The sequence below is a fragment of the Magnolia sinica genome, chromosome 15 (genome assembly GCF_029962835.1).
Source record: "Magnolia sinica isolate HGM2019 chromosome 15, MsV1, whole genome shotgun sequence".
Taxonomy (NCBI): Eukaryota; Viridiplantae; Streptophyta; class Magnoliopsida; order Magnoliales; family Magnoliaceae; genus Magnolia; species Magnolia sinica.
This window is the reverse complement of record NC_080587.1, coordinates 62,753,089-62,825,177: the sequence shown is the minus strand read 5'-3', so window position 1 is coordinate 62,825,177 and position 72,089 is coordinate 62,753,089. Positions and strand designations below refer to the sequence as shown.

Genomic DNA, 72,089 nt, shown 5'->3' with positions numbered 1-72,089 from the left:
GCTTGCGCGCTTGGATGCGCTTGACCCTAGGATGGCCAGGATCGAAGAGAACCAGGCGAAGCAAGAGAAATGGAACAAAAAAATGTATCGAGCCATAAAGGCTTTGATCTGTTGCAGCAAGGGTGAAGAAGCGCCGCCACTTTCGCCTGATTCAGACGAGTAGCAACACGGCGCTACTGACGATTAGTAGTTAGGTTAAGTTGTTTGAAATCTAATCTTATGTACTGATGGATGCTTAGAAGTTTGTTTCAACTAGCTTGTACTTTCTTTCTATTTAGCATGACTAGTAATCTGTGTGATCCATGCTGCAACATGTATTGGGCCATACTCATGGCATTTTGGAATCAATATGAAATTATGGATTGCCTCGAAAAATTTCTTATTGCCATGTAAATGCTTATATGAATCACGCCTACACACACCAGGATTGTATGTGAATCTTGCATTTCTGCGCGTAAACTAGGCATGGGCGATGTTTTAGCATCTAACCCATCCAAGGATATTTTACAGGAATGCCTCCTCGACCTAAGGGCCGGTTCGTCCGCCTACCTCATGGCGGCCTAGTTGAGAGGGACTTCCTTCCTGACGATCCGCAAGGTCCCCTTAGCGGAAATGGATCTCAAAATACGGGTAGCACTACCCAAGAGGCGGCCCCGAGTGCACCGCCACAGTCGGCCGCGGCATCTGAACCTCCTCCACCGCCGGCTATGGACCGAGTAGACCAGATGTTGCTCCTCATGCAACAACAACAACAAATGATGGTCACTAATATGCAGCAACAGCAGCAGATGATGGCCACTATGATGGGGGCCATGGCTCAGAATATGGGAGTGTCGCAGCAGGCGCCACCTGGTCAACCCGCACCCGCAAGCAACATGGGTAACTTGTTTGAGCGATTCCAGCGGTATAGGCCGCCTACGTTCGCTGGCACCCACCGCCCTGAGGAAGCGGAGTATTGGCTTAATCAGGTCACCAAACTACTTAGGCCTCTCCACTTTACTGAAGCAGAGAGTGTGGAGCTTCTTTCCTACCTCTTCGAAAAAGAGGCAGACTTGTGGTGGGAAAGCGTTCTCCGCTCCATCCCTGAGGGCCACATATGGACGTGGGAGGAGTTTGAGGCCCGTTTCAATGTAAAGTATCTCCCTCAAACTTACCAGCATGAGAGGGAGAATGAGTTTCTCCGCCTTCAGCAAGGGGGGATGAGCGTGGCCCAATACGAGAACCGTTTCACGGAACTCTCCCGCTATGCTTCCGAAATGATTGCGAGCGAAGCAATCAAGATGAGGCGGTTCACGACAGGACTGAGGAGCGGTATTCGCTCCAAGATATGCTGTATCTGTAAGACCCGTGTCCTAATCCGTACTGTTCCGTTAGCTTCCGCGATCCTTCCGGTCAAATTCCGGCAACCTTCGCACCGTATTCGGTATTTACGCACGATCCTAAGCTAGGTCCCGCGCATCGACGTCGGCTTGGTCTGAAAGTTATATCATAGCGACCGCGTCGTCGCCGCGGTTCCAACGCCGTGACTTGCGCACCGAACTGATACCCAGGCAAGAAGATGCCGATCAGCGTTTATTCCGAAGAAACACCGCGCGTTGCGGATTTCGAGGGAATCTCTACAATTAGTCCCATCAATCAACCATTAAAGCATCCCATACCTCAAGTACAACAACCCATCACCACCTTTTACAAAAGTCCACCATTCTTTCCACCTCACCACTCCTCTTTTCCAAATTTCAACAACAACCATACACCTTTTCACAATTTTCAACCCAAACCATCCCCCATCACTCCATCACCCATCTCTTTCTCTCTCTCTCCCTCCCTTTACAACTATCTCTCTTATTCTTTTTTTTCAAAAAAAAATCCAAATCCAAGAGAGAGCACCATGAGTCCCCCATGGTGAGAAAACTTCATTTGTGAGGTCCACCTTTCCCACCCCTTCATCTCTCATCTCAACCATCCATTTCCCATCTTCCTCCATCAAAGAGGAGCTCAAGGATCTAAGGAAGCCAAGGGAGCAAGAAGATCAAGTGGTGGGTGCCTTGATAGGGTAGATTTTCATATTTTTAAGATGGGCCAAGTGAGGCCAACCGATCAATGGTTTGGATCTCACTTTGGACCCTAAGATGTGGCCGATGGCCCACTTGGATCATCATGATCATTTCATGATGGGGCCATTCTCCATGGACCCCATCATGATGTTTATTTTCTTGTATGTTTAGGGTCATCTAGACCGTTTAATTTGGTGGAGAAGGGATCTCCACCGTTGGATTTAATTTTTAATGGGCCACATAAAATGGGACCCACTTGATGTATGATTTAGTGCAAGGGAGGGCCCATAGTGCCGGGGTCCCTCCATCACACGGTCTCACTCTCTATCTCTCTCCCTTTTTATTTTTAATTGTTTTATTTTTATTTTTATTTTTATTTTTATGAGGTTATGTGTGGCCCACTTGAATGGACCCCACCATAGGGTATGTATTCCATCCAACTCACCTACGAGTGGGGCCCACCTTGTGTGTAGTATACACACCATCCTCCATGAGGTGGCCCACATAAGCAAGGCCCACCTCTAGTATATTTGGAGAGAGTCCAGCGTCCAGGGACGCTGGACGTTTCATGGAAAAGGTAAAAGAAAAAAAATATAATTGCTTGGTTTGGGGATGGCCCACTGGTGTAGGCTCCACCTTGATGTATGTATTAAATCCATGCCGTCCATTCCTTTCCCAAATCTGTTTTAGGCGTTGAGCCAAAAGATAGGGTTAATCAGACCTTCGGGCGGGCCATACCATACCAAATGGCGGTTTTCACCATTGAAACCTTCCCTAATTTCCTGTACGCCAAAACATGTCCGATATTGGACTTGAACTGCTCGTGGTGAGCCATGGGAGAGCACTGGACGGAGTGGATTATTGCATCACGGTAGCCAGTAGGTAATGCTATTTTCAATAAATAAATAAATAACAGCTATTATGTTCTCCTGGGCCCAACCCATCCCATTTTTTCCATTTTCTGTTTATTTCCCTTCCATGAGAACAATGTCAATCAACTGTCATAAGGTCGTACCATCATTTCATATGGTGGGCCCCTACCTGACATGGGCTCACCCCAAAAATCAGCTCGATCCAAGGCTCAGGTGGCCCACACCGTTTGAAACAGCGGGATTTAACCCCTACCTTTGAAACCCTTTTGGGGCCCACAGAAGTCTAGGATCAAAATGAAATTTGTTTCTACCCTTCATCTAAGGCCCACTGGCCTTATCAAGGGGTTGGATGACATATAAACATTATGGTGGGCCCCACATGGAGCCCACATTGATGTATGTGCTTCATTCCCACCGTCCGCCTGGACGGTGGACGTGGACCCACTGTGACGTGTGTGGGCCCACTGTGATGAGTGTGTGGGCCCACTGTGATGTGTGTGCGTGTGTGTATATATATATATATATAATATTATATTTCATATAATATTATATACATGTATTATGTATATATATTATATACTATATACATATTATATACTATATTATATGTATATATTTTTTTACTAATGTGGAGGCCCGTGATTGAGGCCCACCTCAGTACTTGTGACCCATGGTTGAGGCCCACTTTGATGTATATAAAAGGCCCATGGGTCGAGGCCCATTCAATGTATTAGAGGCCCATGGGTCGAGGCCATTTAATGTATTAGGGGCCCATGGGTCGAGGCCCATTTGATGTAATGGGGCCAATGAGTTGAGGCCCATTTGATGTGCACATGGGGCCCAATTGGTGAGGCCCATTTGATACATATAAGGCCCAGGTGAGTAGACCCATTTGATGTACATATGGAGCCCAACTGTCGAGGCCCATTTGACACGTGTAAGGCCCATAAGCTTAGGCCTATTTGATATGTTCTAACCCCGGGTTATAACCCATTGCAATGTACATAAGGCCCATTGGTGTGGCCCACTTAATGAATATAAGGCCCATATGACTTGGCTAATTTGATGTATTTAAGGGCCCAATGGATGTACCTAAGGTCCATTGCAATGTGTGATCCCAAAATAACTTATGAAATGATATTTGTGGCAGTCGTGCCTTAGGAGCAATGTTGGTTTGACGTCCACATTGTAAGTGTAGTGTGGTTAAATGTCCGCATTATGACTTTCCCTTGAGCCATTGATAGGCCCATATGTGTAATATGTAGGCCGTCTAGGCCCGTCTTCATTATGAGCATCATCCACCCCATATGACATATTTAATTCCATGATTCATGATCATATGCATCATACGTATGCTTGATATGAGAAATGACTGATCATAGCATAGCCTTCGGGCAGATTGTTTAGGGGCTCCCGTACAGGGGATGTTGCCCTACATGAGCGCACGATACGCGCAGGAATTGCTGCATGACTGAATAGTGTGATTCATGCATTCGCATTGTGTGGTATAGTTACTGTACGCCCTAGCGACATCAGGGCCGTAGCCTCCACAGACGTATCGTGGTTGGCAGGATTGGATACCGGAAATACTGTTCTACATGGGGTGCGATAGATATCCCTGGGTGAAAGTCCCTAAACCCTTATGGTACCAGGAGGTTGCTCCAACGTCTAGACCGAGTGGATGCATGAGCGCTGATTGCCGATTACCAGACGGTTGCGTTTTCCACTGTGTCGTGGTCGGTTGGAAGGGGGTGCGGCCTTACCCGCCCGAGAGTAGGGGGCAATGCTAGGCTGAGTTTGACCAGCTCGAGGAATGAGTCCGCTATTGACGAGCCGAGCCCGATATTGGCAGGCGGATAGTGAGGTCTTTTCCACTCACCTTATTGCGCGCGATGGGGCGGCAATCTGGCTTGGAGTGTACTAGACCCCGGTGATATTCCAGATTTGAGCCGTATTGACATGTGGACTTAGATGAGGATTTGTATGCTTGACTTGCATTTCGCATTGCATGGCCTTGGTATGGCCGACATCATTCTTTGCACCGCATGGCCTTGGTACGGCTAATGAGATTCTTAGCATACATTAGCATTTTCCGCATTACTCTGATACTGCATGACTACATTATCACCTTGGGCATACACTTTCACCACCCTCTAAGCTTTCTATAAGCTTATGCACGACCGTTGCGTGCAGGTGACGTTGGATCGCAGCAGCGCTGAGGCTTGGACGCGTGGCTGATCTTCTTTTGGAGTTTTGGTCTATCTTCATTGTATTTCCCTTATGCTCATTGTACTTGGAAAGTTTTTGATTATAGTGGAAATGTGATGGAGTTTTTGGTTGTTGTTTGTGGGTTATGCCTTTGGTTATGCTTATTACGAATCAAACTGATGTACAAAATCCTCCTTGTAGCATCCCAGGATCGGAACCTGGCGAATGGGCGCTGGGAGCCGAGAATGGGGTTCTACGGAGGCTGTCGGCGCCGGATTCGGCGATCGGGAATTTTGTGAGCCCGGTCTCCGAGTTTGGGGCGTGACAGTATCAACATCAGGACGTACGCCGAGCTCGTCGAAATGTCTATTAGGGCGGAGCAGGATGAGGAGCGGGTTGCCCGAAGCCGCTCACAGTTAGGGCCGCGAAACAGGGTGGACGGACCGTCCTCCTCTTTTACAGGAAAAAGGACTCGTCCTAGCTCACCACCCCGACTGGCCGCCGCACCGGCCCCTTCAACGCGACCGGCCGAGACATGTACTTATTGCAGAAGGGCGGGACATTTCGAGCCCTACTGTTTTATGAGGATGAGAGACCTCGGGTTTACTCCGCCGCAACGCAACATTAGGCCTCCACAGTCGGCCTTACAGATTTCGCCCCTGCGAGCAATGGGGCCAAGTCAACAATTTCGGCGTCCACCACCGCCTCAAGTTAGACAGCCACCGCGGCCCATGCAACGGCCAAATTTTCCACAACAGGCTCGGGTGCATGCCCTAGCAGTTGAGGGCCAAGACGCTGCTATCCCCACTCCTACGGCCTTTGAGGTGACAGCCCACATCCAAGGTACTCCCATATTCCTTTTAGTGGACACCGGGTCCACCGCTTCCCTCATATCGCATGCGACTGTTAAGCACTTGGGGCTACGCCCTAGCCCCTTCGTGGGAGTAAAGATCATTGCGGCTGCCGGCACTTTTGCAGAGGCAACAAGGATATGTCATAGTTGTCCCATCGACTTGGGATGCAAGGTAGCCCACGTGGATTTGATAGTGACCAAAATCTTCCACTACGACGTCATCCTGGGCATGGATTGGTTGACAATGATGAAAGCAGAAATCGATTGCGATGGCAAAACAGTGAAGATATTTGAGGATGACGGCTCTTCCCTCACGTTCCCGGTACAGGTCAGCTACGAACGCAGGATTTCGTGTTATGCATCACTGGAGGATGGATATTCTGGGCCCTCGATAACGGACACACCCGTGGTCCAGGATTTTTGGGACGTATTCAAAAACATACCTGGACTACCACCTCGATGTGAGATAGACTTCACGATCGAGCTAGTCCCTGGAGCCAAGCCCGTCTCCTTGCCTACCTACCGCATGCCTCCATGTGAGATGGAAGAATTACGGACTTAAATTGACGACTTGCTAGAGTCGGGTTTCATCAGACCCAGCGTGTCGCCATGGGGAGCCCCAGTCCTATTCGTAAAGAAGAAGGATGGCTCTTTGCGGCTATGCGTGGATTACAGAAAGCTGAACCAAATGACTGTTCGAAACAAATATCCGTTGCCTAGAATCGACGATTTGTTCGACCAGTTGAGGGGTGCTCAATACTTCTCCAAGATCGATCTAAAGTCTGGGTACCATCAGTTGCGAGTTAGGGATGAGGATATTCAGAAAACGGCCTTCAGGACCTGCTTTGGCCATTATGAGTTCCTAGTTATGCCATTTGGACTCACCAACGCTCCAGCGGTCTTCATGGACCTCATGAACAGAATCCTTAGGCCCTTTTTATACCGATTTGTTATCGTGTTTATCGATGACATATTAATCTATTCAAAGAGCCGTGAAAAGCATGGAGAGCATTTAAGAGCAGTCTTCGAAACCCTGGAGAAAAATCAACTGTTTGTGCAGTTTAGAAAATGCGCCTTCTGGAAGGAGGAGATCAAGTTTCTGGGACATGTTGTGTCTAAGGAAGGGATATCGGTGGATCTCGCCAAGGTGGCGGCGGTACAGGGTTGGAAGCAACCGAAATCGGTTACAGAAGTGCGAAGCTTCCTTGGTCTTGCAGGCTATTACCGCAGATTCATTAAGGACTTCTCGAATATAGCTCGGCCACTATCCCAGTTAACCCGGAAGGATCTCAAATTTGCCTGGAATGAAAAGGCGGAGGTGGCGTTCCAAGAGTTGAAGGACAGGTTGACATCAGCTCCTGTACTTGTGCTACCCGAGCAAGGGGTCAAGTACACCGTTTATACCGACGCCTCTCATGTGGGTTTAGGTTGCGTACTCATGCAAAAAGACAGGGCGATTGCTTATGCGTCTCGACAGTTAAGGAAGCATGAGGAGAACTACCCTACTCATGACCTTGAGCTTGCGGCGGTGGTTTTCGCATTGAAGATATGGAGACACTATCTCTATGGTGAGGAATTTGAGCTCTTCTCTGATCACAAGAGCCTCAAATACATCTTCACCCAGAAAGACCTGAACATGAGACAGCGTCGCTGGATGGAGACGTTGAAAGACTTCAAGTTTGAAGTCTCATATCATCCTGGCAAAGCCAACTTGGTGGCAGATGCCTTAAGTCACAAGAAGACAATTGAATTTGCGGCCCCGTTAATGGTGAGAGAGTGGGACATGGTGGAGTTCGTTCGGGACTTCGACATGAAGCTAACGGTGGAAGAACCATATGAATTCATAGCTCATGTTCAAGCCCAGCCAATGATTGACAGTAAAATCATTGAAGCCCAAAGGAGCGACGAGCTATTGAGGAAGATGAGGGAAGGGACAAAGAATGATGAGAAGTCCGAATGGAGGGTCGGTATCGACGGGGGATTGCGGTACCGAGGCCGCCTTTGTGTTCCAAACCTCCAGGGATTGCGAGAAGAAGTTCTAAATGCCGCCCACAATTCCAAGTTAGCGATGCATCCTGGTAGTACAAAGATGTACCGGGACCTAAAGCGAACCTATTGGTGGGACAACATGAAAAAGGAAATAGCAGAATATGTATCCCGATGCCTCACCTGTCAACAAGTTAAGGCCGAACACCGCCGACCACCGGGCCTATTGCAGCCCATGCCTATAGCGGAATGGAAGTGGGACTTCATATCCATGGACTTCATTGCCGGTTTACCCAAGACTAGAAAGGGGCACGACTCGATATGGGTGATTGTGGACAGGCTAACCAAATCAGCCCACTTCCTGCCAATCAAGACTTCTAGCTCCGCCGATGACTTAGCTAAACTGTATATCAAGGAGATAGTGCGGCTCCATGGCGTCCCATTGGAGATTGTGTCGGACCGGGATGCTCGTTTCACGTCGATCTTTTGGACCCGCATTCAAGAAGCTATGGGAGCAAAACTGAAGTTTAGTACCGCCTTCCACCCACAAACAGATGGGCAAACCGAGCGGGTAAACCAGATTTTGGAAGACATGTTGCGCGCTTGTGTTCTGGACTTCCAGGAGAGTTGGGACAATTGCCTCCCATATGCCGAGTTCGCCTACAACAATAGCTTCCAAGCTAGCATCGGAATGGCACCATACGAGGCCTTGTATGGGCGTCCATGCCGAGCTCCGCATTGTTGGGAGGAAATTGGCGAGAAGGGTTTGCTCGGGCCGGACCTGGTACGGATCACGACTGAAAAGATTGGAATTATCCGGCGCCGCCTCTTGACGGCTCAAAGCAGACAGAAAAGCTATGCCGACACAAGGCGAAGGGACTTGGAATTTGAAGCTGGGGACCATGTATTTCTCAAGATCTCCCCAATGAAGGGCGTTTTGCGCTTTGGCAAGAAAGGGAAGCTTGCGCCACGGTTCATCGGGCCATTCCAGATTTTGGACCGTGTGGGTGCGGTCGCCTATCGCTTGGCCCTACCCACACCTCTAGCCGGAGTGCATAACGTCTTCCACGTATCAATGTTGAAGAAGTACGTCCCCGATCCTTTGCATATCATCAAGTGGGAGTAGGTGGAACTTAAGGAAAACGCCACTTACATTCTTCGGCCCACTCGAATACTTGATAGGAAGGAGCAAGTCTTACGCAACAAGGTTATTCCGTTGGTCAAGGTACTATGGACACATCACGATGAAGAAGAGGCCACTTGGGAGACGGAAGTGGAAGTCCGCAAGCATTACCCATCCCTGCTTCAGCAATATGATCAGGTACAAATTTCGAGGACGAAATTTATTTGTAAGGGGGGTAGATTGTAACATCCCGTCCAATCGGTACAGTGTCCTGAGGCGTCCACGTAGGACTTTTCCACAGGACTAAACATCTGAAACGTTCGCGGCAGGGATGCCATGAGCTAATTAATCTAGGATTAGCCCCTTGGCCTGTACCGGACAGGCCATGGCAAGACCAAGTGCGGGCCGCCAAGCCGGATGACCATTTACAATGAGCTACAGTCCGTCCGGGCTGTACCGCGACGCCGGAAGGTCAGAAAAATCTAGAAACTTAGGGGGTCATAGGGCTCACTGGGCTTGTGGTCCATTGCGACCGCAGACCCGGCAGACACTCAGAAGTGGGATCTGGCACTGACTTAATGCACCGCAACTATGCCAGGACCAATCTGGCGCTGGCAAATGGAACTAAGATTCCAGGTTATCCGACCATTGGATCTCTTCCGTATTTACCGTGGAGGCCTAATGGATTTTCCTGTGCCTGTCCACCAACTCTGGGACCCGATCGTGGGCCGGTCACCGTCGATCACAAATCGGACCAGTGCGGTCAAACCCCTGGTCCGATCGTCCCCAAATTTTACGTGGCCCTTCATCAGGCCATGAAACACCAATCCTAGAAATCTCATAGCCTGAGGACCACCAGAATTACTCAAATCACTAGAATGGACCCCATAGGGCCGTTTCAAGATCAAAGCCTTTGACTCAAACCCCGCTTTCGTCTATCCGTTTATTCCCAAATTTTACACGGGCCCTAGACGGGCCATAAGGCACCTACCCACCGAATTTGGTGGCCAAAGGAGCATTAGGGTCACGCCAACCCCGAAAATGTCCCTTGTAGGCTATTTTGGGAATATGAGGGAACTTAAGGTCAAAGGGGCCAAGTCTAGGAAATAAACCCAATCTCTCATAACTCCCTCTCCCATTTGCTACAACCACCAAGAGAGTAAAGGGGAGTAAAGAGGAGAAGAGAGAGAGAAGGAGGAGATCAAGGTGGACCCTAGATCAAGGTGGGCCCCAAGAAAGCCAACCCTTCCAACACTTTGCCACTCTTGCAAGGAGAAAATCCTTTTTCTTAACCTCAACAACTATCCGTGGGTTGCCTAGGTGAGTTTATCATCCATCCTTCTTGAAGTTCATGTAGTAATGTGGATTTGAGTTGGAAATCTAACATGCAATAGCTTGATTTAGGGATTCCGGCCGTTCCACCCGAAAGCCCTCTTTCCTAGGGCGTTTCTCGAGTCTCCATCGAGCCATAGGTGCGGACTATTACTCCTAGGTGACCTAGCACCAATTACAATATGAGTTTAATGATTATGATTGTTGGTTGATGCATTTAGAGAGTGTAGAGAAAACCTAGGGATGTATGCCTATTGTAATGGTATGAAATTGTGTATTTTTGTTCGATTTCCTCACATGATGTTATTCGTGTTTCTCACATGACTTGTTGAAATTTGATGACTGCTTGTTGATGGCTTGATGGATTGCTCATAAGATTGATGCCCTATAATATGCATGCCCTATGTGCTACGTGTAATTTGTCTTCATGAGTTGTAGGAAGTGAGCAACTTCCCCACCAACACATCCAACACACATGCCCCATTGCTCATAAAATGTTAGCTTGCTTATTTGGTGAATCTGGACTATGCGATTGATGTATGAGAACATGATAATCTTGCCTGCTGATACTCCTGTCCGTTGACATGTTGTGGACCACCATTCAAACCTTACGGTTGTCCAAGGAAACAAGGAAAGCTAAGGAGGGCTCGTTGGTAGGACCGCCTTGAGGCTAAACCCTCAGATTTGGGCGAGCGTGTGTGGGCGGCTGTAGTTAGACTACGTGGGTTGCTTGCACCCGATGTCGTTCCGCCACACGCTTGCCTGGACTCATGCGGTCTAGCCTACTGTTTGGCCAACCCCGATTGTTAACCCTGTTTGCTCACATTTGTATGGAACCTGGGACTCCCCACAACTATTGTAGCCCAACGACAACCCACTCGAAATCGGCCCACAGCCTCGTGAGCCGGGCATGGTGGAATGGGACACTGTGTCCGAGCTGTCAGCCTATGCTGGCGTACCGCACCTCCCCGTAGTGACCGCGAGCGATCCCTTCCTCTTGGCACTCCTCATGTGCTTGAAGTCGGGGATGAGGAACCCGACGGGATCACGGACCGCGGGGCCTCGGCCTCACGCATTGGAGGATCTTGGCCTCGCAACCAGTTTAGGGCATTAATTAGATGGGGTGTGCCAGATTCCCAAATCTGCCGGATGAATGAACCTAACTAATAACTCGGCTAACACGACCGCATCGCATCGCATTAGTTAGGTTGGCGACTCGGCAGTCGAGGTCGCACTGAGGGAGTGTTGGCATTGGCGATCGTTAGATGGTGTCGCACGAGGGAGTGTTGGGCGAGGGCATCTATCATATCATCCTTCATGCATGCGTATTAACAAGACTAGACAGATGCTGATGATTGATCGCTTTTCATTAAATTCTTATTACGATTGATGCTTGTTATAACTTATGGCTAATAGCACCCACTGAGTTGATCACTCACTCCCACTCTGGGACGGTGTTTTAAAACACCAACCAGACCCTTTCATAGATGCAGATGACTCAGGACTGGAGGAGCCTAGCGAGGTGAGCCTGGACGAGGAGTTGGAGCTGTCATACTTCCAGTTGATGGAGGGTTCGCCGCCAGCATGAGAGGCGGGATAGGATGGCTGAGCGCTGGGCTCAGTCTCATTCTTTTGGGACGTCATATTCTTTTGTTATTTTGGGTGGGCAGCGCCTTGCGAGACCCATTTATATTTTTGACTTGTATTTGTATACGTCAGACCTCTTCAGTTCAGCAGACATGTGTGTTCATGTTTCATGTACAGGGGACTCCAAACTGCGCAACTCAAACAGATTGAATGCACACTAATGAATATCTGTTAATAGGACTCTCGGAAACTCGGGAGTCGAGCGGATGCACGACCCCCGATTTTCAGGGCATTACATATCCATTATTAGACTCCTTTGGTCCATAAAGAGCTGGTCGATATAATAGACGGAATGAATTATCCACTAGTGGACCCCACATAGTAGAATAAAATAAAAATAAAGGAAGAAAGAGAAGAAGAAAAAAGGTAAGTCCCTGGACTCTATTGTCCAGTGACGGTGAGGGTGGAAACCTTACTGGGTTGCCACCACATGTGGACCCCACCATGATGAATTTGTTTAATTCACAACTTCCACCATCTCCTCCTTATAATTTTAGGCCATGTGCCAAATTTTGAGGCAAATATGAGTCTCGAGTGGGCCGTACTAAGGGTATTGATGCCCATCTGTTGAAACACTCTAGGGCCCTCTTTGGAGTCCCTTGTCATCCAAACCAATCCTAGTCAGAGTCTATTTGACCTCATTCGAGGTGGCCAAGACGGTGAATGAATTAGATTATCACTTGGGGTGGCTCACATGGCAGGAAACAGTGGTGTTGAACGTCTACCATTGAAACCCTTTTCTGGGTCTAGAAGTTTTGTATCATTATGAAATTTGTTTTTCCTCTTCATACGGGTCTGTGTTACCTTATCAACAGATTGAATGGAAAATCAACGTTATGGTGGGCCCCACGTGGGACCCACCTGTTATTTGGAAGTGGATTGGTTGGCATACCACACACCAGCAGGCGGCTGGTGTGATTGGCGTCAGCAAGTTCTGGTGGACCACACCTTGATGTACGTGGTGTATTTGCACTAGCCAGCAAATTGGACGGTGGGCTACACCTTAATGTCTTTATTATATCCACATCGTCAATCCCTAGATGTGGGTTCCACCTTGACGGATGTACTCTAATTCAACCATCTGTCCAACGTCCAGGTATGGATGCTGGACTCTGTTTATATAATAATTATATATTATTATATTATATATATGTATTGTATATATATATGAACGTGGTGGGCCCCATATGGGACCCACGTTGATGTATTTATATAATATATTGTATATAATATTATATTATATACGTGGTGGGTTCACGTTGATATATATATTATATCTGGTGGGCCTCACGTGGGACCCACCTTGACGCAAGTATCTTATACCCAAACTGTCCGTATTTGGCCGGTGGTGGGTGCAGCACACTGTGATGTAAGTGTAATCCACTCTGTCGGTCCAATAAGGGAATGTGGACCGCACCTTTGATATGTTTATGGCCCATCTGTGAGGCCCACCTTTGATATGTTTATGGCCCATCTATGAGGCCCACCTTTGATATGTTTATGGCCCGTTGTTGAGACCCACCTTGATGTGTGTGAGGCCCATTGTTGAGGCCCACCTTGATGTGTATGAGGCCCATTGTTGAGGCCCACCTTGATGTGTATGAGGCCCATTGTTGATGCCCACCTTGATGTATATGAGGCCCGTTGTTGAGGCCCACCTTGATGTGTATGAGGCCCATTGTTGAGGCCCACCTTTATATATATATATAGATGAGGCCCATTGTGAGGTATGCGAGGCCCATGGGTTATGGCCCATTGCAATGTATGTAAGGCCCAATTAGTGCGGCCTATTCGATGTATATATAAGGCCTATGTGATTAGGCCCACTATAAGTTTGGCCCCACGAGGGCCACTCATTGAGAGCAATGTTGGTTGAATGTCCACATTAATGGGCAATGACGGTTAAATGTCCTCATTGTGACCTTCCCTTCGGCCCTTTGTTAAGTTGATTACCGATTCTGCTTGTCGAGGCCGATTATTAGTGCCGATTATCAATACCGATTATTGATACCGATTATGAGTATGTGACAACATAGCATCATGATACATGCCCATACGCATCATCCGCATGTTTGTTATGATGTGTGGTTGACCATTGCATATGTCATTGGGTAGATTGTTATGAGACTCCCTGATAGGCGGAGGTTATCTCACGTGAGCACACAGTATGCACAAGACTGATGCGTGATTGGATTGTATGACTCATGCATATTGCATTGTGACTTATGATTACTATACGCCCTAGCGACATTAGGGCCGTAGCCTCCACAGGCATATTGTGGATGGCCAGATGGGACACCGAAAATCTGTTTGAGCATCGGCCTACCATAAATAGCCCTGGGTGAAAATTCCTAAAACCCTCTTGGTACCAGAGGCGCCCAACGTCGAGACCGAGTGGATATACATGAGCGCCCGAGTGCCAAATACCAGGAGGTCGTGTCTCCCACTGTGCCATGGTCGGTTGGGAGGGGGTGTGGCCTTACTCGCCTGAGGGAGTAGGCATAGTTAGGCTGAGTTTGACCAGCTTGAGGAATGGGTCCGCTATCGACGAGCCGGGTAGGTATTGACAGACTACTTGCTAGGCGGATAGTGTGGTCTCTTCCACTTACCTAGTTGTGCGCTTGATGGGGCGGCAGTTAGCGTGGAGTGTACTAGACCCCGGTGATGATCCCAGAGAGGAACCATACTGATATGTGGACTTATTGAGCAAGAATTGCATATTCATTCATTCATTTATTCATGATCCACTCGGGCTGGTGGTGCACAACTATTTGTTACGTGTACCTTTGCATAGCTAGGATTTCGGTTGGGCGTGCGACTAACCTGAGACCAGGAGTTTACCACATTGAGTCTGACTATCCAAATTTGGGTATGGGACTGGTTTGGATAGAAGTCCCTTGTGATGGACCCCGTAGCTTGCAATACCACATACTATCATCCCGACCTCACACTCTGGCTTGGTCATTTCATTCGCATCGCATATTGCATCCGCATTCATATGGCATTTTGGGTCGTTATGTTTTCTATACTTATATGGCCTAGACGGACTTAATAGGATTTACATATTGCATTATACCCTCTGCATATGATATTTGGCTCTCTATGACTCCTCATTTACATTGCAGATCTGTATTGCGTATTCTGATATTATATGACTCATGGACTTACCAGTATATTTCCGCTTACTCTGATTACTAAGATATCGTATGATTCATGGTCTTGTCAGTATTTCCGCTTATTCCGATGATGTATGATTTATGGGCTTTATGGTATACTTGACACTTACCTTGTGCATACACTTTCAACACCCTCTAAGCTTTCTATAAGCTTATGCACGATAGATGCATGCAGGTGGCGTTAGGTTGTAGCAGCGTTGAGCTTGGAGTGTGCAGCTGTCTTTTGGAGCATTGATTTCAATATATGTATTTCCCTTTCAGCATTGTATTCAAATGATTATATTAGTGGATATGTGATGATGATGTTGCCTTTATAATTTGGGTATACTTGTGGTTATGCTTCTTATGAGACAAATGTACGTTGGAAATCCTAGGATCGGAACCTAGCGTATGAACGCTGGGAGCCGAGAATGGGGTACTACGGAGGCTGTCGGCACCGACTTCGGCCATCGGATTCTTGTGAATTCGATTTTCGGGTTTTGGGGCATGACACAACTCGACCCGATCCGAAGTCTCAATGGCCTAACCTGAATTCGATCCGATCCGGGATTGAGTCCGGGTCACCTGACTCGGACCGATCTGATGTATAGTTGACCTGACCCGAACCGAGTCCAACTCGGTCAGTGAAACCGAGTCGGATCGGGTTCGGTAGGATTCAAATCGTATGAATTTAATCCAAATGTTTTATGTGGTGTGGTCTACTTCAACCTTTAATATACCATCTTTTTGTGCTCAAGGCCTAAAATGATATGTTAAAATGGATGAACGGCTTAGATAAAACATATACATCAAGGTGGGCCCCACATGACTCTGAAAGAATACTTCATTACCGTATATACACTTTTACCGGACATGTGTTACGTGCCCTGCTCATAAGTCCATTGAATACTTTTTCACGTGACTTGCTGTAACAGGAAAGGAATGGCTACCAGCCCGGTGGATGGTGGCCGGTGCTCTGTGGGTCCCACCATGATGTATGTGCTTCATCCATTTCATTCATCCATTTTTAAAGATAATTTTAGAGCCTAATCCCAAAATTGAGAGGGATATAAATCTCTGGTACACCACACCACAGTAAAACAATAATGATTGGATATCCACCATTAAAATCCTCCTAAGGCTCACTGTACTATTTATTTGAAATACGGTTTGTTAATTAGGTCATACAGGCCCAGATAAAGGAAAAAACAAATATCCGCTTGATCCCAAACTTTTATGGCCCCCAAAAGGTTTTTAATGGTCAACGCTTATTCAATAATGTTTCTTGCAATGTGGTCCACTTGAGATTGAGATATACCTTAGTTTTGGTCTCATACCATAAAATTATATGGAAAAATAGATGGACGACATGGATGAAACACATAAATCATGGTGGGGCCCACAGAGCACTGACCACCAGCCACTGGCTGGTGGCAGGGGGAGTAGCCAATCCGCGTCTTGCTGTAACTACGTTAGCAAGTTCTGTGGGTCTGATCATGGGGTATGTGTTATATCCAAACCATCCATCCTTTTGGCGAGCTTGTCATAAGGCTTGAGACGGAAAATAAGACAGATCTAACTATCAAGTGGAGCACACGAAATGTTTAACGATGAAAATCATTCTCTGCTGCTATTTGTGGTGTGGTCCAGATGATCTTTTGATATTATTCATTTTTTTTATGATGCTCTCCAATGATCTCTAAAAATATATGAACGGTGTAGATATAATAAATACATCACTGTGGGGCCCATATAACTTTGATCTCCATTGTACTGTTCGTACAACTCGGAGCTCGAGGAGCGTCCGTCTCGTCTTTGCACGCCACATACCTAGCCAGCTACAGCTAGCCTAGGCTAGGGCAGTAGCTGGTGTCAGTGGTGTGTGGTACTGACACTCCTCCCTGAGTCCCTGTGTTCGGTGATCTGTGGGGCCCACAATGGTGTATGTATTTCATTGATGCCGTTTATCCATTTTTATAAATTATTTTAAGGGTTGATACAAAATATTAGAGGGATAAAAAATCTCAGGTGGACCACACCACAGGAAAACAATAATGATTGGATATCCTCCATTAAAATCCTCCTAAGGCTCCGGATCGGGTTGGATCTGATCGGATCCGATCCATTCGGATCGGGTTTTGGACCGAATCGGTCCGGATTGACGACGACCCGATCCCGATCTGAAAATCATTTGGATCTGAAATACCAAACTCGATTTGCACCGATTCAGACCATCGGTTTGGTTAAGATCGGGTCAAATCCACCGGATTGGATCTGATTTGCCTAGCTTTACCCGTGGGAAACGAATTGGCTACTCCCCCTGCCACCAGCCCAGTGGCTGATGGTCGTTGCGCTGTGGCCCCTGCCATGAAGTATGTGTTTCATCCATTCCGTTTTTAGAGATCATTTTATGGCTTGATCCCAAAAACGAGAGGGATATAAATCTCAGCTGGACCACAACACAAGAAAATAAATATCCACCATTAAAATTCTCCTAATGCCCACTGTACTGTTTATTTGACATCCAATCTGTTGATTAGGTTATACAGACCCATATAAAGGGAAAAAACAAAGATAAGTTTGATCCAAAACTTTGATGGCCCCTAAAATGTTTTTTATCGCCAACATTCATTCAACACTATTTCCTATAATGTGGTCCATTTGAGATTGTTATATACCTCATTTTTGTTTCATATCATAAAATGATATATAAAAATAGATGGAAGGCATGGATGAAACACATGCATCATGATGGGTCCACAGAGCACCTACCACTGGCCATTGGCTGGGGGCAGGGGGGGTAGCCAATCCGTTTCCCCATCCGTAGAGGTGGGCATGTATGACCCGATCCAGTGGATCCGACCCGATCCGACCAGATCCAACCCGATTCGAACCGAACCGACGACCTGGATCGGTGCGGTTCGAGTAGGATCAGTCTGATCTGACCGTACATCGGATCGGGTTCGGTTCAATGTCAATCCGGATCGATCCGATCCGATCCGATCAGATCCGATCCACCATTTTCCTCATGTGTAAACATCTCCCCTCTCATTTTATTTCTACCACTCATCTACTCCCTCCAACAAAACAATGGGTTCAACCCCTAAAATGATCTAGAAAAATGAATGGACGGTGTGGATCAACTACATGCATTCAAGGTGGGCCCACTTGCATTCACACTTAGAGTTGGGCAACGTCGTGTTGCCTGGATAAGCTCAAAAGCTCAAATGGGTTTCTTGTATCACACGCAATATAATGAAAACATTGGAAAGTGACAGATAGGTTGAGTAGCGAGCGAGACTCCTGCTGAAGTCACGTCACCAGGTTATGTGGGACCCACCATGATGTATGTGTTGTATCCACACTGTCCATCAATTTGTAGAGATCATTTTAGGCCATGAGATAGAATAAGTAAGATCTAGATTTAAAGTGGACCCCACCACAAAAAACAGTGGGAAGAGTGACTCTACCGTTGAAGCCTTCCTAAGGTCCACTATGATGTTTATCTGGGATCCAATGTGTTCACAAGTTAAGACAGACATGAAAGAAGGAAAAACACAAAATTCGGTTTGATCGAAAACTTTTGTGGGCCTTAGAAAAATTTAATAGTGGCGTCACTCTCTCCACTATTTTTTGTGGTGGGGTCCATTTGAGCTTTGGATCTGACTCATTCTTTGGCTCCTGCCTAAATCGATATCTCCAAGTGAATGGATGGTGTGGATACAACACATATATCATGGTGGGTCCCACAAAACTTGGTCACGTCACTTCGGCAGGGAGTCTAGCTACTAAACTTGTTAGTAGCTAATCCGCATCCCACACGGCCAGCCACTCCCCCCGTCACCAGCTCCGTGGCTGGTGGTCGGTGCTATGTGGGCCCCACCATGATGTATGCTTTTCATCCATTCCGTTGATCAATTTTTAAAGATAATTTTATGGCTTAATCCCAAAAATGATAGGGATATAAATATCAGGTGGACCACACCATATGAAAACAATAACAATTGGATATCCACCATTAAAATCCTCGTAAGGCCCACTATACTGTTTATTTGACATCCAAATGATCCAATCTTTTGAATAGGTCATACGGTCCCATATGAAGAGAAAAAACAAAGATCAGCTTGATTCAAAACTTTTATGGCCCCCAAAATGTTTTTAATGGTCCACCCTCATTCAACACTATTTCCTGTAATGTGGTCCACATGAGATTTGGATATACCTCATTTTTGGATTCATATCGTACAAGGATATGCAAAAATAGATGGATTACATGGATTAAACATATACATCATGATGGGGCCCACATAGCACCGACTACCAGCCATTGGCTAGTGTCAAGGGGAGTAGACTAGTCCATCCGTTTCCCACGGCCACACGCAAGCTAGACAGGGTGACAGCCTGTTGCTGTAGATGCGTGTCGTGCGAAGACGAGCGCGTACGCACCTCGAGCTCTGAGTTGTACAAACGGCTCAAATGAGATCAAAGTTACATGGGCCCCACCATAACATTTATTTTCCATCTAATCCGTTAATAATTTTAAAAATACATAGATGAAGTGGAAAAACAAATTTCATATTGATCCGAAACTTTTGTGATTTGGAAAGGGTTTCAATGGTAAATGATCAATCCCCCACTGTTTTTTCCAGTGTGGTCCAATTGATCTTTAGATTTGTCTTATTTTTCAGCTCAAGCCTTAAGACAAGCTCTCCAAATGTATGGATGGTTTGGATATAACACATACCTCCACCACCGGCCACTTCTCTCTTCCAATCCGAACTATACCCAACTCCATCCGATTCGGTTTTTCTAACAAAGTCGGACTCGGTTCGGGTCAGACAAGTAACGCATCGGATCGGATCGAGTCAGATGACCCGGACTCGGTCCCTAATCAGATTGAGTTCGGATCAAGCTATGTGGAATCCGGACCGAGTCGAGTTGGACCCAATCCAATCCAACTCGGTCCGATGTACCGCTGGACGTGCCATCCGTGTGGGCTTATTCCGGTATTTTAATGACAGGAGTCATCTACCACATCTGTTGTGGGAAGCCCATGCAACACCCATCACTTTGGGGAGTGCTGGGTCCCACAGTTATCTTCACGTACAATCTGGTGCGTCCATCAGTTGAGAAATCTCATATCCACTGTAACCAACAAATATTGGATGGCCGATTCAGTTCTCATTATGGGAAACAATGTAAAGTCAGGCCAAAAACATTATATTCAATATATGTGGCCCACCTTAGTATTAAATCAATCTGATCACTTATTCATATTCATTTTAGTGTATCTCACGTGATGAACGGATTGGATGGCACATAAAAAGGACGGAAGCCCCGTTAAGGTTTCCATGGTAGGCGTACCATCGCCACTGTTCTATACGGTGTGGCCTACCTGAGTTTAAACCACCCTGATTATTGGCATATGATCATAAAATGAGGTTTTTAAACTGATGCACGGACTAGATTTCACACAAATATCACGGTGGGCCTAAAGAAATCATGCGTCGCACGCTCTTTTTACACAAGGCAATGTACGGGATTCCGTTTCGGCACTTTGGCTCGCATCGGCGTCAGAACCCAAAATCCGAAAGAGTCGTGATTCAGCGAGCGGTCCCTCATGTGAGTGGCAGAACACGTGTCATAGATCCATATGTACTGGACACGTGTCATAGATTCAAATGTACTGGACACGTGTCATAGATCCAGACCATTTATAACGTGAGATGCACCGTAAACGTGCCATTATCCGTAAATAATTTTGGTTTCCCGAAATCAAGGGTCAAACTTGCATGAAAAAAGATGGACGGTTAGAAAAAGGTCCAACAATAAAACACCGTGCATATGCCTGGCTCGATTGATGAATGTACTCCAATGATATTTGGTATATGTTATTTTCAATGAATGTTCAGGATCTCAGATACGTGTTTCTCACGCACGGATCTCTGACACGTATTCGGCCTTTACGTGAGGGGCCGCTCATTGATTACGACTCACGGAGCAAGATATTTATCTCAGAAATATCTTAATGACACGTGTCGGTTATCACGGGACGCGGTTGACCGTTACTGGGCGGTTATAACTTTACTCCTCTTTGTTGTTGAAACTACCAAAATGCCACGGTGTTGTTAAGTTCTACGTCCATTTTTTCTAGCTAAATGTGAAAACGAGAAAAAGTTTGATACTCTGACTGACCACCCATACGCGGGAGACAAGCGATATACACGTGGCGCAAAAGTAGTCCAATAAAAACTGTCCTAACAGTGGGTCACACATGGTTCGTGATCCGAAATAACATTCAAGGGTCACTACAACTGTGTTATTAGTGCCCAAAGAATGGATGGTTAAAAATGAAAATAGGCAATGGCCCATCAATAAAAGGATAAGATCATCTAATTATTCTCATTTTCAGAAAATGCTACATATATAACATGTTGCAGTATTGGAGCGGTTTGGATTGAGTTATATTCACACCACGTTCAAATTTTCAGAGTGAATGTGCATGAATGGTTATACTCTTTCAGTGTATCAAATAACCGCATTAAAACTGAAAACTACCTGCGCCGTTGAGCAAGAAGAAAACTTTCATACATTTCAAGGCACTTGAAAGTTACTTAAAATTTGCATGCCTGTTAAGATATTCAGAATCAACCGTCCAAATCATGGATATTAGTTTGGATGTAATATAAATTAAACTTATTTTATCATCAAATATTAGAATGATGGATATTTATTGTATGGTTTATCATTATAATCGCAGCCTTATCCTAACTATTCCGGCCCAACACATAAATCCTTTTTATAATTTTACCTCATTGGGTTCAAATGGTTTATCATTTTATACCATTGTTTAAAAAAATCATTTAGAGTTTGTAACTTGGACTAACTCACTTTATTTAAGCAGTGAAGCTCTTGATATCTGTTATACATGATTAAATACCATTTGCAAATTTCTAAAATGCATTTATTTCTAATTTTATTATTCTTTGCTCACCACTCATTTATCTTAACATCCCTATTATAACTACACTAATCTCATAAATATATTTCCTAACTATTCAATATTATATTTCATAAAACATAGTCTTTTAAATTAAGTAACAGCTAACAATTATATAAAACCTTAATGGTACCTTTTCATTTCTTCCAGCAACCTGAGATCCATGGATGGCATCCTTCTAAATCTCTTCACTACTAGGAATTATCAACTTAAGATATTGAAAATACTTGTCTTAAGAAATTTCTTAGTACATATATTAGCTAATTCCATGTTTCCTCTTCTATTGTTATTAAAATAATATTTTGATTTTAATTGGACTAATTATATATATTTTTAATGTTTTAAAGCATTCCCCAACAATTTACTTTATATTTACACCTTCCTCATCTATCACATAAAAACAAATTTGAATTGTTGATTTTACAAAGCGACTTATTGATTTTACAAAGCGACTTACGTGATCATTTTCAAATTAATTATTAATAAAAAAATTATAAATCTAATTTGCTTAACCATGTTAATCAATCATTATGATTTTTGATATAATGCTAAACTTACAAATGTTATAGATTCTTCAGTGGGAATTTTATTAATCATGAGAACATTATGACAGTCCAACTCACCGTCATCCCTACTAAATAGACTTATATATTGGTAAATCAAAGTAATTAATCAAATTAGCGTTCTCAATCCTTTCAAGTCTAAATACGACAAGCACATGAATTGGAAGCTTCTAACGAGTAATATAAAACAACTTCACTGGTAGATCCTGTCAATCTCTACCCTTTAGGCATTTTCGTAATTTTACTGAAAACGAGTGGCGTTATGCCCGCCCTCGTCATACATATAAATACTCTCAGTGCTCGAAGCGATATCTCATTTCCATTTGAGAGAGGAGAGAGAGAGGAAGGGAGGTAGGGGGAGAGAGAGAGAGGGAGAGAGAGATTGCTTTCACCGCCGATGGAGAAAGCTGCAGCGCACAGCTACGGGAAGCGGCTAAGGTGCGCCGGGGCGGAAGATGACCAGAGCGAGCTCCCCCTGAAGCGCGGCGTCTTCTTCTACCCGGTGATGCCGGCCTTCGTCGTCTCCGACGCCCTCGAGCCCGATTTCCCCATCATCTACGTCAACACCATCTTCGAGATCTTCACCGGATACCGGGCCGATGAGGTCCTCGGTCGGAACTGGTATGTCGAATTCCGTCAAAATTCCATCTCTGTCCTTCCGTGAATCGAATTTTTATTTGCTTGGATGTTTCTGTATGGTATAGGTTTTGGGAATTTTTAGTTTGGGTTAGGGTGATTTTCTAATTTTGATGATGGAAGGATGAAATTTAGCGGTGTTGCTTATTGTGTAAATATAATTCACATCATGATGAAGGATGAGATTATGCTGCGGTTCCAATCTGACCGTCCGAATCCTGGGTCACAATGAGGATGTTGCATGGTTCGCAGATCGAACTGATTGGATGGTTGTAACTGGCCGATCTGTCTTCTTCGAATAGATGGTTGAAAAGTAGAATCATCAATGGTTTAAATTCAATAGATTGTTGGAGCAGTTCAATTGGTGTGGTTTTTGGTCTATGCCTGATCCACTGCAGGAACCATGATTTGGATAGTTGTATGATATACACGTATACCATATGTAATGAATGTAATGTAGGGGCATTTTCACACCGAGCTTGAGTGGGGTGGCCTGTGGGATGCAGGTCACACTTAAGGAGGGCGGACTGTGTGAGACGGGTCCCATCCGTGTGAGGCGGAACCCATGTGATGTGGGGCCCACGAGGGGGTTTGGCGAGGTCTTAACCTATGCGATGTGGGGCTGGGCTATGAGATAAAGGGATTGATTCGCGATGCTCTATCAGTTGAAGCTTTTAGAGCAAGTGGTTAATTGTCCTCCATCAAAGTGGTATCAGAGCGGGAGGTCTCGTGTTCAAGACTTCTCACTAGGGGTGATGTGACGTATATCATCTCCTCAATCCAAGAGCTTTTAAGCCCCCTCTTTACCTCATAAAATTTACCATGGAAATTGGCCTTTTTTTTTTTTTTTTTTTTTTTCTATTTTTGTTGTTTGGCAGCCCACCTCATTTCCAGGGAAAATGATTGACTTGGTGTATGTATCAATAAAATATTTGTGATCCATGGTCTATCTTTGTTGTTGCAGATTCATGAATTGGGTTAAGATTGACTAATGGTGGGCTCCGCATAGTTAAGATCATTTAATGATGGGGCCCATGAGGAAATGCACACGGTTAAGATTGACTAACCATAGCCCCATATGGAAATACACATGGTTAAGATAGACTATTGACAGGTCCTATGTGATTGAGATCATCTAACGATGAGCTCCATGTGGAAATAAAAATGGTTAGGATCGACTAATGGACGGCAAATGGTTAAGATTGTCTATGATGGCCCCCCTTTCAAAAACATTCATATTAGGATTGACTAATGATGGGGTTTTCACTTGGTTAAGATCATCTAATAATGAGCCCCACATATAAATGCACATGGTCATGATTAGCTAATGACAGGCTCTATGCTGGAATACGCATGGTTACAATCGACTAACCATGGCCCCACATGGTTCAGATTAACTAACAATGGGCCCCACAGGCCCACATGGGTAAGATCATCTAACAATGGGCTCCACATGGAAATGCACATGATTAGGATCGACTAATGATGGATCCCACATGGTTAAGATCATCCAACATTTGGCTCCATGTGGAAGTACACATGGTTAGGATCAACTAATAGGGGTTAAGATCATCTAATGATGGGCTCTATGTGGAAATACACATGGTTAAGATCATCTAATGATGGGCTCTATGTGGAAATACACACGGTTATGATCGATTAACATGGGCTCTACATGGTTAAGTTCATCCAATGATCAACCCCACATGGATCAACAAATGGCTGCAATTGACTAATAGTAGGCCCCACATGGTTAAGATCGTCTAATGATGGCCCTACATGAAAAACACATGGTTACAAATGGATAATGTTGGGTCCCACATGGCTAAGATCTAACAATGGGCCCCACATAAAAAGTGGTGCGGATTGATTAATAATGGGCTTTGCATGGAAATATAAGTGGTTGGAATTGATTGACGATGGGTCCCACGTGTTTAAGATCATCTAAATGGTGAGGGAAACAAAGTAGGGTTGAGAATCTGAGATTGCCATTAAAGAAGGAAAGAAAGAAAGAAAAGAAAAGTAGGGTTGAGATGGGGAAGGAGGAATGAATTTTCCTCAGATGTAGGCTGAACCCCATCAACTAGGCCTGGGTCCATTGGGCCCAAGCATATACCTCACAGTTGGCTCATCAAGCACAACATACAGTAAGAGAACCAAGCCTCCCAATTGGGCAGCATAATCCAATCAGCCAACCATATGCAAAAACTAGTGGGCTTTTTTAGAATTTCATTAGATTTTTTTGTTTATTTGGCATCTGTCTTTGATTAATCTTTCTATTTTTGTAATAAAACCTTAGTTGTCAATGATACTAAGAAAGTAAGGAGATGTCATGACAATAAAAACAGACTTTCCTTCCTTGTAAGTCCAAGAAGTCTATTTAAGGGCCTCGCATGTTCTCAAGACAGTTTCAAATTCAATAAAATTCTGGATTTATTCTCTACTTTAGTTGTGATTCTCATGCTAACCTTAGCTTGGAGGTGTCTACGTAGGGCGGATCCTTCTCATCAACCGGCTGTTTCGGATTGGTATTAAAGAAGGTTTTGACAGCTGGATGACTTGCTTGATTTAGATTGGGAAAATCATGTGGATTTAATGAAACATGTGCTATGGCTCGAATCCATAGTCAATCCTATTTCCGATAGGAAAAGTTAATTGAGTACAAATTATCCAAAAGTTTTGGATCAACAGCCACTAGGCGTCAAACCGACAAGGGGAGACTGTTCCGAAATTTCGGCAGACATCTACCCTCATAAACCAGTCCTAGACCTTTTCCCATTCAGCCCCAATCAACCCTTTTGCCGTAGTCAGACCTCATATGTAACCCTTGAACTCCTAATTTCATCACCCCTATAACCCCTCAAATTCAACCCATTAAAATTTCAAATCCAGCCCCTGTTCTCAACCTAATCCTTGAACTAGTCCAAGACACACCATTCGAACAACCATCATTCCCCAACTTTGTTCCATTCGATTGCCCCATAGCAGGTCTGTTATAGACCTGTATCAAGCACAAACAGTCCTCTATTCTAGCCCACAAACTGCCCTATATTTTTTTCATTAACAACTGATAATCAACCTGGATATTTTGTCCATTAACAGCTGATAATCAACCTGGATATTTTGTCCATTACGTTGTCGACGTTGCACTCTTGGAAGATGGAAGATCATAAAGTAAGCATGGCATGTGTGGTGGCATGTATGCCTTGTATATGCATGTAACAAAGCTCCACTCCACTGCGACTGTACTTTTCAAGGTGAGTTTTTGCAGAGTTTCATTGGTATGATTAGGGTTTTGTTGAGAGTTGTGGGGTGAGACGATTTGGACAACTTCAACAATGGTTGGAGAGAATGAGAAAACTCCAACAATCATGAGTAAAGAATGGGATAGTTCTGGCACTGATGAGAAGATGCCACTAATTTCTTTTTTTTCCTTCTTCCAACTGAAATCCTGTTTGTAGCTGAGGAAGAAACCCATGTTTTGGTATTCAAGACCATCCATTTTGGGTTTCCATTGGTATTAAAGCCCAGAATCTTGAGCTTCCTCAACCAAGATAAATCCAGTTCATTTTCAGATTTTTCTTTTAGGTTTCTGACGTCAATAAAGAAAGAAAAGGAAGAAGAAAATGATGGGAGAGGGAAAATGAAGAAGACTCGTTCCTTTCAATTTGCCTTTCTGGACTCTGTGTTATCTCCTCCCTATTTATAATATTTTTTCTTGTACCATTTGCCGATCATGATCATGTTCTGTAAATCTGCCAAAGTTTGTAGGAGACAAGGTTGACCCTAGATCCCAGGTTGTTTGTTTGTTTTGTGTCCCTTTCTCAGAATGCATGGAAAGCTTTCAATCTTCAAAAATGATGTTGACATTTCCTAAGAAACATTTTTAACTGATTGGTAGATGGGGCACACAAATTTTTTCTTGCGAGAACAACATTCCTCTTCTCAGGGCATAGGAGATTAGTTTATATTGGAATGCTGAGGTATCGATGAGACAATCCTTCATCGACCTTACTGAATCAAGAATATCATTCAACATCTTGATTTGGAGGACTCTAATGAGTCCTCGTATCTATGATTTATGCCTTGGAGGAGGTTCATCCCCTTTCTTTGAAATTCTACTTTAAATTTGCAATAAGCAGTGCAGGAAAAGAAACAGAGGGATTGGAAAAGGAATAGAACCAGATTTTGGTTGGTCCTACTGATGGTGGAATGCAAATTGAACGTTAGAATTAAGTGGGGGCCTATGGGGGATGTGGAAAGATACAAGGTCTGTTTGGTTGCCTACGGAAATCATGAACGGGTCTGATTTTGGGAAGACATTTGTCCCCATTATCAAGATGAAAAGAATTAGAGATTCCATTTATATGGCTCCTGCAAAAATTTGCAGCTGCTCCAACTTTCAACTTTACATTGAGAACACCTTCCTGCACAAGATCTTGTAGTGGATGTATTACATTGATAGTTCTTGTGTTTGGTTCTCATTGAAGGATAACCCAAGGTCTCTACCAGCTTGAAATGGCTATTTGAGTGCTAAACTAAGCTCTTCCTTGGCTCATAAAATTGAATATGGTAGTAGTTCTATAAAAACGATACCCTAGCAATCGCTTGAAGAAAGGTGCTGCGTATTTGTTAATTGTCTATTCTTTGTTTAGTTTCTCTGATGTGTTTAGTTACCATTCATACCTAAAATGTTCCTTTCTTTTTCAAGCATGTACTTGTTGCAGCCAACCATGATGGAAGAATTAAAGACTTTGGAAAACTATAAAATTGGGGAATCAGTTGATCTTACCGAAGGAAACAGTTGCTGGATACAAAAGGATCTTCAAGATTTAGTGGAGGTGTGATGTTATTAGTTATTACTGAAAGACAAGCTTTGTCATTGCAAAGGGTTATTTTGAGAGTGGGATATTGATTTTGAGAAAGCTTTTTCCCTATTGACAACCATATGAAGTATCTTTCCTGACTGCAATTAAGGGTGGTTAGTTCCTATTTAATTACAAGAGCTAATTCCTTAACAGAGAACACGTGGAGAGTATGTATGGACATTGCACTTGGGGTGCTTCCAACAAAAGGGGTTGGAAAATTCAATGGCTTAACGATATGCATTCCGAACCAGGCCCACTGTGCTTTGTTTACTGAGTTCACTATAGCTTAAGTAGGCTTTGTGATAAACAGAAATGATGAAACACTGTTTCTCAAGTATTCCGATAAACAGAATCTTATCTATTTAATGATCATGGTTGCTTGATCTAGAAAAGAAACTTAGAGAGGTGTTCACTAAAATTTTGGAAACCTAGAATGCTTATTTTTAAGCTTGTTCCAAAGATGTCATTTTCATTTGTGCAGCCCTCGATCATTCTGAGAAATGTGCAACTGTGCAATTCTTACTGGGAGTTTTTATGGTACTGTACTTGAAGCTTATAGAAATGGAATAGAACTCGAGGGTGACCTTTTCCATCATTTAAAAACTCATAGGCAGTGGGCTACTCAACATATCTGATTTTCACCAGACCTGATCTTTACTATTGGATTTATAAGCCAATTCATGCAATGTATTAAACATATTTCCTGAGTCACAGGGCAGTTTTAATTGTCTAGGGGCATTTATGTCGTTGCAAGTTGTGGAGCTGCATGCTTGCTTGTAAATTCCAGTTGGATAAAAGATAAGATAATTCGATCTTGAACAACTCTGGTTCAGTTGGAGCTGCATGCTTGCTTGTAAATTCCAGTTGGATAAAAGATAAGATAATTCGTTCTTGAACAACTCTGGTTCAGTACTTACCACTTACACAGCATTTGAGTACCTTCAAATCACAGTTGGGTGGAATAGATTTCTGCACCAAATTGATAACCTGCCTTGTCCATCTTTTATTTTAGGGTACATAAAACCTTATTCAAGAGAGGGAGGGAGGAAGAATCAAGAAAACAAAATGTTTAACCTTGCTGCTAAGGCCCTTATCTTGCCAATAAACGGCAAACGCAAAGGTTCAACCCATTCTTTAGAAACCCAAGTGATGATATCCTAGGAAGCCTCTTGCACAATTAGAGACCTATACAAAAGCCATAGAAAATATGAAGGCCCTCTCAAAGAGCCTTAGCTTTTGCCTTCCTCATGCCCTAACATGCTTAGTTTTCTGTCATCTAGCTGAAATTCTACCAGTTAGTACTCTCATTCAATTGTTAGGAAAATGTCCCTTAGGTCCTCAAAAGAGGAGGAGAGCATGGTCGCTTTGTGAGATGAGTGGCAATTGAAACGAGTTAAGTTTGCTAATTGGTTGCATTTCGACTTGGGGATAAGTGTTCTAGAAGACTTTGCTGCCTTGCTACCTCTACATGACTTGGATATGGGGGAGGGGACCTGAGTGGAAGCTAAAGTGAAGGCTCTTTGGGATCTCCTTTTATTTCCGACTCTTGTAGTTGTCCATTCATTGTGGAAGGGCCCTCTTTGGAAAAAATCTCTTGGGTTTTTGAAGAATGTGTAGAACCTTGGTGTTGCTGTTTATTGGGAAGATAAAGGCCACATAATATAATTTAATATTCTTCTCCCTGCTCAACAGAAGCTTTCTATGCCGGCATTACCTGAAGGTGTAGAGGCTATGCCTTATAATTTTGACTTCCACAATCTCTCTGGAGGGCCACCCATGAGTGGTGGTGTCATTTGCATTGTAGGTCCACTCTTTCAAAGGAGCTTTTGAAAGAAATCATTTCTGGCACCACGGTTCCTTTAAACTCTTTGCAGGCTAAAGCCCGACCGATGATGGAACCTTCTTCAAAGAGATGGGTGAAACTGTTCTTATGGGCTGGTTTGGTGTTGAGCTGTCAACTCGCTCTATTTGTAATCATCTCCCTGTCCTTTCAAAAGAAATACTTTTTCAGGCGGGTTGGCCTCAAACATTTCTGCCAGAAATGTTGTTCGAGTTTACTTCCAAAAGCAGCCTTAGCTATGGGAAGATTTATTATTATTATTTTTCTTAATCCGTAACAGTGATGGATGCCTGGGGGTTTGGTAGTCCATTATTGGCTTGCTACTTCTTGTAGGTTGTCTAATTCATTTTTTGGCAGTGTTCTGTGAATTTGGAGGCATCATGGTTGAACTTTGATGGTCAAATTTCCCAGCAGATATTGATTTTCCACCTGTTGATCTCTCTCTGTTTTTTTTTGGCTTTGGTTTGTGGTGTTGATCCACGATAATTCGTGCTGCTAAGGTTGCTTTCTGCAAGGAGGTTAGTTGAATCTTCTAGGGTTACTTCACAGACAGTTGTCTTTGACCAAACCCCTCACTTTTGCAAGTGATTGCCAATTTCAGTGTAAATCTGTGCAGTCTGCCATCCTTTAGTGAAACAATTGAAAAAAATAATTAAAATTTTAAGCATAGAGACTTCTGCTAAGCCAACACATACCTCTACATGTGGCGATATGTACCAACCTGGCAGATGTGTGGCACATTGCCGTGCATCAGTTGAGCCTTTCTGTGCAAATGATCTTGACCAAAAAAAGGCTGGTCCACTCAGTAGGGCGGGCGCACATAAGAGTGAGTGTGGACATTGGGCAAAAAAAAAAATGGAACCATCTACTGTTCTTGGACATGCATGCCCAACCTCCGGACTTGATCAGCCATATTTTTGTGCCAGGCCATGTACATGGTGGCTTCAATGGTTCAACCTGATCTCGGATGTACAGCTGTCAAGCTGCATGTGGAGAGGTTATGCGGGTCATTGCAAGTAAAACATAAGGTCCAGGTAGCAGATAGTGCCAGTCCTCTGCCTTCCCCACACCATCGGTATTTAGTAGGATGTTCAAAATTTGTGCATTCCAAATTGATATTGTTACTTGTTATAAAGCTTATTAGGTTTTCTTTTAAATTCTTATTTTGATGTCTTGTCAGCTTTATTTGCATCACTCTACAAAAGTCCACAGGTCCTCATAGTCTGATAATTTAACACGGAGGTTGATTGCATTTCGAATCTGTAGTGGCTCACAGTGGAAATCTTCCTTTCAGCCGCTTCTTACAGTTTAGAGATCCACGTGCACAAAGGCGGCATCCATTGGTGGATCCTGTGGTTGTCTCGGACATCCGTAGATGTCTTGAGGAAGGAATCGAGTTCCAAGGTGAGCTTCTCAACTTCCGAAAGGATGGTACTCCCTTGATGAACAGGCTACGTCTCACACCCATACACGGGGACGATGGCGTTGTGACGCATATTATAGGCATTCAGATGTTCTCTGAAGCAAAGATAGATCTGAACCGTTCATCGTATCCAGTCTTCAAGCAGTCTTCTTATCAGTTGTCTGACGAGTCGTGCGGAGAGACTCCAACGTGTGAGCAAGCACCGAACAGCCAGCACCTCAACATCTGTGGGATACTTCAGCTCTCTGATGAAGTCCTAGCCCACAATATTCTATCGCGCTTGACACCTAGAGATGTTGCATCTGTCGGGTCGGTCTGTACAAGGTTTCGCCAGCTGACGAAAAATGAGCATCTTCGTAAAATGGTATGCCAAAATGCATGGGGAAGAGAAGTGACTGGTACATTGGAGCTGATGACCAAGAGATTAGGGTGGGGCCGTCTTGCAAGGGAGTTGACCACACTTGAAGCAGCCGCATGGAAGAAGCTGACTGTTGGTGGTGCTGTGGAGCCTTCACGCTGCAATTTCAGTGCATGTGCAGTTGGGAACCGGCTTGTGCTATTTGGAGGGGAAGGGGTGAACATGCAGCCAATGGACGATACTTTTGTTCTCAATCTAGACGCGGTGAATCCCGAATGGCGGCGAGTGAAAGTAGCCTCATCCCCGCCTGGGCGATGGGGCCACACACTTTCGTGCCTGAACGACTCATGGCTAGTGGTTTTCGGGGGATGCGGGCGGCAGGGATTGCTAAATGACGTCTTCGTATTGGACTTGGATGCCCAACAACCAGCATGGAAGGAAGTTGCTGGAGAAGGCCCCCCACTTCCCAGATCATGGCATAGCTCGTGCACCGTCGATGGCTCGAAGCTGGTTGTTTCAGGTGGATGCACGGACGCTGGTGTACTCCTGAGTGACACATTTCTACTGGATCTTACCAAGGATAAGCCAATGTGGAGGGAGATACCATCGTCGTTTGCCCCAGCCTCGAGGCTGGGACACACACTCTCAGTTTATGGAAGGACAAAGATTCTGATGTTTGGTGGACTGGCCAAGAGAGGGCCTCTGAGACTAAGATCATCTGAGGCATACACAATTGATTTGGAAGACGATGAGCCTCAGTGGAGGCAATTGGGGGGTAGTGGGTTCCCAGGTGTGGGCAACCAGAGTGTTGCGGCCCCTCCACCCAGACTTGACCATGTAGCTGTAAGCATGCCTTGTGGGAGAATCATCATCTTCGGTGGATCCATCGCAGGTCTGCACTCCCCATCGCAGCTGTTCCTTCTGGACCCTTCGGACGATAAGCCCACATGGCGGATTCTTAATGTTCCTGGGCAGCCACCAAAATTCGCATGGGGCCATAGTACTTGTGTGGTTGGAGGGACTCGAGTCCTGGTTTTGGGTGGTCATACCGGCGAGGAGTGGATATTAAATGAGCTACATGAGCTGTGCCTGGCGAGCAGACCAGATTTGGACCCGTGATCATCGAGCGTAAGCATCATCACCACCGTCCGAAGAGCATATTTTGCAGCTTAATACATGTTAGTCTTGAGCTCAGAATTTTACTTTCATCCTTGTAGTTTGCAATTTTATTTGCTGAGATGTTTTGAGTCTTATGTTTTGTAGCTTCTGCAAATGTTGTTGTTGTTGCTGCTGCTGCTGCTGTTGTCGTCATCCCTTGAGTCCGAGTTTATTGTAATATATCATCCCTTGAGTCCGAGTCTATTGTAATATATGAGACTGTATGTCCTGTAAAGACTGTTGTCTTGTTTGTTTTTGTTTCTCCTGATGTCAACTGAACGAGTATCTCTGAGCCTGCATGCACCTTTACATGCTGCCATGAGGCATGTTTGGGCCTATGAGTGCAATGGGAGTTGACTTATGCGGCCCAGTTGTTGAATTGATCCACATGAATTCTGAACCCAGGTCAGCTGCAGTTGGCCCACCCGACGTGAGGTTTCATGTCTGTTGTGGTGTGGCTGCATGTAGAGGGGCATGTGGTCTTGAGCAAAGCTCTCTCATTTGAATAGGCTTTTTATGTAATGCTAGTCCTAGTCTCCTAGGCACAAAAGTGTGATGCTGCTCTTGGTCGCGCAGATCATGCTGTCTAAATAAACCGTTTAGGTGGGCCATCCATCATGAACACGAAGATTTCAATCCCCTTGATATTCAGCCACAGGCCCTCTTTGGGAGTTGCAATCTAATGAATCGGCGTAGGGTTTGGATTCTAGCTTTTTTGAAGCCACATCTCACTGATGGCTTGGCCCAACCACAGAAGGAAGCCTTCCTCTTTCAACGTAGAAAAGCCCATAGCAAATCCCAGGGGACAATACAGTTCTCTTTCGATCCAGGTAGAGGCAGTCTGCATCTTCACTGACATGTCTATTTCACCAAGTCTTTTCAAGACAAGCCCAGGTCATCATGCTCTCTTCAGCTGAAACTAAAGGTGAGAGAGATGGGAGCTATCTGGGCCCATGATATCGGATAAGGATAATTAGTCAGCATTCCAAAATATCTTGGTAAATGATCATTATCTCTACGATGACATGGCAATTTATTCCATGCACGCCAGTACATCTCCTAACGTGCCTAGGCCAAGGTTCGACAGCAACTAGGGGTGGCAATGGTGGCAATAAGCCGGGTTTAGGTCCGGAATATGAGCAATCACGCCCATGTCTGCCAATGGGTACATGCCTGAAATGAGTAGCCACACTCATACATAACAAGGAGTTCGCCTATTAGAGTATTGGTTACCCATGTATGATTTGAAATTTAGGCAAAAAAAGAAAAAAGAAAAAAAACCCTCAATGCGAGCTTTCATAGCAGAAATTAGAACACTACGAAATCTCTTTGAAAATATAAAACTATTTTAGATTGAAAATTGGATGGCATACATATTGAAGACACCAGTCTCCAGTTGGACAGCATGCACGCTACAAACACAACCTGGGCCATTGCAAAGTAATGTAGAATAAAATTATCCTACAATGCTAAAGAGGAACCAGCCTCTCTCTTTTTTTTTTTTTTCTTTTCTTTTACAGTAGTTTTATGAATTTAAGAAGTGCTAATCATACTAACTAATTAGTAATTACATATTCTAAATTAAACAGAAAATTGGGCATATATAAATATATAGTATTTAATACAATCAGGTTCATGGATGGCAAGGCATTCCACACCCGATCCAATTAATGAACAGGCTTAAATTAAAACCTAAACCCAGACCCACCCACACCCATCCAGGACTATGTTGGGGTTGGCTCAGGCACCTGTTGGGCTTATGTGGCCCATTGCTATCCTTTAAACAACATGACTGAAGCAAGTGAACCACATGCATGTCTTGCTTGCAGAAGGGATCATAAGGAAAAGAAATGGCATGATAGATTTGAAAAAAAAAAAAAAAAAACCTTTATCATGAATCCTGACAATGTGACAGTTTAAACTTATGTAGGAAATTTCTGAACAGTGTGATAGTGGAATAGCGGAACAAGAACCATGTAGCTGACTTAATTAGTTGGTATATGGTTAGATTATGACAACAACGATGATAAATACAAAAAAGAAAAGAAAAAAAAAAGTAACATAAAAAGGTAAATATACTGTCACAGGGGCACTGCAAAATTATTGAAATGAGTGCGTTTTAAGGCTCTAGCTTGTAAGAGTGAGAGGTCCATTGTTCATTCCATTTACCTATTTGGGCTTGGACCCCACCGTGCATGGACCAAAGTCCTCCATAATAGGAAGATCCTAACCACCACCCATGGTTCTTTTTTTTGGGTGAATGTGGACCTTGCTGCATTACTGTTCTTGACTGTTCATTTTCTGTCCATGTCCACCAATCTTATCTTTTCCTTAAAAAAAAAAAAAAGGTAATTTTTGAAAAGGTAAATAATCCCAGATGCCCACACCACTTTAACTCATGGTAGGATCAGGCTGGGTGGGTCCAAGCGTGATGTGTGTATGAAATCCATACCACCGATTGTGTGCTTCCCCTCATTTTTACTCTAGAACCTGAAAATCATGCCAATCGAAAACTCAGGTGAGCCACTCCTCAGGGAACAATGCAAAATGATAACTTACACCTTAACTTTATGTAGTGTGGTTCACTTGAGTTCTGAAATTGACATATTTTTGGGATACCCCTTCATCTTGGTCTGAATTGAATGGATTAGATGGTAAAACCACACCCCGGTGGGCCCATGCGCACAACCTTCACAAGGAATCAGGAAGAAGTTTCAATGGGCACTCATCCACTCCTAACTATTCCCCCCGGTGTGGCCCACCAGAGTTTTGGGCTGGCCTGATTTTTTTTTTTTATATTTTTTTTCTGGCTCCAGGCCAACCATGAGAGGGTGCACCAGATGTTTAGAGTGGACCTAATACATAAATCATGGTGTGTCCATTTTGCTCCACACACTGATATCAAAACTCTTACAGAAATAGCCATCATGTTTGAAAAAATGAATGTACATTCCCCAGCGTTTTTGAAAGACACCTACCTCTTGCAGCATTATTTTCTCATGGATCCAAAAAAGAATAAACAATTAATTGGGAATGGGAGCGTGTTCATACGTGTGTGTATTTGTGTGTTAGAGAGTTCACATGAGTGCACACGTTGGATGCCGGCATGCATCCCATTTTTCTTCATTTCCAAGCCACAGAGTCGATCTCATCCCGAGCTGACTTATATAGCTCAAGCCGCTTAGCTATGCCCTCCCTCTTCTCCATCAGTGCCGGGTCCTCGTCTAGCATTGCTCCCAGTTGCTTCTTCTGCACACACGTGTCAAAGTCTTGTTAGCTTTGTAGTTTTAAACATACTTCAGTAATCCGAAAACTAAACTAGATGTTCAGCCGAGTCGGGTTGACTTGAAGACTTCACCTGACTTGACTTAATATTTAATGAATCCTAAATAAAAAATTTAAGATTGTGGATAGATGTTTAAAATAGTTATATCCTGTGTATGCAATATAAATAGTCACCTAAAGCCACAATATCAATGATACAAAAATGGTTAAGGCTGTTAAATCTGGATTTTATGAGGATTTGAATCTCACCTCGGCATATTTAATTTTTAATAAATTCTCGCCCACTTAGTGACCTGGTGTTAATCATGCCAAGTCGTGTTGAGTAGACCAAGCCACCAAGTCGGATACAGTACTGGGTTTCCCACAGACTCAGCTTGAACTCTTACTGAATCGAGTTGATGCAGCTAAGTTTCTAGTTGAGTCAGTGAGTATTAAAGCTATGTTTTTAAACTTGGGAGCTCCACACATGTGCCAGCATAGCACGATAAATCGAGATCTATTTCATTCATCAAAATGGCACCACTATATTGATATCTTAGCCCAATAATTAGGTTGATCCACTGGTCAGGTGGATCCATGGGGACCTGACTCAAGCTGTGGATGCAAGCCGGGCTGCAGCTAAATTGCATGAATCCATAAGCTTGATCCACGTTCACACCCACAAGAGCACATCAGGTGTCAATGCAGTAGATGTGTGCTTTGCTGGCTGGCCTGGTCACTAGGTGTGACAGATGTACGGAATGAATGTGGACTGTTGGTCAATCCTTTTAACTGTCCGTTTTCCTTGTAGACATGTGGCCCACCCTATGATTGGACCAGCCTTGTTCTTGGGGGCATGGCAAATACGCCATGGGTCCCGCCTGTTCAATGAATGTCTGAATCTCTCCCATATGTAACAGCCTCATGCTTTGTTGAACCTGGAAAGTTCATGGTGATTTTTTTTCTTGGAAATAAAATGGATTGATGGTGCAATTCGACCAAGTCGACTCAGGTCCAAATTCCAATAAGATCTGGTTTTGGCACCACACTTCAGTATTGAAAATAGAGTATGCTTGGCCTGATTCATCCGAGTCACCCTTTGACTCAACTTAGGACCAAACTAATCAAAGTCACACCAAGTCCAAAAACCATGATAATAAAGAGGTATCCAAAACATGGAAATGGATAAGAGCACATAGAAAAGGTAGTCCATGAAGTTTCATTGCCTAAAGTAGTGGAATCCAACCATTTATTGGGTGCATACTGAATTGGATGGATCTCATCACTAGATCATATGGCAGTTCTTGGACTCATGGTTTTAAGACTTGGATGAGTCTGATGCCAATCGTCTGAGTCAACTCGGAGGCAATCCAGTTTGATACCACGAGTAAAAAAGCATTAAAGAAAAAAGCCTAGTGTGGGTCAAAGAAGTATGAGAAAATCCTGCACATAAAACAAGTTAAAATATAGAAAGAAAAGGAAGAAGGGATATTGAAAATTGAACCTCTCTACCCCCAACTTGAGCATAAAAATGGTTGAGCAGTGACCGCTTCGCCTCTCGGACTTGGCAGTAAACGACGGCCTTGGGGATTGAATTCTTCAGTGTATCGCATACCATGCCAACATAAGATGACACATTGGATCCTGAAACCAGATCATGGGATGCCACATAAGCAGAGCCACATGTGTACTTTAAAGGCTTGTAGAATGCTGCTGTGGATGTGTCACAAGCCACATTGCACCGTGTCGATGGCATGCACCATGCTAATGGTATGAGTCATGTGCCGAGCCATAAATATAGTTCTGTAGATGAATTACATGCCTCATCCTTGGTTTGTACAAGTGTGGGACATGGTCTGCTGATCCAGACCATCAACGATAAGCACCACCGTGTATAGAGGACCCTCCAAAAACCTCCCTGATATGAGGTATATATGCAGCAATGGTCTATATTCAACTGAAAAATGGCCAGAACTTGGATTGGCTAGTGTCTTGCAATGAAGTCGTATGGGGCCTGGCCTATCTATGTTGAGGCCAGTTCTCGATTCTTGATCAATGTACACTGGGTCCCACATGTCTAAAACAAGGGATCAAGTATATAATTCATATCCAAGCTAAGAGCTGGCCATTCATGTTGAGACCAGTTCTTGATCAATGAATGATGGGCCCCATTTGTCCAAAGGACACCAAAGGATACTATTCATATCATTTCTGTATAGGGAATGTTAAGCAATATACCAATCCTCCTGAGGTGGTTATCAGCATATCTATCCATTGTTGGCGCTGTTGAATTTCCAGCTTTATCGCCCTCTAATGGAAGCTTCCGGAAGAACTCAACTGTCAGGTAACTGGACTCCATCTCCACCAGCCGAAGAACAGTCTTCCGGCTATCTTCACGGAATCTCTCCAAGGCTTCTGTAGCTGCAGCTGCTATGTCGGCTTGAAGTGTTGGAAACCGTTTCAATTCCTTTCAAATTCCATAGATAAAAACTTAAGCAACAAAAGAACATAGTTTGTGAAAATGGACACTATACAATGGAATGCATGTGAAGAAGACAACTGCTATCTGAATCATGGGAAGGTAATGGGTGCAGATCTAGGGACTCAAAATCAACAAAAAATGCAATTGGTTGTTTCCTTGGAGAGGAATTATATGATACTCTACCTGACGATATGCACATCATACTAGGGTTTTCAGTTTGTACAATTCTGGCCCAGGCACCATGCTACAGAAATTTCCTCGTTAGGACAATTCCGACCTTTTGATGGCAGAATGGAGTAGATGGTTAAGAAGAGAAATACAGCAACCATCGACATTCAATTAATAGAAGGCCTGAGCATATTTGGCTAGGATCTTACAATCTGGGAAAGTTTTGGAGGCATGGTCAATCCGGGTGGCTCCCAGTAGAACAATGGTCCAGATCGTTTAACCATCAGCATTATTTTTTACCCACTGAAAAACTGGTACACTGTCCACATCCTCGAGCTGAGGATCCTATAATTCCTCCACCCAAAGGAAATAATCAAAGTGCTTAAGCCTACAAAGAGCTTATTACATAGTTACATGCAAACCTCCACATCACAAAATTATATGGCTTCAAACACCATTTCTACTCTTGTTAAGGATCACACAGGACTCAAGAACAAAACGATGGGATTATGCATCATTGTCTATGGGTACTCACATATATGCATGCAGTTGAGCTTGCACGTGTACATATGATGTATGTGATGTAAATGCACACTAATTTCTCACATTGATTCAGTGTTTTATTGTGCGCATGGTAATCTTCTCGCTTTGAATATTATGCATTTTTTTAATAACACTAAATGGCCAGTATCCTAGTTGGCCAAGGATCAACAGATCATCATCATCCACATCTAAGCCTTTTCCAAACTAATTGTGGTTGGCTATATGAATCTTGTTCCATTTGGATTCATGATGGAAGTTATGGCATAAGTTTGATGCTGGCTGCCAACCCAATGCAACCCTCTTCATTTATCCAGGCTTGGGTCTTGCAACGAGGGCACAAAATTCCCAAAGGCACTATGTAATAGACTATTACATAGGTTGATTACAATCAAGCATGCAATAGTCTATCATATTAGGTTGATTACAATTAACGAGAAAGGCCAGAAGAAGATAGCAAGGATCCTTGAAATCAAGAGTCATGAAGTCTATTCATTTGTGATAATGTTTATAGGTGGGTCAGCAACTCAACCTCCACTAGCATCATATGTGGGGCCCATAGCTATTTTGTGTGACTAACTAATCAAGTGTGACCCTTCATGTGTGTGGGTGCTTCATACTTATCAGTACCCAGCAACTTTCCCTCATGACCTTACTCTGATTGCTCACCCTTTGGGGCGTGGACGTAATAGTTGGGTTGGGGGTCAATACTTAATGGGACTGTTCGCATGAAAGGGGTGTCAATGTGAGCCTTTTCCCTTGGGATCCTAGAACCTGCACAAGTAGGTTGATGTTTGGTGGGCAGTTGATAGTAAAACTAAGCTAATTTTCTATCGAAAAAGTCAACCCCAAAATTGTTGGGAGAAAGGATAAGATGATGATGATAAAAATAACTAAGTTTTTATGTGTAACTTGAGAAGAGCCCCACTCACACATCACAACTCTCCTTGAGATTACATAGAAGAATCCTATAGTCTTTGACATGCTCCTACACAATGCAGGTTTTGTAATTTCGAACATTCAGAACTCTCCGTGAAGAGTTGCAACCCTTTTGACTTTCTCAATTATTTTGCATTACTGCTCATGAACGTTAATCGCCCGTTAAAAAATCAGTGTTAGTTTTTACGTTAACATAAAAGGCTATTTAGAAACGGCTCTAGATAATCAAGGCATCATCTATAGTATCAAAGATTGTTTAGGAACAACCTGGTGCAGATTGCTCATTCAAAGAAAAGATAGAAGTACTACGAAGGTTATATGAACGGTAATAAATCTCAATGAGGATAGACTAGTGTCCATCAATTTCTTTCACATGTCAGTGGCTCGCTTTTTGCACATGCCACATGCACAATATCTGAATCGATCATCAAGTAGGCTCTACCATGGATGGGCCATTACGCTGAAAATCATATTGATTGGACAATCCTAGACATTATATTAGATAAGTTGTCTGTCAATGGGTAATAGGATCTGCAGGTACATGAGATTCCTGATCCAATTTAAACAGATTCAGATTCTAAAATTGGACCTTTAAATACTCAGGTAGGGTTTGAGTACCTGATTGATAATTGGGTCGAGCACTAAATCAAATATATATACTAATAACAAAAGAGCTGATCACATATGGGCAAGGTACCACAACTTGTGGCACCGTAGCATCATTTCCGCCAAGATGCCACTTGTGTAGAACACTGGTACCATGAAAAAGTAGGCCCCACCATGAAGATCACCTGGGACACAAATCACTTTCTCCACATCAGGTGGGCCATACCGATGAATCAATGGACAACCAATGGTCTGATTCAACACATTTGACTTGCAGCCCACCTACTAAGAAGATCAGCATGATGTGGTGGGGCTACCGTTTTCATGGTACTGATGTCCTCCACAAGTGGCATGTTGGCAGGAAAGATGGTGTGGTACCACAAATCTGTAGAGAGATCTATGTTTTATGTGGTAGTGCATGTGGTTTTATGTAGCCATGTGGAGTACTAAGCACAAGTGGCATCTTTCCTTCTCTTTTTCCCTCTAACCAACCTCTCTCTCTCTCTCTCTCTCTCTCTCTCTCTCTCTCCACCCTCCAACTATCTACTATATTGCCGTACCCTTGCTTCCATGTGATCAAGTCTCTAATCGCCACCACCACCATCATCTAAGCCTTATCCAAACTAATTGGGTTGGCTACATGAATCCTGTTCCGCTATTCCACTCTATCAGGGACCATTATCCTCAATTAAACCATAGGTGGTCAAGTTTTCTTACTTGCTCCAGCCACATCCTTTTGGGCCTTTTCCTTTCCCTTTCAGTGCCTTCAACTCACTCCTAACTAGTGCTGTTATTGGTCTCTATTACACATGGCCAAACCATATAAGTCTACTAATTATTGCTGCTACTAAATTCCCTCACAGGTATTCATTTCTAATTCTATTCTTCCACATCTAGCCACTTATCCATCTCAAAATCCTCATTCAGCCACACTAATCCTATGAACATGTTGTTCCTTAACTTCCCAACATTTTGTCCTAAAAATTTTCCCTTCAGTTTGATTGCTATGCGGCCATCACATGAAACTCTAGAGGCATATCTCCACTCCAACCACCAGTTCTAATTCTATGAGTAACGCCCTTCTCAATCTCTCCACTCTCATGACCAAGATATCGATAATGGTCATTTTGGGGGTACTTCTTGGTCAACAATCTTGACTAATTCCCCATTTCCACTCCTATTGTCACTAAAATTACATTTCATACACTCTATTTTAGTCCACCTAATTTTAAAAGCGTTAGATTCTAAAGCATCGTCCATAGTTCTAGCTTTGTGTTTACCCCTCCCTCGTCTCGTCATTCAACACCGTCATTTGCAAACAACATACACCATTGGACCTGCTCCCATAAATGCCTCATTAACTTGTCCATAAAGAAGCTCAATGCCTTTCAAGCCTACAACAATTTGAAACTCACCTGTCTCGCCACCAGTAGTCCTCACATTTATTACTGCTCCTTTATACATATCCTTAATTATGTCAATATATTTTGTGGAGATCCTTCCACCTTTCCATATATTTCTCCATCAGTTGTTGAAGTAGGAAAATAGCATCAATGGTTGACCTTCTTGGCATAAATCTGAACTGATTTTTTTATACATTCCAACTAAACTAAAGTAGTGTCTTTAATTAGATTACCAGTACTGGAACAAAATAAATGAGTTATTAACCAAATAAGCTATTCTAATGACCTAGAAAAGTTGCAAGTGACTCAATAGGATAGATTCACCAAGCTCACACTTCTTCGAATATCGAGGATTTAGAAGGCAAAGAATCATAAAAAAATGGTTTCAAGAATTTCCTACTTCAACATCATTATCATAGCTATAAATAAGTTTTCTTGTAAAGTGAATTTGATCTATAAATCAATCTTATGTCTCAATTGTTGCTTAATCAATCTCTCATGAAGTTTCTTCTCATTGTATCCACTAACTCCATACTCTTTCCAATTAACATTCCGACATTCCATGTTGAAGGTAAATCTAATTTTCATGGACTAACTTCTTTACCCTCACTCATCCAAAATGATGTGGGAACATAGATCAAAATATTGGTATCGTATTGCCTGTCTTGAAAAAAATGGTCCATATCGGCCACTGATATGTCACATGTGCATCGGTCTGATACGCGCATAAAAAGACACCACCAACTTTGATTTTTCACCTTTTTCCCCCACTCTTTTCCTTCTTGTTTCAGTTTTCCTTTGATCAGAGATTGTTCTATGCCCAGTTCTGACTAGATCTACACATGTTTTGAAGATCAAAACAAGTATTTTGGGCTTGAATTGAAGTATTGAACGTTGGGTGCCTGATTTGAGGGAAAAAATGGTAAAAAACCTTCTTTTATATATATATATATATATATATTGTTGTAATCATGTCAGATCAACATGATAACCGTGAATCGATCAAATCATGCTTGATTGGTGTTCGATTTGGAAAATTTTCACTCTTTTTTTTTTTTTTTTTTTCGATTTTTGTTGTGATATTTTATGAAAATGTTAGAAATGTTCTTTCAAAAAAAAAAACTTTTTCAAGTAATTGCTGTAATGATGTATGAAGACAATGTTAATACTATAGATCTAAAACTTCTACACATTCATTGCTTAAATAACAATTTCACAGCATTTTTTTTTTTTTTTTTTGTATTTTCAGGCCAATTTAGCGCATTTTCTATTTATTTATTTTTCATAAATAAGCTAGGGAATGAATCGAATGATAGATCTAGGTAAATTTATGTTTTTCAAACATAGATTTACCATTTGCTACTAGATTATTATTAGTTTTTTGTATTTTCAGGCCATTTTAGACCTTTTTTGGATTTTTTTTCTTCCAAAAATCAGTTTGCGGAAATGAAAAGAACTTGTCGTTTGAACATAGATCTACCATCTATGAGCTGTAATTTTATTATTATTATTATTATTTTGTATTTAATTTTCAACCTTTTTAATTTTTTAAGTAACCAGTTTGGAGAAATGGGCATATGGATGAAATGGCAGATGAATACATTCACTCTTTTTTGTTTTTTTAATCATTTTTTTACTTAATTTTTAATTTTTTAAATAGTTGGATGTTATCATTGTCTTTATTTATTTATTTTTTATTTTAGTTGCTTTGTGAATTCATGTGTTTAGTTAATTAGTTTATTAAGTTTGTAACACAATTTCTCTTTATTTTGGTGTTTTTGCTGAGTGGACTGGCGATTGTGGATACCATCTTGTAAACTTGCAATAGGCTACTAGGTTGGGGTGTATTGGTGTTGTGGGCACTTGTTGTGTGGAGTGTGTGGACCTGTTACTGTGTTTGTTGGGTTGGACCGTTGGAGATTCGGGTCGGTGCTAGGGCTTGACAGTTGAGGTTGAAAAAATGGCCGAGAATGACAGCGAAGATGTAGGGTGGCAGCACGGTGTAAGAATATGAGGAAGTAGGCAACAAATTATGTGCAAAATATTGTAATAAGTGTGTGAGTGGGGGCATAACCAGCCTAAAACAACACTTGGCCCATCAAAAGGGTCGAGTTTCTGGGTGTCCAAGTGCCCCTAAGGAAGGGAGCAAATGAAATAAACTTGGAAGAAATTGAAGGGAAAAGGTAATGAGGGAGAAGGAGAACAAGGCTACCCTTGACACGTGTCTAGCATAGGTATTTGGTGCTAAGTCAGATGTTGGTGATGCTAAGGACATTGAGTCAAGGGCAAACTCAGATAGGGATATTACGATAGCGAGAAAAGAAAGTTTACGAGCTGTTCATGATGATGAACAATGATGTTGGATGTTTGGGAGGACTAGTTCGATGCATGATTTGGTGGGGAGTAGTGGGGTGTTGAGATATAAGTTTATAAGGGCCTCTTTGTAATAACAGGAATGAGGGGCTTATTTATACTTTCTTTATAAGGTTTTTATAAAAGAATGAGAATAGGGTAGCCGACCCTAACTTCTCCTTTTCTCTTTTCATTCTTCTTCTATCTTCTTTCTCCTGCTCTCTTCTTCCTTTCCCTCTTTCAATCTTCCAGTCCTAGCACCTACCCTCATCTTTTACTTGGTGTTAGAGCGAGGTTTAGGAGTTTTGGGTGGGACCCATTGCTGACATCATCATGTCATACGGGTGACATAAGCAGTGTACTGTCTTCTAGGTCCATTGACTCCTTCTCATTCTCATTGGGGCAGGAAGCCAGTGCCTAAAGCAGGGGCCTAGCCTAGTGCACCAACCAACGCCGAATCCCCAAGGATTCCCGGAAGAAAAGAATCCGGTTCGGGTTCAAGCTTTCCCCAGCCCCTTCTCATCAACGGACTCTTGACATATACGAAGGAGTGCGGTTCGTTCGACAAATTCCTACCTCTATATCTATCTTTGAGATATTTGGATTTTTCAAAACTCCATGGACATGCAGAAGAGAAATGCTATCCCCACTCGGACCAAGACATCACTTTTACCAAAAGTGGATTCAAAATCACGGGATCAGTAGATGTCACAGATGATGAATCCTTTTTTTTTAAAACCTCTGTCACTCTATCTTTGTTAGTGTCGTCTATAATGATTGCCAAAAGGGTTGGAAGGGATCCGTATTTGTTGTTCAGGTTGATCAGAGGGTGCAGAAATAGCTAGAACTAAATGCAGAAAGTATGGAACGCCGGCCGCCTAGCTCGTTCTTCTTTGAGATCTGGATAGAGTCGGGGGAAGCATGGATTTTAGTAGTTGTTGTTCTTGTTTCTTTAGTACCTTCAGTAGTCCCTATACCTATCATGTTCCTTGGATTATTCACAAGCGGGATTCAAGCTCTTATTTTTGGAGCCGCCCGGTGGTGTGGTACGTAGTGGTGATAGTATGCCCTGCCAAAACGGCTCCGAAACAAACAAAAAGGTGTGTGCCGCACTCACGAGGGACTACCAGTGATATACTGGAGGAAGGTGGGGATGACGTCAAGTCTACATGGCCCTTATGGGCTGGGCCACACACGTGCTACAAGGATATTCAGCGACTAATTCATCAAGAATTTTCTGTCCCTACATGAGAATAAGGGTCACAAGCTGGGGTTCCATAGAAAGAGGGTGCTTTAACTGAGTTGCCTACTAGCTTCGTCTGAGAGTCAGTCAGTAAGAATCAACAGTGCACAAATTCATGACATTTACCTTCCCCATGACATTCAACGATTCCTACAAGATGAAGACGCTTATGTTAATCGAATAACACAAGGGGACTTGGGAGACAAAACAGGTCATAAAAGGCCTTAAAGATTCAATCCAGCAATGGGTTTCCCTACAGCTACCTGATACGAAAGCTTAAATACAGACCAGAAGCAAGAAAGGCCCTAAACGGGCAAGGTAGATGGTCGCAAATAAAAGCGCTAATGTCACGACCAGTCTTTAAATTGTTAAAGCTTCCATAAAAGCCAGAACTTCCTACTCTGCTCTCACGTTCATATACCATAGCCATTGGGAAGAGGACCGAACGGAACCGTTAGTGGCTGGGAAACTGAGATCCCGCGGAGAATCAAAATGGATGGAGAAAAGTATGGCATTCAAAAGGGAGCAAGCCATGTGCAAGAATCACGCCGATCAGATGATCCTAACCCTTTGAATGGGGCCAAGTTATAACCGTCTATTGTTTATGGGCCATATATTACAGGGTTAGAATAATCAAACCAAAGTGATACTTTGGAATGATAAGCAATACAAAGTGGGATCTACCACATATATGTTTCAAGACGATGATTTGACCTATTTTGATTCTCTATCCCAAGTTTGCACCATAATTGTGGTGAAAATGTTTGCACTTGATAATTTTCCTACACGTACACACACATATATGTGCGTTTGCTAATTTCCCACCTTTATGGGGATGTTAGCAATGTCCCCAAACCATTTAAATGACACGTGGGATGCCCAATCATCAATCAGGATGGTTCATTCAATAGTACTGTAGGGAGCAAGCTATGGTGCAAGAATCACGCCATTCGGATGATCCTAACCCTCTGAATGAGGCCGAGTACAAAGATAATAGGTTTTCCCATATCTGTGACATCTGTGCATAAAATAAAGTTCATGCTAACAATTCTCTCAAAATAAATATTGCTCACTTGTGTTTCAGCAATCGACTTCCGGACAAGTTCCTTTAAGATGAAGTGTACCTGACATAAGCATGCCCTAATTAGGAAAATGAACTAAAATTGCTGGAACATAAATTTAAGGAAGTTGATCTGAACTTGTTTGAAGCAATTTAAATATGGAAGCAGAAAAAGGGTGTTACAGCATCAACTGAGGCTTCAGCTGGGCCTTTAAAGAAGCCGAGAGAACCGTCAATGAGCCTTCTGTATCCTTGTTCTGGTGCAATCAAATGGGGCTGGTAGCCATCAGCTTCTGAAATAACTTTGCGAACATTTTGTAAAGAGAGATGGCGATCAAATGGGAGCTTTCTAAGGGCAGCTGGTAACTGGTTGTCAAAAACCCCATATATCCGGTCTCCACCTGCTCGTCTGAAAGCAACACATTCTTGCATAAATAGACTTTTAATAAGAAGTTAAAAAGAAGAAAATGAACTTTATACATTTTATATGTGTAGTAGCTAAAAAGTGGATTAAAAAAAAATTAAGAAAAAATATTTTCTCCTAATAACCATGTGCGTGTGTGGACTGGTGTCAAGCACAGGAATTTTCAAAATGGGTGCATATATTAGCTAGGAACAGTCATTTATAGTGTAGTACATGGGAGGAACAGTGCAATGCTGTACATGTGCCCATGCATCAAATACTTGTATCCTACATATATGCTAGAAATGTATGTCCAGCAAGCATGCAACATGGCAATTCTTTCCAAAAACTGAGTCTTTGTTACATACAATTCATGCTGGCTAGTGTATTGGTTCAGAGTTTTTTCTATTTCTAGCAACTTCTTGCAAAGTAGCCATAATTCCTTCAGCTAACCACTATGTTTTCTGGACTTATGCATCCTTGTTCTATCCAGTGTTCGACAAGGTATTCTGTATCGGTAATGGTGGCCGTAGCGGTCACCACCATTACCGATACGGGTATTGGCCATAACGGCTGATACAGGGGCGTAACGACCATTTCGACCCCCGTAACTGTGGAAAGTTTTCTTTTGCCCGAAAAATTCTGAAAATTTATTTAGAAAATCAAGAATAATGTAAATATTTCAAATATGTATTCATTTTTTGTTTTGAACATGCTTATGGTAGTGTAACGGTCCACTCTTTGGTGAGAGTGCTGTATCGGGCTGTCTAGTGAATTGTTTAATATGATTATGTCTCTAATGTTTACACATCACAATCAAGCATTAGAACTAGAAATAAGAAAGAAGGCATAAATATTGCTTTTTAAATTTTTTTCAAAAAAGGCTCTCGCAGATCGAACATGATTTACAGAAAAAAAAATTAATTGAAAATAAAAAATGCTCACCGGATCGAACATGTGGGATATATCCCACTACTTGTGCGTTTCGTATCACACAGGTGGGATATAAGAAATATCATGGTCGATATTTAAAACACTGGTTCTATCAACCAATCAACTAAAAATAAAATAACCAAGAGTGGCATGTTTGACATTCAAAAGGAAACTCTCCGTGGCATGTAAGTTTTCAGTAAATACAGAAAAGATGCCCAATGCACATACCCTCCATCAAGATGCTCTTTAAATACACGATCAAATGCACGGCACATATCCAAAATTGTGTACAGCTGGGCCTGTAGGTACAGAAGATGAACACCACAGTAAATAAACAGACGGTTTATCCCATTCTAAATAGTTAACAAAAATGATTTTCAAATAAGTTTCTTAAATTTTACCCCGGCATCAACTCCAATAGGCCTGCCGAGATGGTCAAGCTCTGCTTCAAGGTCAGCAATTGTTTTATTAATTAAAGCTATAATGCTCGGTATGCGTTGCCTGATTACAGCCTCCAAATGCTGCATAAAAAGCAGCCGATTGTTGGAATTTTGTTTCAAAATTCAATAAATCCATGTAGGTAAAATCCTCAAAATAACTGGGACCCACATTTGACAGAAGTTTTGCAAGATACTCCGAACCCATTTTGTTTGCCAAGTGTCCATAATCAGGACTAGATTGGAAGTATTCACGCTCCCTTCGGCGAGCAGCAATCATGTCAACATTCTTGTTGATATCTGCTTGTGAGCGGTTGACAATTCCAACCCAAGGATGCTGCAGACGGTATGCTTTTCCTTCAAGGACCTTAAACAGGCATAAATAACAATAAGTTTAAGTGCACATAAATAATTTGCCAACTTGATCAAAGTAAAATAACCATGCAATAATATTCCCAAAACAGCACTCTCAATTAAGCAACAAAAAACTGTGATGGGCACAATTGCAATGTAACAGAGTCAATATAGCAAGGAATCAGGAACCCGGGCCTTGCAATTTAGGGTGTGCTAAGGCTCCCAGTCGGCAGTCCTGTACATGTAGGAAATATGGTTTGGTGATCCAATGACTCCCTCTGCGGATGGGGTGTACCCAAAACTCTCACAGATTGGAAGATCTTAACCGTTTTGGTTGCCGACCTACAGTTAGGAAGTCTTAAGAAAAAAGATACGGCAACTGTCCACCAATGGTCTCCGGCTCCTCAGGTAAGTTGCCAGAGACACATCCCCACAAAAGAATGATGTGGGCTTTGTGTCCGGCGTGCCTTACCTTACCTTACCTTACCGCCTGGATGCTCCTATTTCCAAGGCTACCGATGTTCCTATTTCCAAGGCTACCAAAAACAAAAATGTCCACATTCAATGGAAAAAGGGGCAAAGATCAAGGGGATAACATCTCCCAATCTGGGAGATTTTTTGGGCATCCCCCATCCACAGTGGGGCCCATTGTCTGGATAACTGAACCATGGGCGCAAATGTACATAATTGAAAGCACCAATGAACTGTGCATTTCTCAAGGTTTGGGTTCCTCTAACATAAAGTGCCATGCATATTTGGAGCTATAAGCACAATTGCAATCAGATGTGTAATGGATAACTGCCTACATCCTGAGCATTGGTGCCCTTGTCCATCAGATCAAGTTTTGTTAACACTCCAAATGTTCTTTCACCTGAAAAAAGAGAAAGAATCACCAATACATACAAAACAAAGTAAACAAATACCCATAACAAATCTGTGCTATGGGAAAGTTCTTACATAATTTGCAACATACATGACATATTTCACAGTACCTGAAGGATCGACTTCACGTGCAAGCTTTATAGCATCTGAAGTTGCAATATCTTGATTAGCTGGAGAAATGGCCAATATGATGGAATTCGGCTACAATAAATGGAAAAGAAAATCAGTTTGCAGCATTCAAATAGTCAACCAGCAAATTGTTGTAACAATATTTAGACAGAAGAATATGCAAAGATTGATAATGAAGACACCGGTAGGCAATTTATAGATAGAAGAATGTTGCATAATCTATCAAAAAAAAAAAAAAAAAAAAAAAAAAAAGAAAAAGAAAAAAAAAAGAAAGAAAAAAGAAAAAAGAAAAAAGAAGAAGAAGATGTGCACAAGGACAAACAACATATTAGCTTTTGAAAGAGAATTTCATCATATAAACAGTCAGCTAAGTAATCTTCTCAGACCTTAAAGGCACATACAATTAAGGAAGAAACCAATGAGCATAGAGAAATTGAGATGCAATTCTCAGCACCTTTGCTGAGTGTTTCATATTATCTCATCATATCTCACCTTTTCAACATAAGACCGAACCATGTTTTCAATATCTTCAACAATGCTCTCTGGCTGTCCCTCTGCAAAGACAATAACCATTATTTTCCAGAATAAAGAAACCACTACTTGTTTAACATAAAGAATGCTGAAGCGATTGACTTTTGAAAGAATTACCTATAGCAACTTTTGTCAGCCCAGGTAGATCTATGAGTGTTAAGTTCACAACTGCAAAAGAAAATAAAGCAATTAATGGACAAACATAATAACAATGGGAGCCCAAGAAAAGCCTACACAAAAGGCGTAGTATATCCTCTTAGAATATGAGAGAGAAGAATTGCAGGAAAACAAACAGCTTCCATGGCAAAAAGAATTCCAATTGAAACAAAATAAACATAGAATCTAGGGAGTACATTGTGATAATCCTCCCTTTTGACAAGTCAGAAACTCAAACTCTTACTATTTGGGAGAGCATACATTCAACTTAATCTAAATCAGATTTGTAGTCCACATGAACTTGAAACATGCTGATTCATGGGTATGGCGCATTGACAAGCTTATTGATGGCCCAATATTATGATGCTGATCATCTTTATCCAATTCTATAACGCATGTTCTCAAATGCATTCTTTGAACAATAAAATAGTCAAAACATTTTGTTGCCACAAGAGAGTTATCTCCATTCAAGCCAAGGAGATCTTTGAAACTCAAGATTCTCCCCAAACCAGCCTTTGATCACTACCCTATTCTCTTAGAAGTCAACGAAATCAATTGGGGCTCGAAACCCTTCAAGTTTGAGCTTGCTTAGCTTGAAGTGGAGAGTTTTCACTCTCTAGTTGCTGAATGGTGGGTCTCTTTTATGATTGAGGGTCGCCTTGGTTTTTTTCATTCCAAAAAATTGCAGATGTTGAAGATTAAACTCAAAGCTTGGCATCGTGAGATTTTTAGCCAAAGGGAATAGGAGATGGTGTCTCCTCTCTACAAGATTCAGTGTCTGGATATCAAGGGAGAAGGAGGCTAGTTGTCGGAGGAAGATCTTTCGTTGAGAGCTAAGTTGTCTGCTAACTATTCTTCCTGCCTTATGGAGGAAGAGATAAAATGGCGTCAATGTTCCCAGGTAGTATGGAAGGAAGGAGATAAAAACATAATTTTTCCACGGGATAGCTAGTGCTAGAGCACCTGCAACAGTATCTCTTCGCTCTTGGTGGACAATGAAATGTTACTGACAAAGATCACATATGTGGTTCTATTGTCAGCTTCTATTCTCTCCTCCTTTCGGATGAAGGCAAGGATCATTCTAAGTTAGATAATTTGGAATTTGACAATATCTCTCAAGAAGAAGTAAATTCTCTTGAGAACGATCCTTTTGGACGATATTGAGCAGCTAGTCTAAGATCTCAGACGGGACAAATCGCTAGGTCTTGATGGGTTCCCATTGGCCTTTTTCTAGTCTTTCTAGGATCTGGCTAAGATGAACCTGATGAAGACATCCAAGTACCATACTAGAGGAAGAGGGTTGGGCCAGTCTCCTTATAGCTAGACTACTATTACATGGGGCCCACTTGGCCCAATTCACATTCCTAACCACGTTGGAGACCCCACATGCATGTTCATGCATCTTTGAAGACCCCATACTGGGAAGATGTATGTGGGCTGCATACAGGAGATTGATGGACATGGTGATCAGACCGTTGGATCATTATCATTGAGCATCTTGATCATGGACCCCCATGGGCCACAAAATAATTTACTTTAGATTATTTACATGCTTCGTTACTTTTGGTGTAACTTATATTTGTGTTAACATTAGGGAGTTCGGAACAACTATTAATTTATTAAGAGTCTTTATGTTGAGAATCTTATCTGAGAGCGCCTTTTGTAAAATGTCTTTTCTGAGACTATAAAAGAGAAAAGGGGGTGTGTGGAGCCCTAATACCATTATTTTGAAAAAAAAAAGCTTTGTGTTTTCTCTTCTTCATGTGATTTGAAAAATACTCAATGTGATTTGGAGCTTGGATGTGGTGTGATTCCATTCCCCATTCAATGAAGGTGCGAGACTTCCATATATCATCTTCCTTCTCCCTTCCTTTCTATCCAAAAGAGGTTTTTTTTTCCAAAAACTTCATCTTTCTTATTCCCTTTCTATTTAAAACTATCCAAATCATCTTTTTCTTCAACTTTTCATCATCCAACTTCAACCCCAGCCGAAATTAATCATTGAGGACCCCAAAATCCCTAAATTCCCTAATCCAAAACCTTATTTCCCCTCTACCAATACCTAAATCCATCAATCCCCTCAGCCAATTGATGAGGACATCACTTCACGTACACCTTTGCGTACATATTAGAGGCGGCGGGCCACACCGATTTCTCTATGGTTAGGCGAGTACCCTTGATCATGTGAAGACCCCATGTGCATGTGCGAGCATCTGAAAGACCCCACACTGGGAAGATATACAAGGGCTGCTTTAGGGAGTGGTTTGGACCGTCAGATTCGAGAGACATGACAATTGGGCCATTGGATCACACAGATCACATGATCGGGCCATTGATTGTAGATTGTCTTCATCAGTTTTTAGACTTTATCATCTTTTAGGATTTTGTTTATGATTACTTTATGTTTGGATACCTTATGAGTGATTTTAGTTGATTTTTCTTTAGACTAGGGCATTCTCATCAAATTTCATAAGACAGTGTTGAATTTGTAATTTTTGAAAGTTATTGAAGCTATAAAAGAAGGGGGGGGGGGGTGGCGGTGGTGTGACCTCTCTTCACTAGGTTTTTTTGAGAAAAAAAGAAGAAGAGAAAAGCTCTTTTCTTCTTCTTCCATCTTCATGTGATTTGGAAGGAAGATTGGTGCGAAGTTAATCTTTATTAATAGAGGTGTGAGGTCTCCATCTATCACTCTCATTATCATCCCCTCATCAACCATTGAGGTATTCTTCAAGTTGTTCAATTTTCTCCATCCCAAACCTTCCCCATTCTTCCAATCCTTCATCCTTCCACACTTATCGACGAACCAAACCCTCACAACCTAGCCCACACGTGTGACCGTATGACCACACGTGTGAATCCATAGGGTTGGCTATATGGCCACTTTCTTGTCCCATTGGTTTTCCATTACCCTTACATCAAAACCCTACTCTTCTTAACCCTAAACCTATAAATCTCTAATTTTTCTATTTCCCCAAATTACCAAACCATAATTCTACACATCCTTCAATTAAGCCCAAATCCTTACAACCATTCTATCCAAAACCCTAATTCCTTTATCCTAGTACCTAAACCCTTTAACCCCTCTACCCAATTACCCTATTAATCCTAATTCCAAGTTTTCCCTAATTTTTCCTAAACCCTAATTTCACCCTATATAATATTTTAGGCCTTCTCCTTTAAAATAGGCTTTACCCTATGCTACTTGGATGTCCCTACATCCATTAGATCGTAGTTTCCTTTATTTAATGGCCCTGTAGGATGATGCTTGTTAACCTAAGCTAGAATCACGCATGATCTTCTTTTGGGATTTTGATACTTGTGATGATGATAGCAAGTTTTGTGTTTTTTATTAATTAAGTTAATTTTGCTGCTTGTTCTCACACAATATTTAAGTTCATGCATCAGTCCTACATCAATTTGGTATCAAAGTCCATAGGTTTAGCATAAGATTTTTGTGTTGCATCTAGGTTAGAGTCACATCTGGAGTTAGTAGATCATACATTGCATATAGGATCATATTGCTGATTTATTTATTTATTTTTTTGTCATAGTTGGGAGAGTATCTTATTGTTTCTAGTGTGTCCAGTTTGATCTTTAGGTTGGTTTTATCATTGTCATAACATTGTCTAGGACCTAGGGTTTCCTTTTGGAGTTTCCTTGTGTATGCCACTCGTTCGAGACGTGGTTTTAGTCTACAACCCATAATGAATGTAGAGCAAATTGCCGAGGCACTTAATGCTATCAATAACCATCTGACGACCACTGAAGCGCACAATAGAACCACTACCACTTAATTAACCGCGACCAATGTGCGCGTCAATCAACTTGAGGCCTTCTTACAGGCAAACCCTGGCACTGGTGAAGATATTCAATCTTAGGCTGAAGATCAAGTTGAGGGCGTGGTCATGGCCAAGGCGTTGGTCGTGTTGAGCACAAGTGCCACCACAACGTGAGGAGCGTTATGACTGTCATGATCTAGATGCACAAGTCATGAAGGGTGTAAAAGTTGAGGCTCCCAGTTTTGATGGTCGCTTGGACCCTAAAGCATTCCTTGATTAGGTGGCAAACATGGACCACTATTTTGAGTGGTATGATATGTCTGATGCTCATCAAGTGAGATTTGACAAGATGAAGTTAGTGGGCCAAGCCAAACCTTTTTGGACCAATATGGAGTGTAAAATTGAAAGGAGAGAACCCCCAGTTGCGCACTAGGCTGAAATGAAAGATATCCTTAAAGAAAAGTATCTCCCTCTTTCTTATCGCCGGAGGCTTTTAGACCAGTGGCAGGCCTTGCGCCAAGGACCCATGACTGTGTCAAATTACATCGTTAGGTTCGAGGAATACATGATGCGATGTGACATTGAGGAAGACCCGATGATTACATTGTCCAGATTCAGGAGGGGCATCTAATTCGCGATCCAACGAGAACTTTATTCTCGTGACATTGGCACATTAGAGCACATGTACCAAGTAGTGCAAGACATAGAACACTATCTCAAAGCACTAGTTGATAAGCGTTATGACTCTCGGGATCCAAGTATCAAGACTTACCCTCAAGGGACTAAGCCTAACATGGGGAGTCAGTCTAGACCCTAAATTGGTTTCCAGTCTAACCTTAGAGATGTTAAAGGAAAATGGATAGCAAGCGTTAGCTCTAGGGGAGGTGAACAAATGCGATGCTTCAATTGCCAAGGATTTGGTCACTTTGCGCATTAGTGTCCCTCAAAAGATAGGAACAAGGCCCTAGTGATTGACGATGGTGAGGAAGAAGGAGATAAATAGGGCGATTTTGAAGAAATCTATCAGCCTAATATCACTGGTGCTAGTGATGAGGAAGCAGAATAAGAAGAGACCACACCAGTTGCAGTAGTCAGGTGCGCCTTGACCAATGCTATGAAGAACGATGACTGGCGTTGGACTACAATATTTTACACCTATGCAAAATGTGGAGAGAAGAATTGTAAGGTGATCGTCGATAATGGTAGCTGTACCAATGTGGTCTCCACTAACACTTTATCCCGTCTGGGTTTGAAACCTAAAATGTACCCTCAGCCCTATAGTGTCATGGGTGGATGCATCCTCCATGCTTGTTATCCAATGATGTCTTGTTCCTGTTAACTTTGGATACTGTCTAGATTTGATGTGGTGCGACGTTTTACCTATAGATGTTAGACACATCATTTTGGGACAGCTTTGGTTATTTGACTATGATGTGACAATATACAGCCGCTTAAATGTGTGCTTATGCATCAAGACAATAAGATCACTCTAGTTCCTCTCCCACCAAAAAGCAATGCAAAGAAGAAGCTGAGGGGAAGTCGAGTAATCCAAGGGATACGAGGAAATGTGTGCTTATGCATCAAGACAATAAGATCACTCTAGTTCCTCTCCCACCAAAAAGCAATGCAAAGAAGAAGCTGAGGGGAAGTCGAGTAATCCAAGGGATACGAGGAAATTCCAACCTAAGTCTCTTCATGTTATCAACGCCAAGGAGTTTGAGAGAAAGACTATGGTGGATTTGATGGTGTGCGCCTTAGTGGCTAGAGAAGTTACACCCGAGGTTAGTATAGAGGGACCCCCTAAGGTGAAGCCGATTGTGATGAGTTTCATGATATATTTCCAGAGGACTTACCAGATGAGCTTTTACCCATGAGGGACATCCAACATGCCATTGATCTTGTCCTTGAGTCGACTATACCAAACCTTCCACATCATCGAATGAACCCTACGGAGCATACAAAGTTAAAGAGGCAAGTAGATGAGCTCCTTAGAAATGGTTTCATTCAAGAGAGTTTGAGTTCATGTGCTGTGTCAGCGCTTCTCACACTCAAGAAAGATGGCACATGTGTGTGGACAGTAGAGCGATCAACAAAATCATGGTCAAGTACCAATTTCCCATACCGCGTCTTGATGATATGTTAGACATGATGGCGGGTGCCACAATCTTGTCGAAGATTGACATCAAGAGCGGGTATCACTAAATATGTATACACCCAGGAGACGAGTGGAAGACAACCTTCAAGACGAAGGATGGACTATACGAGTGGCTAGTCATGCCGTTTGGCTTGACTAACGCCCCGAGTACATTTATGAGAGTGATGATCAAGGTGTTGAGACCCTTTATGGGTAAGTTCCTTATGGAGTATTTTGATGACATTCTTATCTATAACACATCAAAGGAACAATATCTCCACCATCTGAGGCAAGTTTGCGGGGTCCTCAAAACTGAGAAGTTCTACACCAACCTTAAGAAGTGCACATTCATGTCAAAAAACGTTATCTTCTTAGGGTTCATCGTATCATCTGAGAGCACAAGAGCAGACCTTGAGAAAGTCAGGGCCATAGTTGAGTGGCTTGAACCGCGCAATATTTAAGAGGTGTGAAGCTTTCATGGCTTATCAACTTTTTATAGGTGGTTCATTAGAGATTTAGCTCTATCGTGGCTCCCATCACGGATTACATCAAGAAAGGGGAGTTTGTATGGACTAAAGCTGCCTCTAAAGCATTTAAGGAGATTAAGGGAAAGATGAGTGAAGCCCCTGTCATGCGCCTTCCATACTTTTCTAAAGTCTTTGAGGTTACGTGTGATGCATCTAGGGTAGGTATAGGTGGAGTGCTTAGTCAGAAAGGGCACCTCGTTGCTTAGTTTAGTGAGAAGTTGAATAAGGCAAAGCAGCGGTATTTCACCTATGACAAAGAGTTCTATGTGGTTGTCCAATCCTTGCGCCATTGGCGGCATTATTTATTACCGCAAGAATTTATCTTGTTCTCTGACTATGAGGCATTATGTTACCTCATTCCCAAAAGAAACTAAGCCCTAGGCATGCTGAATGGGTCCAATTTCTTTAGGAATATTCCTTTGTTCTTAAACATAAGGCTAGGGTCAAGAACAAACCTATTGATGCCTTTAGTCGTCGTGTGACACTACTCCATAGTATGAGAGTGGAAGTGACTTGGTTTAATCGGTTGAGAGAAGAGTATCTTACATGCCCAGACTTTGGTGATTTGTATACGTCACTACGAGATGGTCAGTCGACCGACAATCGCGGGTTTGTCATCATCAATGAGTTCCTATTTAAAGGTGACAAACTCTGCATTCTCCATACCTCCCTCCATGATTTCCTAGCTTGAGAACTTCATGCAGGAGGGGTAGCCGGTCATTTGGGGAGGGACAAGACCATTGCTCTTGTGGAGAATAGATTTTATTGGCGAAGTCTCAAGCAAGATGTAGTCAAGATCATTAAGCAATATAGGACTTGCTAATTGACAAAGCGAAGAAAGAAAAATACAGGATTGTATACACCTTTGCCAGTACCCTATGCTCCGTGGTATGACATTAGTATGGATTCATATTAGGCTTACCAAAAACTATCAAGAAACACGATTCCATATTTGTGGTTGTGGACCATTTTTCCAAAATGGCCCATTTCATTCCGTGCTCGAAAACGTCAGATGCCTCTAACGTGGCTAAGCTTTTCTTTGGAGAGGTAGTGCGTTTACATGGTCTACCTATGACCATAGTGTCTGATCGTTATGTACGCTTTATGAGCTATTTTTGGAAGACACTATGGCACATGATGGGGACAAGGCTTCAATTTTCATCTGCCTATCACCCTCAAACAGACGGTCAGACTGAGGTTGTCAATAGGAGTCTGGGAAACTTTCTTAAATGCCTTGTGGGTGATCACGTCAGAACTTGGGATACTGTTTTGCCTATAGCCGAATTAGCATATAATAGTTCCATTAATAGGCCCATAGGCATGAGTCCATTTGAGGTTGTGCATGGCTATAAACCTAGGAAACCTGTAAATCTCATACCTATGTCTGTGTCCCATAGGCCATCTAAGTCAGTACATGAGTTTACATGTCACATACATGAGTTGCATAGTGAGATCAGGAAGCGAATAAACGCAAGGAATGAAAAATACAAAGCATTTACTGACTCTCATCGCAGGTTTCATGAATTCCAAGTAGAAGATTACGTCATAGTTTGTATGAAGCCTGAATGGTTGCCACATGGGGCCGTTAAAAAGTTACAAGTGCATAGTGCAGGACTATACAAAATACTGCAGAAAATGGGTTCTAATGCGTATGTGGTAGACATTCCACCTACCATGGGAATTAGCTCTACTTCTAATGTGAAAGATCTAGTACGATACAAGGGCCTTACTACTTCGCCTTCTGATCCATTCTCAGGCCCTCCCACAGATCATTACCTAGTCCCAAACCCATGGCCCCTACCTGACCAATCATCCCAACCTTTGCCACCCTTACCCTCATTGCCTGCTCGAAGTGAACAAGTTGAAGACATATTGGATGCATAAGCGGTTTCCACTCGCCATGAGGGATTTCAGAAATTCCACGTTAAGTGGAAGCACAAGCCGATTTCATATAGTACTTGGATTACAGAGGGCGAGCTACAATATTTGGATCCAGACATCTTGGAGCGCTACAGGAATTTTAGTCCGCCTAAGGCGAACTCTTCTCAGTCGAGGAGAGATGATGAGGACATTACTTCATGTACACCTTTGCGTACATATCAAATGAGGAGGTGGGCTGCACTAATTTCCTTGTGGTTAGGCGAGTACCAATGATCATGTGAAAACCCCATGTGCATGTGTGACATTTGGAAAACCCCGGACTGGGAAGATGCATATGGGTTGCTTTAGAGAGTGGTTTGGACTGTCAGATTCGGAGGGGGGGTATCAAACGCTTAAATTTGGTTAATTTTGCTCTTTCGGGCAAATAGTAGGGGTATCAATGGGTCGAGTTGCCGCCTCGGACTCCCAAGGCCTAGCCTGCCTTGAGCCTTAAACTTCAAGCTCGTTTATAAACAGGCCGAGCTTGGACTAGGATGTTTAGAAGCCCATTGGCCCGGCCCGTTAGGGTTTAAACCGTCCTTTCGAGAGTGCGGATGAGGTGAGGCAAGTGTTTCAACTTATGGTGAGGTCCTGACCATGGGGCCCACCTCGATGTAAATGTTGTATATTGACGTCATCCATCCAGTTTTCTAGCTCATTTTAGGACAGTATCAAAAATGAGACAGATCCAAATCTCAGGTGGACCATACCAGAGGAAAAGAATGGTGATTGAATGCCCACCATTAAAAGCTTCCTAGGGCCCACTATAATGTTTATTTGCCATCCAACCTGTTGATAAGGTCACACAGACCTAGATAATGGGAAAACACAAATAGAAGCTTGATCCACAAACTTAGTGGCCCCTAAATAGTTTTTAATGATGGGAATTCAATCCATATTGTATGGTACACCTTAGTTTGGATCTGCCTCATTTTTGGGACTATGCCCTAAAGTGAGGTGGAAAAATAGATGGACAACATGGATATACAACACGTGCATCGAGGTGGCTCCCACGGTCAGGGTCTCACCCAGTAAGTCGTTACCCCTGGATTTTTAATGCATTAAATATTGATAAATGAGAAGAGAGGAATCGGGAAAGGACCAATTAGTGTGTCACCCCATGTTATGCTTAGGGACCAAAAATCAAACCCATATGTATTTCAAGTGGACCACATAATTGGAACCAGTGTAAATGGCAATGCTTACTCTTTAAACTACTTCCCTTCTTATGGGCCATCTAAATAACTGATGGGGTTGAGTTTGGGCCCCAGCCCTAAAATTTGGTGTGGTATCTAATGGTTAGAGTGAATTTTCTATAATCATCATAGTGGGTCCTGCAAATATCAAGGGTGGACGTCACACTCTTGACTGTTTCCTTTGGTATGGACCACCTAAATCACTAGTTAGCCTAAAATTTTGGCTATCCACCTAAAGTAGGATTATCCATCTAATGTTTGGAGTGGATCTCACACATCATGAGGGAGCCATTTTACGTGCATCTTACGCATCAAGAGGGAGGGAAATTATTTCCCACATCTATTGGAAAAGTAGTTGGTGGCTTGGGTGGGCTCTGCCTTGATGTTGATGTGAAATCCACGCTATTCATCAAGTGTGTCACCATGTTAGGTCAATGGTCCAAAAATCAGCCCCGTACTTAATTTGAGTGGGCCACACAATTGGAAAAAGTATACAGGGCAAGGGTCACCCTCCGAACTATTTCCCTTGGTGTGGTCCACCTGAATCTTGGATGGGCCCCAATTTTCAGCCATGTGCCTAAATATCGGCGTGGCATCTAATTGTTGGAGTGGATTTTATATAATTATCATGGTGGGCACTATAATAATCAAGGGTGGACGTCTCTCTCGTAACTGTTTTCTTTAGTGTGGCCCACCTGAATCATAGTTAAGACTAATCTTTTCATCCTTGGCCTAGAACAGTGGGCCCCTTTAAAAATCAAGGGCGTCCGACAAAACTTCACTGAGCGGGTCGGGCCCAGGCTGGACGTTTTTTGGCCCGTCACGGGCCCGCGCCGTGTTTGGGCTAACCTTGAAAGATGCGGGCGGGGCTTGGACAAAGGTTGGCCCATCCCTACCCCAGCCCGTTGACACCCCTAGCAAATGGGTGTGGCATTTTGGTAAGGGATTAGTTTATGGAGATCTATCATCTCTATTAAATATGGTTATTCTCGCATGGGATGGTGAACCAAAAAGACTTCCTTTTATTGATCATCCTTTATTTGGAAAGGAATTGCCCTAGTGGTCTCCTTAGTGTTCGAAGGTCTAGGTTTTTTTCGTGGGTAATGGAGAAAGGATTAGATTTTGGGAGGATATCTGGTGTGGACATTGCTCACTTAGATCTGGCCTCCCTCTATCCTGATGTGAATATTTCCGTACTAACTACTTCTCAGGCAGTGGTGAGGATGGGATCTAGCTTCCCCTATTCAGAAGGGACTTATGGGATTATGAGATTATTAGCTTAGCGAGTCCCTTGTCTCATTTGTACGGTGTGTGTCACTCCTCCTAGAGAGAAAGATTCATTGATTTGGAGACAGTAGTTTGGGATCTTTTTCAATTCAGTCTTTCTATAGCATCCTTTCTAAGTTTGTACCTTCATGCATCTACTATCACATGGGTCAAGTCTTGTCCTAGCACAAGGAGAACAAAATGCTGGCAAAAAGGATTGAATAGATAATCTACCCGCCTCTCCAATCTCCACACCCAACCATCTCACTCGGTTATAGAAGAGACATGACTCTGCAGCAGATTACATTTGCCAATCATCTCTTTTAATTATTCATGTGTCAAATTCCTGCAGCAAGGAACCCAGACCACAGGGCCACCCAAGAACGGGAAGCACTATGAAATGAGGATTTCCTTCTCCGAAGTAAACTGCCCGAACCTTGGGTACAAACTAGAAAGAGCCTATCCACACACCAAATATCCTCCAAGAATCTCATGTGAGAACCACCTCCAACCACAAAAGATATTTCCTTCTTGAAAGTGTTAGTTGTCTTAGAAATAGCCTTCTTGAAAGGGTCAATTATCCTAGAATTAACTAGAAAGCAAAAAAACATTGCTAGAATGCAAGAAGACAGGAGTAGTGTTAGAAATGGGAAAAAGAACAAAAGAGAAAGGTAAAATGAGAAGGAAGAGGCAACAAGGAGAATGGTAATTGAAAAGGAAAAAAGAGGAAACGAAAAGAACATTAAGAAGGAATAAAATGAGAAAATGGAAGTATTCAGAAATCAGAACAAGAAAACATAAGTGAAACCTTAGGAAGGAGAGACTAAAAAGATGATGAGTGATAGATAGAAGAAACGATAGCTAGAATAGATGCAAGGTAATAACAAAAGCAACAAACAAAAACACTAAGTGAAACCTTAGGTTGATGTCTTCTCCATCATGGCAAGAGCACAAACAAACAGAATGCATTAGTATATTCCATTTGCCCGTTCTATTCCTTCGATGTTGAGTTATATTATGTATGACAAACAAAAGTTAAGGGTTGAATGAATTTCCTTCTTCTTCTTCTTCTTCTTCTTCTTCTTTTTTCCACAAATGAAGAAATAGAACTTAAAATAAATAAAAAATAAAAAATAAAAAAAATAAAAAATAAATAAAGAACCAAAAGAACCAAAAGAATAAAGGAAAATAAAACAAAAATCTGGGACAAACAAAATGCCTCAAATCATGGAGTTACTTCTCATCAGATGCATCTCCATCTCCATCTCCATCTCCCAAGCATTAAACCTACTTTGTATTTGAAGGCCATCGTAAATCAAGTAACCCGTCCTAAGAATATTATTTTGATGCAGGATGATGGAAATTATCCTAGGATGCAAGATGAGAGATGGTACACTCGAGTAGGTCCTCTGATGTCCCCATCAAATTTCCAGCTGACCAAATGAGAAGAGTCGAGCAAATGACTGTTATCTACTACGGCTATATCTAAGGCAACACCATGTGGTGAAAAGGATTGTCCACTTTTTTACCATGAACATCAATAAGTGGGGCAGTTTCAGGGGAGTTCATTGTGTGCTTTATTTCCTCTCCCTATGAATCAGGGAAATTGCAATGAAGGGAATAAGAGAACCAAAGTGAATTGGCTCATAGGATATAATAACGTCCAAGATTCATGTGGTGCATATTTGTCATTGAAATTTCAAATGTAACCATTCAATGGGAAGCACAGGTTGAAACAGTCATGAAGTTCATGTCACATCCTTTATGTTTGTGTGGTTCAGCTCAACCTAAAATGCAATAATAGGCCGCATGTTATAGATCTAATTTTAGTCACATATTTCATCATTAATTTTATCATGCAACAAAAATTTCCAAGTGGCCAAACATGTTTAACTCCAGCTGTGCCCTAGATGTGTGTGAGTGTGTGCCACAGGTGGGGGGAGGGGGGCGTTGGTACCTTTAATACATGTAAGGCATGGATGCTTAGCTTTTATTACATGATACAAATACCAAATCCAACATATGGCACGCAAAACAGGTTTTTATTTTAATTTTTTAAGAATTAAGCAGAACAGGTCAAAAGATAACAATCCTTGTAAAACAGACAAAAATAGAATTCATGCATCTCATAAAACTAAATACAGCTAGTAACCAAGAGGCAGATGCATGTGTAGATACCAACCATTTGGAGAGTAAATGCTTAGATGAATTGGAATGTTCGATATGTTTTTTGATTTTCCAGTTATACGGTCAGTTTCATCTTGAATCTCCTTCCGCACATAGGCTACAAAGCACAAGGAATGATCAGTACAAACTTTCAATTAGTGCAATGATTTTTTTATACTTGCAATAAATAAAGGCAATAAGAAGAGGAAAAAGCGTTCATGGTGACATATTTCAAACCCAAAACAATTACTCACAACTTTATATCTCCTAAACCCAGTTAGATACCCCAAATTTGGTCTATCTAAAGGAATCCTAATCTGAAAAACTACGATAACAAAATGATATCAATTTCCATAATTATTATTAGCCTTTTCCTAGCTATGGCTGGCTTTATGAATCCCTATTACAAAAACCCAAACTTGGACCTACTAAACCAATTGAATTTAATGAAATTAATAGCACTCTCTTCTAGGGAGGATCTGTAGACACCCGTTATTAGGCAAATATAAACTTGATCACAAAGATCAATTTCTAGAAGCTGGGTTGGATGCAAGGTATTCCGTATCGGTAACGGTGGCCATAACGGTCACCACCATTACTGATATGGGTATCGGTCCTAACGGCCGATATGAGGACGTAACGACCATTACAACCCCCGTAACGGTTCAAAAAAATGTTTTGTTCAAAAAATTCTGAAAAAATATTTAGAAAATCTAGAATAATGTAAATAGTCCAAATTTGTATCCATTTTTTGTTTTGAACATGTTTATGGTAGCATTATGGTCCACTCTTTGGTGAGAGTGTTGTATTGGCTTGTCTGGTGAATTTATAAACATAGTTATGTATCTCTAATGTTTATACATCACAATCAAGCAAATTTTATTTTTATTTTTGATAGGTAAAAATTATAATTAAAATCACAATCAAGCATTAGAATTATAAATCGGAAAAAAATTGTTCTGTAACGGTAACGGTGGTAGTAACGGCTACCACCGTTACCTTTACGATACGGGTCGTAACGGCTGTTACAGCCCCCGTAACGGCTGTTACGGTCTCTTTTTTTTATTAAAAAAAAATCCCGAAAAACATGTATCTGCCCTGTAATGTTGATTAAAAAGTATGGAAAACCTGTATCTGCCCCATAACAGATAATTACGGGGTTGTTATGGCCTTTATAGGGACGTAAGTAACGAGCCGTTAACGGCATGTTATTTTTTTTCCATAACGGCTGTTACGGCCCCGTAACGTGTAACGGTTGCCACCGTTACCTTTACGTAACGGCCTTTACGGCACACCATGGAAAAAATGCATATATACCACTTTTTTGAAAAAAATGACCATCAGGGCTTCTATTCGCCCAAATCGCTTCAATTTACTTAGATGGTTTGGTCGTGTGCAACAGAGATCAAGAACTGCTCGGTTAGGAGTGAGTTGGTAAAAGCTGAAGGCTGTAAAAGAGCAAGGGGAAGGCCCAAAAGGACGTGGGTGAAGGTAATAAGAAAAGACGTGATGGCCTATGGTCTAATTGAAGTTATGGCCCTCGATAGAGTGGAATGGTAGACAAGTATTCATGTAGCGGACCCCAATTAGTGGGGATAAAGCTTAGATGATGATAAAGTGGCCATAATGTTGCTCACAGTGACCATTACAAACTGCGGAATACAGTAGATGGAAGTCATAATCACCATTAAATTAAAGAAACTCCTAAAATCAAATGATACAAGTGAGGGGAAAAAAAAAAACTAAAAGCTTGATCTTTTAGATATTTCTTACCAAAATCAGTAAGTCTCTTCTTTGGCGCATGAAGAAACTCTGCATACTCCTGCCCCCCCTCTGTCTTGTGAAGTTGCAACACCAAAGGCCTCCTTGTAACGATACCTTTCAATTCAAATAACAGTAAGAAAAAAAGAAGAAGAGAAAATGCAAACAAGGACCTATAAAAGTTTCCTTGTTTGGGAATCCTGTCCATCCAATCAATAGAATTTAGCTTGTTCTCGCATACTGTTTGGAAGTACTAGTTTTTGTAGGATTACCCAATTCTTGGCCCACACATTGTCCATTTCATTTGACCAGCACTCTGCAAAGATGGGGTTCATCATTCAGTGATCTGGACATTTCATCTAATTGATGGGTGGGTGATGCACCAAAAAAGACAATCCTCCACAATACAACCCCAGACATCTGACAGGGGACATTCTCCTGTTGCAAATGGATAGTTGGCTATATTTTTTTTCCAAACCGTCCATTTCTATGCCAATTAGCAGATGCATATGATTGTATGGTAAAGGAATTATTTGCAGAATCGCCCATCCGCGGTGCAGCCCAGCAGACGAACAATCCCGATCACTGAAATGTGGGTACCACATTTTTTTGAAAGACAATTGTGATCCCCAGATGTATGTAGTACTGGTTTAAATGGAAATGTCAGTAATTTCAAGCAAAACATTAAAGCATAAAAATATTCAAATTTTCAGAACAAAGTCAAAAGGACGGAGAGAGACTGAGAGAGCATCGAATCGGACATTACCAGATCCACGTGGCAAGAAATCTCTCCCCACAATGCTCTCCAAGACAGACGATTTCCCCGAGCTCTAAAATCCCAAAACCAACCCAAAAAGGAAAAAAATCAGAAACCCTAACCGCAACCCTAAAAAAAATCCAGAACAGAAGAGGAGATTTGGGAAAGGAAATCACCTGCCCGCCGACGACAGCAACGGATGGGAGCGCTTCCCAAAGCGACATTCCCTCACCGCCATAATCGCCGAGAACAGTGCAAGCTCTCTGAATTCTATTAACCAGACCTATCAGGCTCTCCATCGTCGCCATTTGGGATCGGAATCGCTACAGATCGGATCTGGCGCGGGCGCGACAGAAGGAGATCTGAAATTCCTTTCTCTACTCTTGCTATCTGCCTGTAGAAGAACGGATCTCAAATGAGATATATCTGGATTGCGATTGGAAGAAATAATGTTCTGAGATCTGCATTGCGATTTTAGATCGAGAGAAGAAGAAAAAAAAACTCACGAGGAAAGAACGTTTGCTTTCTTTCAAGATCTCCAAATGCACAGAGAGACGAGAAACGGAAAAAACAGTTACGATGTGATTAGTTTGTATTTTAGGGGAGTTATTTATACTCTGGCAGAGTGTGCCAGTTGATACTCCGGCACTAATATTTTCTATAGGTGGGAATTATAAATCAAAGGAAACGGTCCAAACTTTGGAAATTATGTCAGATAGTAAATCTTATAAAATTAAGATTTATCGAAAAATTATGAGCTCTGATTAATTTTCATTTGTTTATTGAATTCAGACCGTTAATTATTTTTTGTTTCTCCCATCTAGTAAATACAATCAAACGAATTTTTAGATTATTAAATCCCTTTTATTTCGTTTCATTTTCGCTTGAATTTTGACAGTTCGGAAATGTTGATTCCAAACGCAGTCCTCAAGCGCCAAATAGAACCCCACACGTGACAATCTGGAACATGTGTGAGCGACCCGGATAGTTGTCGAACGGACGCGGATTGCGTACTCACACTGTCAGTAGCGAAGTGGCTACTGGACGGTTCTATGTGGGTCCCGCAATGATGTATATGTTCTATCCACGCGGTTCATCCATTTTGGGTCATTAATTTAGATCATGTGCCCAAAAATGAGTATGTGAAGATCCAAGAGGGACCACACCACAGGGAAGTAGTGGTGATTGAACCTTCACCATTGAAAATTTCTTAGGGCCTAGTGTAATATTTATTTTCCATCCAACCTGTTGATTAGGTGACAAAGACCTGGATGAAGGGAAAAAACAAATATCAACCTGATCCAAAACTTTTGTGGCCCACAGGAAGTTTTTAACGGTGGTCGTTCAATCACCACTGTTTCATGTAGTGTGGTCCACCTGATATTTTGACCTATCTCATTTTTTAGATCATGCCCTAAAATGATCTGGAAAATGAATATACGGCATGGATAAAACGCTTACATCATAGTTGGGCCACACAGCACCGTCCAGTAGCCAGTCGCTACTGACAGCGACCGTAGGCAAACTGCGTCCTTATCAGACGATCCTCCGGATGTATTTGTCCGAGATTCCTTGGATCGGTATCAGGAAGGCGGAAGCGGATTGGCTGGTGTACCACACACCAGCTATATAGCTAGTGTAAGTACGTGTCGTGCGTAGACGAGGGCTGACCGAGTTGTACGAACGGCTCAAAGTAGAAGTGACATGGCCCCCCAAAATGATGTATTTATTATATCCACACCCTTCATCTATTTTTAGAGATCATTTTAGAGCATGAACCAAAAAAAGAATAATATAAGAAGCTCAACTGGACCACACCACAAATAGCAGTGGGATAATGATTTTCACTGTTAAAACATTCGTAGGGCCCACAATAACGTTTATTTTCCATCCAATCTGTTCATAAGGTCACAAATACAAGGATGAATAGGAAAAACGAATATCATATTGATCCAAAACTTCCGTGGCCCCCAAAAGGGTTTCAATGGTAGACGTTTAATTTCCCACTGCTTTTTGCAGTGTGGTCCACTTGATCTTCAGATCGTTCTTATTTTTAGTCTCAAGACTGACGACTAGATCGCCAAGTGGATGGACAGGTTGGATATAATACGTACCTCATGATGGACCAACAGAACTTGCTTACAGCAATACATCAGCTATATAGCTGGTGTGTGGTGCACCAGCCAATCCGCTTCCAAGGAAGGCTTAGTGATGATGTGTTGATTAACGGAAGGGGATTACCGGCAGTAGCTGGCACGACGTGGCCCAATCGGTGGGGCCCACTGTGATGTATGTGTTTTATCCACCGTTTTGTCAGATCATTTGAGCACAGAATTAAGCAGATTCGAAGCTCAAGTTGGACACTCCACAGAAAATGGACGGCCACCGTTGAAATTTTTTTGGAAGCTATAGAAGTTTTGGATCAATCTTATATTTGTGTTTTCCCTTCGTCAATGTCTGCGTGACCTTTAGGAACCAGTTGGATGGCGATTAAAACATCATGGTTGGCACTAAGAAGTTTCCAATGGTAGGCCTTCAATCCCCACTTTTTTTTCTGTGGTGTGGCCCACTTGAGATTTGGATATATATTATTTTTGGGCTCACACCATAAAATAATCTGAGAAAACGGATGAATGAAGTGGATAAAGTACATATATTACAGTAGGCCCCACAGACCTTTGGGCAACGTCGTGCCGTATGGATATCCCTGTGGCGGGTGCCGCAGGCAATCCACTTCCTTGATTAACATGCACGTTGAATAGGACGCAGTCCGCGTCCTCACGCCGATTGCGTCCAACCCCCGGCCGTCTCCGGATGGGAACTGGCAGGAGCTTTGAGTGGACATCGTGGTGTAAGGTTATTATCCATACTATTCATCCATTTTTTAGTATCATTTTAGAGTATAAGCCCAAAAATGAGGCAGATCCAAGTCTCAAGTGGACCACACCACAGGAAGCAGCGGTTGTAATGATTCTCACCATTGAAACTTTTCTAGGGCCTGCCATGATGTTTATTTACCATCCAAATAATTCATAAAGTTACGTAGACCTAGATGAAGAGAAATCACATATATTAACTCCATCCAAAATGTTTGTGGCCCCAAGAAGTTTTCAACGGTAAGAGTTTAATCCCCATTGTTTAGTCCATTTGAGCCTTGGATCTGCCTCATTTTTAAGTTTATATCGTAAAATGATAGGAAAAAAATGGATGGACGGTCTGGATAAGACCCATACATAATGGTGTCCACTCAAAGCTCCTGCCTGTTCCCAGCCAGAGACGGGCCAGGGTATGACGCAATCCGCGTCCGTTGAACTGGGGCCGTCAATGGTCCGGTTCAGATAGTCGAAAATCCGGGCCGAAGCCAACCCCAAGCCGAACCGTTAACAGCTCTAGTTGAATCTGGACCTTTCGTTATCATTACAGGAGAATTGGATGGTCCATGGATGCAATCGATTTTTGGGTTAGGAACATTTCCTGTGGTAAGAACGTCCAAAATTTCTCAAACGTGTGGTAATTTGTCACGTGTGAGACATTTGTGCTCGGCGCTTGTAGATGGGGGCGTATGGAATTAGCATTCCTTGTATTGAGATTTGAGAGCTTAGGAATTATATCACGTGAAATTCACGTGGAGAGAGAGCCAGCGACCATAGGAGGTTCCGTGGTTTCCCTGGGAGCGGATTACGTGCGGCCTTGACCGTGGAGCCCACCTTGGTGTATTCATTGCATATCCACTCCGTCCATTCGTTTTTACATATCATTTGAGTGTATGATCTTAAAAACTGAAGTAGATAAAAATATTATATGGACCACACCAATGGAAAAAAATAAATTGATCACAAAAATCTTTTTGTAGCCCACAAAAGTTTTAGATCATGCTCATATTTGATTTTTCCCTTCATCCAGTTTCTTCCTGACATTATCAACAGGTTGGACGGAAAATAAAAATTACCGAGACATTACGGTGGGCCTTAGGAAGTTTTTAATGGTGGATGTTCAATCCCACTGTTTTCCAATGGCATGGTCAACCGTAGATTTGTATCTGCTTCATGTTTGAGTTCATGCCATAAAATAAGTTGGAAAAATGTATGCACGACGTCCATACAATACATACCGTGTTGAGTGAGGTGGGCCGCACGTAATCCACTCTTCGTTTCACTGGGATTAGCTACTGACAAGTTGTAACGCCCTGAAAATTGGGGGTCGTGCATACACTCGACTCCAAGTTTCCGGGTATCACTTTTACTGTTTTTGCATTTAATTAGGTTTAATGCGCAGTATGGAATTACTTGTAGCATGAGTCATAATCATCACTAGTCTACTGGAATGGAAATGACTGAATGTATATAAGTCCAAAAATATAACAATGGGTCGCAAAAGGCGTTGCCCAATAAAATTACAAAAAATATGTCAAAAAAGAATGATGTGCTGAATCCAACACCCAGCGATCCAAAATCCATCTACTAGGCCGATGGAGAATCACCCATCAGTTGGAAGTAGGACAGCTCGTCCTCCTCATCAAGACTCGCACCGCCAGGCTCCTCGTACTCTGCGTCACCTGCAACTACTGAATAGTCTGGTTGGTGTTTTAAAATACCGTCCCAGAGTGGGAGCGAGTGATCAACTCAGTGGATGCTATTAGTCTTAAGTTATAACAAATATTAATTATATTATGAATTTAATGAAAGATAAACATTCATAAATACTTAACTAATCTTGTTAATGCAGGTGCATGATAAATGATATGTTGCATGACCTCGCAACAACACTCCCTCGAGCGACTCTATTTAACGATCGCGTATGACCAACACTCTCTCATTGCGACCTCAACTACTGAGTTACCAACCTAACTAGTGCGATGCAATCGTGATCTGTTATCCGTGTTTTTAATTAGTTCTGTCCAACCAGTAGATTGGGAAAACTAGTACACTCCATGTATCAATGCCCTCAACTGGTTACGAGGCCAAGGCCCCTTAACGCGCAAGGCCAAGACCCCGCGATCCTTGATCCCGTCGGGTTCCCTATCCTTGACTTCAAGCACATGGGGAGTACTGAGCAGAGGGATCACTCGCGGTCACTATAGGGAGGCTCGTCACCCCAGCGTAGGCCGGTAGCTTAGACACAGTGTCCCATTCCACCATGCCCCCCTCTCGAGTCAGTGGATCGGTTTCAATTGGTTATCAATGGGCTTCAATGGTTGAAGGGTGTTCCAGGTTCCATACAGGCGTGAGCAGACAAGGTTAACAAACATAGTTGGTCAATAAGTAGACTAGACCGCACAAGTTCAGACGAGTACGTGACAAACGACTTCGGGTATAAGCGACCTATGTAGTTCAACTACTGTCGCCGATATGCACCTGCCCAAATCCACGGGTTTAGCCTTAGGATAGTCCTACCAACAGGACCACCGTCTGTCACATCAGATTCCCGACCAACCTAGGAGTTCGATGGTATTCAATAACACTTCAACAATCAGGGTTTATCTACTAACACAAACGATATCATGCATTCATATTTCCAAACATAAAAATTCAAATTTTCTACAATGCAAATGCTAACAATATTATGAAATAAAGGTGCATGTGTGTTGTGTGGGTTAGTGAGGAAACCAAACATTTCATATATCTC

General features: G+C 42.4%; 2 protein-coding genes across 5 annotated transcripts; one reads left to right on the top strand and one right to left on the bottom strand.

Moving 5' to 3' along the window:
• Window positions 1-23,121: 23,121 nt before the first annotated feature.
• LOC131227068 (adagio-like protein 3) lies at window positions 23,122-33,191 on the top strand. 3 transcript variants are annotated; one of them, XM_058222777.1, is made up of 3 exons: window positions 23,276-23,414; window positions 31,064-31,237; window positions 31,404-33,191. In XM_058222777.1, the coding sequence occupies exons 2-3, from the start codon at window positions 31,225-31,227 to the stop codon at window positions 33,035-33,037; spliced, it is 1,647 nt and encodes a 548-aa protein (XP_058078760.1). In that variant the 5' UTR covers window positions 23,276-23,414; window positions 31,064-31,224; the 3' UTR covers window positions 33,038-33,191. The 3 variants fall into 3 exon arrangements, with proteins under 3 accessions (XP_058078758.1, XP_058078759.1, XP_058078760.1); XM_058222775.1 differs by lacking the exon at window positions 31,064-31,237 and having other exon boundaries at window positions 23,122-23,414; window positions 31,432-33,191; XM_058222776.1 differs by lacking the exon at window positions 31,064-31,237 and having other exon boundaries at window positions 23,251-23,414.
• Window positions 33,192-35,986: 2,795 nt separating this feature from the next.
• On the bottom strand, window positions 35,987-67,056 carry LOC131227067 (phragmoplastin DRP1C). 2 transcript variants are annotated; one of them, XM_058222773.1, is made up of 17 exons: window positions 66,971-67,055; window positions 66,641-66,858; window positions 66,474-66,537; window positions 65,720-65,824; window positions 63,963-64,064; window positions 50,920-50,970; window positions 50,764-50,825; window positions 50,253-50,343; window positions 50,067-50,131; window positions 49,079-49,273; window positions 48,871-48,990; window positions 48,698-48,768; window positions 47,317-47,542; window positions 47,147-47,197; window positions 38,579-38,807; window positions 37,845-37,984; window positions 35,987-36,325 (listed from the first exon to the last, which is right to left on the bottom strand). In XM_058222773.1, exons 2-17 carry the CDS (start codon window positions 66,770-66,772, stop codon window positions 36,200-36,202), a joined length of 1,830 nt encoding a protein of 609 aa, XP_058078756.1. In that variant the 5' UTR covers window positions 66,773-66,858; window positions 66,971-67,055; the 3' UTR covers window positions 35,987-36,199. The 2 variants fall into 2 exon arrangements, with proteins under 2 accessions (XP_058078756.1, XP_058078757.1); XM_058222774.1 differs by lacking the exons at window positions 35,987-36,325; window positions 37,845-37,984; window positions 38,579-38,807 and adding an exon at window positions 40,131-40,304 and having other exon boundaries at window positions 66,971-67,056.
• Window positions 67,057-72,089: the final 5,033 nt, after the last annotated feature.

Coding starts and splice junctions, on each gene's coding strand:
- LOC131227068 (XM_058222775.1), top strand. CDS start 23,191: ATGGAGAAAGCTGCAGCGCACAGCTACGGGAAGCGGCTAAGGTGCGCC. Junction 23,415..31,431: donor GAGGTCCTCGGTCGGAACTG/GTATGTCGAATT, acceptor TCTTCCTTTCAG/CCGCTTCTTACAGTTTAGAG.
- LOC131227067 (XM_058222773.1), bottom strand. CDS start 66,772: ATGGCGACGATGGAGAGCCTGATAGGTCTGGTTAATAGAATTCAGAGA. Junction 48,991..49,078: donor TTGCAAAACTTCTGTCAAAT/GTGGGTCCCAGT, acceptor CTTTTTATGCAG/CATTTGGAGGCTGTAATCAG. Junction 47,543..48,697: donor AAAGAGCATCTTGATGGAGG/GTATGTGCATTG, acceptor TGTTGCTTTCAG/ACGAGCAGGTGGAGACCGGA.